Source organism: Lepeophtheirus salmonis, chromosome 11 (genome assembly GCF_016086655.4).
Source record: "Lepeophtheirus salmonis chromosome 11, UVic_Lsal_1.4, whole genome shotgun sequence".
NCBI classification, from domain to species: domain Eukaryota; kingdom Metazoa; phylum Arthropoda; class Copepoda; order Siphonostomatoida; family Caligidae; genus Lepeophtheirus; species Lepeophtheirus salmonis.
Genome location: NC_052141.2, coordinates 2189976 through 2262064, shown reverse-complemented (window position 1 = coordinate 2262064; position 72089 = coordinate 2189976). Strand labels below are relative to the sequence as shown.

At 31.1% G+C, this 72089-nt stretch overlaps 2 protein-coding genes and 4 long non-coding RNA genes across 7 annotated transcripts; 4 read left to right on the top strand and 2 right to left on the bottom strand.

Moving 5' to 3' along the window:
• Positions 1-11157: 11157 nt before the first annotated feature.
• Positions 11158-18863, top strand: LOC121126285 (uncharacterized). Its single transcript, XR_011782225.1, has 2 exons — positions 11158-11383; positions 18004-18863. It is a non-coding gene; the product is annotated as an uncharacterized lncRNA (long non-coding RNA).
• An 18631-nt stretch (positions 18864-37494) lies between these two features.
• Positions 37495-38299, top strand: LOC139906561 (uncharacterized). The gene is made up of 2 exons (XR_011782180.1): positions 37495-37619; positions 38009-38299. It is a non-coding gene; the product is annotated as an uncharacterized lncRNA (long non-coding RNA).
• Positions 38300-38530: 231 nt separating this feature from the next.
• LOC121126193 (uncharacterized) lies at positions 38531-38825 on the bottom strand. Its single transcript, XR_011782179.1, has 2 exons — positions 38706-38825; positions 38531-38638 (listed from the first exon to the last, which is right to left on the bottom strand). It is a non-coding gene; the product is annotated as an uncharacterized lncRNA (long non-coding RNA).
• A 543-nt stretch (positions 38826-39368) lies between these two features.
• LOC121126192 (uncharacterized) lies at positions 39369-40712 on the bottom strand. Its single transcript, XR_005866843.2, has 2 exons — positions 40490-40712; positions 39369-40418 (listed from the first exon to the last, which is right to left on the bottom strand). It is a non-coding gene; the product is annotated as an uncharacterized lncRNA (long non-coding RNA).
• Positions 40713-46052: 5340 nt separating this feature from the next.
• Positions 46053-52713, top strand: LOC121125811 (uncharacterized). The gene is made up of 9 exons (XM_040721050.1): positions 46053-46212; positions 46265-46444; positions 46529-46555; positions 46638-46658; positions 46727-46756; positions 51593-51910; positions 52075-52254; positions 52324-52347; positions 52416-52713. Exons 1-9 carry the CDS (start codon positions 46104-46106, stop codon positions 52580-52582), a joined length of 1056 nt encoding a protein of 351 aa, XP_040576984.1. The 5' UTR covers positions 46053-46103; the 3' UTR covers positions 52583-52713.
• An 11044-nt stretch (positions 52714-63757) lies between these two features.
• On the top strand, positions 63758-67760 carry LOC121125810 (uncharacterized). 2 transcript variants are annotated; one of them, XM_040721049.2, is made up of 11 exons: positions 63758-63929; positions 63982-64161; positions 64232-64258; positions 64341-64361; positions 64430-64459; positions 64608-64689; positions 66747-66841; positions 66898-66969; positions 67137-67313; positions 67386-67409; positions 67477-67760. In XM_040721049.2, the coding sequence occupies exons 1-11, from the start codon at positions 63773-63775 to the stop codon at positions 67641-67643; spliced, it is 1032 nt and encodes a 343-aa protein (XP_040576983.2). In that variant the 5' UTR covers positions 63758-63772; the 3' UTR covers positions 67644-67760. The 2 variants fall into 2 exon arrangements, with proteins under 2 accessions (XP_040576983.2, XP_040576981.2); XM_040721047.2 differs by having other exon boundaries at positions 67134-67313.
• Positions 67761-72089: the final 4329 nt, after the last annotated feature.

Here is a 72089-nt window from a genome sequence, read left to right as displayed (position 1 = left end):
TGGAGGAGGGTGACGTAGAGACATGAGAGAGGCATTTTCCTGCAGAAGTTTTGGTTTTTGTTGGTTGTATGGGTGGCTACTTATTATATTTCTAGATGTTGTATGCGGTGCCGATAAAGATGTTAATAGTCTCTTTAGCCTTGTCGACACTGACACTGGCGTGGAGGACATTGTACACACATGTCGTCTTTTTTGTTGATGATCCGACATGTTTACACTGGGGACATGCGCTTATTTTTGTTTCAGCTGTCCTTTGGTGTTTAATGAAACCTCGTAATTAAAAACAACGGGTATAAATCGTAGTTACATGCAACTGCAAGTTTTGGTACCCCACTCTGTATACTTGAGGTCAACGGGCTGTGCAATATAAAACATGGAACCTCGAGGCAAATAAGAACCACCACCACCGCTTCAAGAACCATAGAGGGCCCCTCTTTCATTTTTTTTTTTTTTTTTTTTTTTTTTTTTTTAAATAGTATCTTCGACGGCCGCAATCAATGTTTTGATTATTGGTCAGGCACAGGGAGAGGATTAAGTTTAGATGTTTTTGCGTTTAGAATGTGTGCTTATTAGATTTAACAAATAAAACTGTATCAGATAAAATACAAAATCCTTTAATTGTCCTCCGAATACGAACGCTGTGCTTCCATTTTTAACTGTGGTTCTGTGTAAACCCGCATGCCCAGAGAGATTATTGAGTTTACAAAGCTCCCCAAATCAACTGCTTACAAAGATGCCTAGGACTTTAATGAGCCAATTGGGTTGGACCCACCTACAAACATTAAACAGTTTATTTGGGTAGCTTTTTAAACTGAATAATTACAGAAAGGCATCTAATAATGGATTCACAGCGTTCGTGTTCGGAGGAAACTTAAATTATTTTTTATTCAGTTTTATTTACTAAATTAATTAGCACACTTTCATAAACATAGATTTCAATGTTGCAAAGATATCAAGGTCTAAACTCCTTCGAGATTGTAAATCCTCACCCGGTAAGTAAGTTATTTCTAAGACTTAAGGACATTTTATTGCGAGTACCAGTCTGTGTGGCCAGATCCCTGTTACGTACAATTATTAGGGATGTGAATTTTGGTTAAATTTAGTTGAGTATCAAATTTCAGTTTTTCTGTTTCTTTTCCCCTGTTCAGTAAAAGGAATGTTGATTGTGCGAATTCAAATTCGCTTTTGTTAATCTGTCTACAATTCCAAAGAATAATTGGATTATAATTATTCAACTCAGAATAATTGGCAAGCTGCCAACTGATTTTTGGGACCTTTTTTCTCTTTGCAATATTTAATTTACAATTTTCTGCTGATGGCAATTTTCCTATAACTACTTTTCAACAATGTCCTGAGCCATCTAGGTACTTGAAACCTTTTTCAAATGAAAAAATCCTGGAAGTTTGTAGCAACAGGACTTTGCTTCTCAAAAACAGGATCATATCCGCTTTCCCTTCGTATGAGGAAGAAGCAACCCTCTACACATAGATATTTGTCATATCCATACGGGATCATTGAACCTTTATCATGCAACAAACCGGACTCCTCATCCACACACGAACAAAAACAACACTGATCCTTCTCAGAAAAGTTCAAATTTCATAATCGTCATCATTCCTATCTTTATTGCCTTCAATAGTCCTTTTCATGGTCGTGTCGAATGAGTGTGAACAAGTGACATAATTACCCTTCATTTTTACATATCTTGTTACTCGGACAAAATATTCATAATAATTATAATTAAATCCATTAATTAAGAAGAAAAGCCTCAATTAATGATTTAAATTGAATTCGTGGTGTTCACAAGAAGGATATGAGAGAATACATTTAATTAAATATGTAGGCAAGACGAGGAAAGTTGTAAGATATTTCTTTTTCTCAAACATATAAAAAACTATAGTCACAAAATTTAAATTGCAATTGCATACTATAATACAGATTATTTTGTGAAAATAATCAATCCTTCATTGTTTTTTCTCTCATTTAAATCCTTACAAAAATTATTATTTCATTTGTTATCGGTTAATATAACTTTTCCTCATTCAAAACTCACTCCCTATGTTGAAATTTGTGATAGGGGCAGGCCTACAACAAAGGGCACATTCGAGAAGGGTTGTAATTCTCCTGATATTGGTTATGTATAATTGTAAATATTTGAAATCCCCTGAAAGTATGTTTGTTAGCCAGGCCCTATACCTTGTAGTTGGGGACATCTTGGAGAAAAATGTCTGCCGCATTTCTCATTCATATTTGGATTTACTCCATAGTGCCATCATGACAGCGTGGTACACTATGGATGAAGTGTTCCTTGTCAAAAGTTGTCAATATGTTCGCCGCTGTGATAAGGTTGTTATTGCTTGGGAATAAAGATATGATTAATACCAAATATAGTATTGAAACAAATCACAATCTGGTTATGAGTTGTCTTTTCATGATTCCTTAAAAATGACGTTTTTCGTAATTTAGTCATCCTACTGTGAGTCTTTGGTCCCCGTCCTACAAATCTTATCATACATCCTATTATATATTAAAAGTTAATCATTCAACATCTCAAAAGTTATCATGACGTATTCCTCAAACAATATTATTTAGACTGTTTCTTCATTTATAACGCAAATTCGATTGATTATAAATCCTTATATATCCTTGTAAACAGAGAGACTTACAGCATTTGAATACAAATTTGTGGAAAAATACCTGGTTGGTATGATTTATAATTATATACAGACAAAAGCAATGCTATATTGGTATTTTCTGTCAAAAATTAAGCTTGTCTTAGTCAATCCAAATCCTTTGTTAATTGACTTAAAAGTAAAAGGTACAGTCAAAACCAAAAATCAACATGCAAATCCTGACAGTTTGTTGAATCTTTCGAAAGAGAGCAGCTTAAATGTCATGGCGTTTCATTATAATAGCTGTGAGTAGCTATTTGTGATGAGAATTCCGGATATTTTAAGAGAGTCAGCTCATTCGATTGGGCTCACAAAAAATAGCCGAATCTTTTAGCTCCCTTCAGATATTTTTTTTATCGGATTAATGGATATATTACAAGGGAATCTTCAGATATATATTACAAGGCGTCCGCAAGATTATATTTGAATCCCTATTTTCGCTTTAAATTTTTCACACTAGCGAATTTTTTTTATTAAAAAGCAAAAATTCTTTAATAAAGTCGTGGCTACATCCTCTCCCCTCCGGACGCTCTGAGCCGGCTCCTATCGTTCACTTAAAAGAGCCAGCTCATAGAGCCGTTACGTTCCCGAAAACACATCATTCTTAGCTATGAGGTGATGGAATTTTACCCAAATCCCACTACACTTATAGCAATGAATGCAGAAGTTACTCCTATGTCAATCCTCAATTCTACTCCAAGTTCAACAAAGACTTACAATTCATTATAACTCAAAAAAATATCTCAGTGTTACTCTTCGTCACTAATAAAGTACTTTATATTTATTGTTTCTCTCATTAACAATAAAACAATAATGCTGTTGTAATAAAATGTTTCCACTTCCATTATCATTTCTTTTAAACCTATTGCCATAACTTTCCCGGTCTTCCCTAGATAATTTGTAGTAAGCAGAAGTAATGGAACAGGGCATTGGCCCTCCATGTCAATGAACATCAGATAATAAAACAACACAACGCATTCCCAATGTAAGAAAAACAATGATTAGCTCATATCATGAGGATGTTGTCTTATATATATATATATATAAAACATTGAGAAAAGAAAAACCATTTTTGGCTAGGAATGAACCCAAGAGTCACACATCTGTAGAGTCGATAAGGTGAGAGTCAAATCTCAATATCCTATAATAATAATAATAACAATACATGTTTTGTGGAGGTCTTTGAACTTTCTTTCAAAATACACTTTATACTAAAAACGTTTTCTTGCAAAAGATTGAACTCTGAATGAATAAATAAATAGATTATAATTCCTTTTTAAGGGGTGGTCCATATAAATTGGGAAAATCTTTAAAGGCTCATAACGAAGGAACGATATGGGCTAGAACCATATTTTAATTATTATTTGAAAGCTACATTTAATGTCATTCAATTATTTATAATGAAATCTGTCTCTCCTTAAAATCTCGTCCTACGGCGCCAGAGGCTTTGGCAGGTCCATAACGTGCAGACCCTTCTTTGCTATAGTACGAATAATGGACTTCTTCAAGGCCTCCAAAACCGAATAATACTTGGATTAGGCCTCAATGTCATCAATTTTCAGAGGTAGAAATTGTAAATGTTCAAGTCTGGGCTTCAAACGTTACATTTTTTGACCTCAGCATCCCGCACTTTTTTGGGCTTATGGACCAGAGTAATGTCTTTTTCGAAGGTGTAACTTCTTCCTTGGGCTACTCCATCTATCCAGTAAAGGTAATTTAAAGTACTAAACCAGAACTAGTACAATAGCAATGCTGGATTCTCACGAGGTACCCAGGACCTGAAAAAGCTTCCGTTGCCGCGTGTTTAAAGATGAAGTAAAAACGCACTATGTATAAGCAACACCTATTTTGTTGTCAGCTTTCAATTTTTTGCTTAAAAAATATTGGTAGTTAATGAATTATTTTTTTTATTATTAAAAATTCCCCTTTACAATAAAAAATTTCTTTATTTTTTTTCTCCAAATTTGTAATTCCTATACAATTGAAATTATTTGTCGAATTTGTCCTCTCTCAATTTTTTTAAATTTTACTTTTCAAATTTGCCATATATGTATATAAAAAAACCATTATTTTTCAAAAATTTCAAAGGTTTGTCTCCCTCCAACAGAGCCAAATTCTTAGTAACGGCCCTGTCTGGTTTTTTTTCTTGAAAGAAACTATAAATGAAAACTTATTTAAAATTATATTCTAATTAAAATTTATTTATTGAAAAAGAGGTTTTCACTAAAAAATTATAAATAATATTTTCAAACTTTAGGCTTTTACATGATAAAAGATAATTCAAAATGTTCTTCTCACGTTATTTAACCCAAAAGTGACTTTTATGAAAGAGAAGACAAGACCATTAAAATTACAATCAGCCAATAAAACATGTATGTAAGTAATTTTCACTTATTCACACAAAACATAAATAAAAGCAACTAGTCATCAGGCTTTTGTAGAGCGCAGAGAGTATAATACTGAAATTTTTCTCTACCAACATTCCACCCATGGCAGTGACTAGAGTAAAAAAAAAAAAAAACATAGTGCAGTTAGGAAGTTTTAAACCTATTAGAATTCAAGGTAATAATTATTAATCCATAGTTAGAGTCAACTTGTCAGGTAGGGAACTGCTATTTTTGAGATGAATAACATAGTTGGATATATTTGGATTTATCTTATATCCTACATATATAAGAAACCACATTTTTGGGATATTTATGTAGATAAATAATATTCAAACTCCTCATTTTGAGGCAATTAGTATCTGATTAGATCCTGTTTTTGATCGAGAATTTTTAGCATATATTTGAGGGGAAGTGTTTTTCCCTCAGGTCCATAATATTTAATAACACACATTCAGTAAAAAGTTGTGGGCCCCAATTTACGATTAGCAGCTTTAAAAAGAACAAATCCTCATAGGAATTCTTCATTCTAATGACTTCCTATGAAGTTAATACAAAAAAGAGAACAAACTGTTGAGTTTATACAGATTTTTACTTCATGTCCTTCCATGTAATTTTATCTATTAAAAAATTGTTATTTGGAGAACTCTAACTATATGCGTATTTTTATTATATCCGGATTTGACTGTATATTTCTTTACCTCTTTTCTAAGAGTATCTTTAATCAACCTCAAAGACAGATACTGAAAAGATTGGACTTTAGTTAGTTTTTGCTTTGCTACATAATTTGCTCGAATGACGAAAAAAAAAAGATAGTTGTCAGCAAAAGTTCCTTAATTGGGAGGGGGGTCAGCCCCTCCAGCCCACCCCTGCAGACGTCTCTGGGTTGTGCTGAACAGGTGAAAGAAAGTAGATAATAATATTTTGAATTGGACTATTCCCATTTTGAATTGGAGTGCTACCATTTTGAATTAACTATTCTAATTTGGAATTGGAAATAGTATAGATATCATTAATTTTTGTTTTGTTCTGTTTTTACAATCTTCAATCCTATAATGGAGTGAAGAAAATGAAAAGATTGCAAGGACTGAAGGACCGACTAATTGTTCCTTTTGATCAGACCCATAAAAAAAGGACTCACGGAGGATTGATTAGGAAATCAGAACTAGAACCGATCTTACACTAATCATGACGAGGGCTGTGTTGGTCCTTATATGGGATCGAAGACTGCGGTCCAGTTTAGTCCCACTTGTCTGTCCTTAAAGAAGATCAAATTGATTCCTTGTGACGTCATTGAGGGTGTTTTTCTTTTTATTATATAATAAATTATACAACTAAGTATAGATTCAGTTCAGACAAATTGTCACGTGAAAAAATGAACTATGCAAAATTTCATATTCACAAGAATGTCATCTTTAGTTAAAACATCCATTTCAAAATTTGAAAGGAGACAAAAGTTATTACATAATTTGGTCAATAAACATTCAAATATAGAATTAATCATTATTTTGAACATATTTATTATGATAAACATTATTCTAACCTATTGTAAATATAAGTAAAGTTTTTTCTAAAGCTCACTTATGGAGTAAAACAAATAATCAGATAAAACAGTTTGGATTTTTCAATTCTGAAAATGAAAAAAAAGGATGCACGCTTTATGTGAATCATACATTTTGTAAACTTTTTTAGAAGTTAAAAATTTTATCTTTAAATGATTTGATGCAAAATAACAAAAAATGTTGCCTTTTTTCATAATTTGATCGGGATATGTTATATAAAGATGACTTCATAAAACAATGCAATTTTGTATAGGTAATATGACAACTTTTCTATAATCAAAATTGAAAATCGAACAGTTCTAATGGGCAAAGATTAGTAAATATCTTATATGTCTTATTCGGATAAATAACCAATAAATATTTTATAGAAAATTCCGGAGAACTTGACCTAATATAAAAGGACACACAGCACTACTAATCATAATCCATAGTAAAGGCATCTGCTAGAGGGTTTGTAGCCCCCCCTCCCTATTAAGAGATTTTTGTGTCTTACTATATTTTTTTTTGATCATTAAAGCTAATTAAGTAAGCAAAATATATTTGAAATTTTTTTCAAAAAAATTGGTTAATAACTCTAAATTATTGCAATTTTTTAACCCAAAAATGATTCTTTATTTTGTAAATAACTGTAAATTTTTGCATTTTTTATCCAAAAAATTTAATATTTAAAATTTTTTTTCTAAAAATTTAAATTTTCTAGTAGTTTCTATGAATTTAAAAAAAAATTTGTATTTGATATTTATTTTTCAAAAAAATTAACTTTTTTGAGAATAACTGTAGATTTTTGAAATTAAAAAAAAAATGAAATATTTGAAAAAAAAATTCAAACATTTTTCATTTTTGAATAATTGGATTTTCGAAAAAAATTCCAAAAACCATGCCCCTCCCCCAAAAAAAAAAATATATATATATATAAATAAGCCTGCGTTCGCTCCTAATAGGTTACAATTGTTTTATGTTTCAAAAAATAAACACGATGTACTTCCCTGCTACAAAAACCATCATTGCAATATCTTTATTTCCATGCGGGTAACCAGATAGGATATCCAACGTGCTCTCTCACTTGTTTTCTCTTTCTTCATTATTGTCTATTTATTTTTTTTATTTATTTTTTCGTACTTGAATACTATTAAAAATGTATTGAACTCTGGGTGAACGACCGGGTGCAATTTCCTAGCATCGAATATCCTCGAGCTACAGAAACAGATAGATTGAAAATATATATATGTAAACATAGAAACGCACAAACAAATGTTTAAATATGAGAAAAATGGAGTTTCGGTCTTTGTTCAGTACGTGTCGTGTCATACTAAAATACTCTATGAATCAAAGACACAAAATCCTTTTCAAATTTACAAAATAATATATCAATTAGTCATTATTTTATTTACAACAATTATTAGAAATAAGTTTGGAGGAATTAATTATCCTTACTATGAGGGCCGTCTGAAAAAATCCCGGCCTATCAAAGATACAAGAATTTTTCTAGGCATTTACATTTTTCTAATAATTTTTTTAAATTTTTTTGTAACTCTGCACACTTCTTTTTGTGATGGTCCCATCTCTGTTACCCTTGGAAATAGTACTTTGCGTTTCAGACATGACATGATGTATCCAAGTTACATCTGTAGTAATTTATCACCGTCAAAACTCGGATTTATTGCGCCTAAACTGCACCAACATTTGGCTACTCCATGTTGTCCATTTTCACAAAAAGAGTAACATCAACTTTTTCAAAAGATTGTTCAAGGGGCCTACTTATTTTTTTGTACATAGCTATTTGTATTTGTAATTTTTTTTTTCAAAAAATTAAATATTTCATATTCACTTGAAAAAAAAAAAAATTTAATTTATTTTTTTGAGTATAACTGTGGATTTTTGAAATTTAAAAAAAAATATATTAAATTTGAAATATAATTTTTGATTTTTTTCAAAAATTATATTTTCAGTAGCTTTGGATTTATGAAATTTTTCCCAAAAATTTATAAGAAATTTTTTTCCAAAAATTTAATTTACATAATTTTTTCCCTTATCATATTTTTTTTTATAAATAGATATGGATTTTGGAATTTACTTACAAAAATTTAATAATTGACAAAAAAAAATCCAAGAAATTAAAAATATAATATTTTATTTTTGAAATTTTTTTGTGAGTAAAAAGTTTTCCAATAGCCAACTGTGCGTCCAAAACGGGTGAAGCTTTGGTGAGTAACTGTCAACAAATGCTAGATAGATTTGAATTGCTTTTATTTAAGAATGCCGCTATCTTCACGTTCATGTCGGAAACTTTTCAATCCACCTTCGTTGTCTTCTTTAGAGATGTGTGTACTTAAAACAGGAATCACAAATGTTAACATTTGTTTGTTGTTGGTTAAGTATCTCTGCTATAAAGCTGCAGAACCCTGTTTAATTGTCCAGATAAGATCGGTTCCAGTTTTTCCCTAGAAGAATTTATTATTTCAAATACCTAATAGATATAAAATTAACCTTTTACTTTCGAAAATATATATAACGTTAATTCATAGCAATAAAAGGTTCAAACTGTATTTTATACAAACAGTTGTAAAAGAGAGAAAGACTTTTTGTAGTTGCAAACTTGAATAGGGTTTTTTTATTATCCAAAGTTGGTAGAATTATTATTTAATTATTGAGGGGTTAGGGCGGTCAAGTTGGAACCTTAGGGTCCAAGGATACCTACTTTTGCGGAATTTACAATAAAATTTCTTCCTGTAAAAAAAACTTAAATATCCTGCAGACGTCTTGAAGATTTATTTTTTTTAAGAAGGGGTTGTGCCTTAATTTTTTTTTACAAAAAACAAAAACAGTTAAAACTTAATGAGCGCCCTGAATTTCGCAAAATGACCGCTTTTTTAACCCGCTTCGGTATTTTTAAAACAAACCGATAATTTTTGATCGATCACAACTAAAACTTCTTGACTTTGGAGAGTAACACCACGCATTTCTTGGAGAGTTATAAGTGTAAGTCCTTGTTGGACTAGGGGTAAAATTGAACATCGAAATTGAAGGATTTACAGCTACGTGCAGATTGGGATTTGTGTTTTTTTCTTTCATCTCACGGGTGCTTGCAGCTTTAATAAAACGTCATCTTAACTTAGCTGTTCTGCCCCAAACATGGTTTTTTTATTTAATCGTATAATATGTCATATTTCTTACAACTAAATGATATACCGGGTGCTCCATTGAAATCATTTAATAATACAATAATGAGTGAAGTTTGAGTGATTGAAATTTTTTCATTTTTCGATATATTAATGCATAAGCAATTAGTTACAAAAAAAAAAAAAAAAAAACCTGAGCTCTCTAGCTTGTATACAAGTCGAGAAAATTACTCTCGAACCTGATCGACTAATTTCTATTCACGCACTCCTTGACGCTCGAAATACCCGATGGAAGTCTCCAAGTAGTTGGGCGTCTCCAGGACTACCATCTACGCCGTAAGCAAGTTCGAAACGTTGGTGAGGAAGGAGGGCTCTGTCAAAAAGGCTAAACTAGACCTGGAGGAGTTAAACAAAAAACAGCCCAAGGTCAATCCCCTGTAGTCTATGAGGGCCTATGTAAGAGATCTCATGATTTCAAGTCACACTGTCCAGAGGGCTTTCAAAAAAGTGTGTGGAAAGGACCTTGTGAGGGTGGAAAGGCAGGGTGGTTCACCTGGACACACCTAAAAAAAGGCACATGAATTGTTGGCCAACAATCTTCCCTTCTGGCTAAAACACTTTTGGGCCTCCTATAGTTCTGATGCAAGCCACCACCTCGACTACACCTTCTATGTCGAAGGAAAGACCTGCAGTGTCAGTCTTCCAAATACCAAGGACCTCAAAGCCACTCTCAGTCAGCAATGAGACGGCATGACATGGGACTACATCTGCAGCGGGATGAAGGCCTTCCCCGCCACCTGGAAGCCATCCTTGTGGCTAAAGGCATCTACATTAAAGATTAAGCGAGCTCAGACAAATATCTATTTATAGTATTAATTTTGTTGGCATTCTATCGTTAATTCATATATCTTGTTGAACTTTTAAATTCAAAGTGTTCAGAATTTAATTTGAGAAAAGTGTGAGTCAAGAAGGATGCAGGTCTTGAAACTCCTTAGAATTCACGAATAAAAGGAATGAAGGCGTTAAAATATGAATCATATCAAAATAATTCAAAAATGTTTTCCAGGATTTCGTACAAGGTCAATATTTCACAAGGATATCAAAATCCCTGTGCGTGAGTAAATGTAAGACATTTCCCTCATAGTAAAAGAAACCCTCAAACCAAGAGCAATCCTTGAAAGGTATGGGATAACATCCCCTCCTTGACTCTTGATTGACCTCTTAATGTTGCAGCTACCTACCATCACACATGGTTTTGATATTATTGTTTTATTTTTGAGAGAAGCCAATTAGAAACTTTCTTTTATAAATAGAACGAAATAATAACAAAATCCCAAAAATAAAACGTACAATAATATATGTATAGTCGTAGTAATTATTATTATTTTATATATTCTATTAAAGGGCCCTGAAGAACGCCGGGATTTACCTATGATGTGCGCGTCAACGAAAGTTAAAACGTGAAGCATTGACAGTATTATGTTTATTAAGTTTTTGATTTGCGGCGAAAGCAGAGCTCCGTTCATTTTTGTGGAGAAGAAAATACTCTCTACCTAGTTTTAAATCTAATTACATATATTAGTCAACCACCTTTTAAGGATTCACACCTCTCAACCATGAAAGTAAACGTCGTAATTTGTATACTGGTAAGAATTGTTTTTTTTTAACTAAAAACCATTTACAATCATAAAATGAGTGGCATAAATATTTTCATTCGTGTAATAAGTTGCAAACAACTTGTCTACTATCCTTCATTTACGATTCGTACAAAGATAACCATGTGACCAAGATGACCATCTTTTTAACTCCACGACAACTTCAAAAGCAGAAATGACATTTTACAATCCGAGTTAAAGTGTTGTAAAATATGACTCTGAGGCCATTGACCTTCATTGCGTATTTCTTTTCTTCTATCAGTTTCTTTTAATCTACCTTTGGAGTGCGTCTCTTTGGAATCTAGGTTAATATGAATAGTCTGAATGCATTTCATTATATGAATATTAATCTATTCTTCCTTATTGATTATATATTTATTTTCCATTGGTACACTTTATATTATTTTCAATTTTTTAAGAGTAACATTAAAATAAGAGTTTTTATAAGGACATTTATTTAACAAAATCATATGAAAATAGTGCACGGGATAACTTTTATTCAATGTGTGGGCCCTCAGCTCTAATAACTGCCTCAATATGAGGCCTAAATCCCATGCAGACGTAGACTATGTAATCAAAATCGTGCTTAGTCCACTCCTTCTTGATGGAGTCCCTTAAAGACTGGACACTCCTGTGAGGAGTAGCAAACACGCTCTCCTCTAGACATTCCTAAATAGAGTAGTCCTAGGCCTTCGAGTCTAGAGAGGAGGGAGGCCACATGTAAAGGTTCCAAAAGCCTGGAAAGTTGTAAGCATCTGCATTTTGTCGATTTTTCCTACCAAAAAATGGGAGTGCAGACTTCGCCCGTGCTGGCTACTGGATTTTTTGTTCCAAAGACATGTCTCACTGAAGCTGAACATTGTCTGGATGTTCAGTTGTAAAAAAAAATTCCATAATAAATGAGTATAATTCTTGTTGGCTTTAAGAACCCTTAGAATCTTCTTTGTTCTTTCGAACCGTCTCATCTTGCTCTGTTCAGAGATAAGATACAATGTGAACCACCAAATAATATCAACCCTGTAATGAATTAAAATCCCCTACCATTGAAGTGATTAAATTCATTCAAATATCCCACTTTATGTATTCCTGAGGACATGGTTTACGTGTCCTACGGAATACATTATGTACTCCATAAATGTGGTGCAATTTGTAATGAAGGAATTCCTTGAAAGTTTTTTTTGTTATTTGTTTTCTTTCATAACATGACATATTGACGCTCTTCTTGAAGGATATTAAAGAACAAATTATGTATATAGAGATGTGAAAAGGATCTAAATCCTTGTTAGTAATAATGAAAGAGAATATTATATACTTGCAATATTTGATAGACCATATATGTGTATATGTTGGGCATACTATACAAATTTGTGGATGAGCTAAGATACCCAAAAGCTTCAAATTTAATTAAGGACCTTTTTTTATTTAAGAGACATATATTAACCCAATATCCCCTCTTTCAAAAAAATATGTCAATTATATTGTGACTATCAATTTTGGATACTTTGAATGGGTTTAAGGGTCAATATGAATAATTTGTCATAAAAATTGACGATAATTCGTCAAAGAAATATAATTCTAGCATGTTTTTGGTGTAATTGGACCACATATTTGCTAACAGAGATCACTATAAAGACCTTTAGTGCTCTTTCCTCGTTAATATGTTTGAATTTTCAAAATAATGGATAAATAATTAGTGAAGAACTAACATCATGGAGGTTACAAACATTAATATATTTTTTTAAAGTGTTTGCTCACCAAGATTTTGCCAGCTTTCATATCCCAATAGCATGTAGTCCAAATAACAAATAAAGTTATCTGAACATGAATTATGGCAAATAAGAAAACATTGTGCAGCATCAGAACACGCATAGGGATGTTTCATCAAAGATGTTCACAAGTCATTTCCTAACACTCCGACGCAAGTCTCGAATATTTATTCTCGAGTCAGAGTCTTCGAAAAGAAGTTTTAAATATATATCCTCGTGTTCGAGTGAAGTCAAAGTCACAAATGAAATTATTGAGTCAAGTCTCATACCAATAGCAAGTGAACATATTTGATAGTTTGGGTCAGGGGGCAAATTATATAATGGTGCGTTCAGAGTCACTCAACCTTATAAATTTACTTTATAAATATTACATTTAATCCAAAAAGTGGAGGCAATCGAGACCCACTGGCTTATAGCCTTCATCAAGGCAGACTTGACCATAAACGGGGCCTAGGACAATAGTGCATGTGTAGGGCTTTTTTCTTTTCATTTTTTAAAGAATTTCCATGTAAGTTATTTTAGGAATAATTATATTTGAAGGAAATTTTTTTAAAAGGACGTTTTTTAATTAATATCAGCTACTCTGTCCTTCTTCCTGTTTTGTATAATCAAATGCAGTGCACGGGTGCTCAAATTCATGAGTAGATTAAGTGTGATAAATTTTAGCACATAATTGTGCAAAAATTTCAGAATCCATAGGAATTGTTTTAGGCTATTTTTGTTTCATGATCAAGTACTTTCTTGTGTTTTTCAGACTTTTTTTTTTTTTTAATCAAAATTTAGATCCTAAGAAATATAAATATTTTACTTTTGACTTCATTTTTGGAATTATCCCACTTCAAAATATTTAAATACTAAATTTTAAGAGGTAAGCTCTTTTGTATGAAAAAATATACGAGAAAAAGTAGCGTCAGTAATAATATGCATTAAAGCAACGTTGAAAATTTTGGTCCAAAAAGGCACCTAATTAGTATCTATATCTCATGAACAACTTATATGCTAAAATTTGGCACGTTTAATTTACTCATAAATTTTATCCTTTGTGCCAAAAATCATCCAAATCTGAGAGTGTCGGTTGGCATTCCCTGATCGATTTGACACGGATAGAACTTCCAGGTATTTTACTAAGGGGTAAGTTTGAGAAAATGGTTTTGTGTCAGGTCCTATTTATTCGGCCCTTAGGACTATCAGTATTTCATCTTATTATATAAATAAAATTGGTCACGTCATCAAGGACCAAACTGTTTTTATGACTGATATGCAAAACTGAACTAGACAGGACTGCATTTTTCAGTCTCTGATAAGGACCGATACAAAACTACCTTCACTCCCATGTACTCAAATTGGGTTGTCAAATTTTTCAAATAAGAAAGTTTTCTTCAGTTATTATTTTTCTGTGTTACAATTTTGAAATTAACAAAATTCATTCACTTAAATTTATCTTTTTTTACAAAAAAAACATAAGTTATTTGTCAATTGTCAAGTTATTTTGCTTTCTTAATGGTCAAATTAAGATTAATATTATGTCAAAAACATCAAAAATTTGTCAAAAAGCCCTACTCCCAAAGAAAAGTCCTAGGCACAAGTTATCGAAAGGAAGTAGTTCAAATTAAGTCACACTCGATTCCAAGTCGTGAGTTTGAATCACACTAGTTCTAAATTTCATTAAAAGATAAATGAATGTACAAAGATTTTCCTTGATATAATATACTCAATCACTATAATTATACAATTTAATTATATTATTACTATTACAAATTTCTTAAATTCTTTTTGATCGTGAGGAAATGCTATTGTTAATATCAAAGCTATAAAGTTAATGGATTCGCATAGTTGAGTAAAATAATTTAGCAAATATGTTGTTGATATATAGAATATGTCTATGGCTTTCAGTAGTGATACAAAATTTATTTTGATTGGTTGTTAAATACCTTGAATACGCAGAATCAAATAATTTTGTAATCGTCACATGTTACTTCTGTGGGTATATCTCCACGTATCCCAGGATCAGTCCCTGGCAAAGGATCCCCTATTTTACTGGACAAATATACACATTAAATACTGATGATTAGACCTGATATATTTGTTCTTAGACTGACAATCTAAAGCTGATTATTATATGATCTCTTAGTAACATTCCTACTAGTGTAATTGATTACCATAATTATAAATTAGTAATAAATCACAACTTACATGACGTACACCATATGTATTGGTTGACATTTTAAAACTTGCTATAATTTTATATATCGCAACTTTTTATTGAATAGTGACAAAACCTCGCCTTCATGGAATATTTGATTTGAACAATCATGCAAATATAATTTGACATCTCAATGTACAATAGTTGAAAAAATTTATAATTTATATTCATGTTTATTGACCAAAGCTGTCATTATTAAAAATTTTCCATTGAATAAGTATAAAATAATGACTAGAGGGTGAAGGAAAAAAAGTAACTCGGAGTAGAATTAAGGATCGACATCGCTGTTGTTGCTTCCTATATCATTACGATATACAGACTGGGATTTGTGTGTATTTCTTAGTATTGTGTAAGTTATCTAAAAGTAAAGGATCCAGTCCCGCCCAATTCAATCGATGGCCAATTTAGTCTAGGTCCAATTCAGTACTATATATCAGTCCTAAAAACTTATAAAGTTCGATCTTTCATGACGTCAATCAACTTTGATTTTTCCTTTTTGAATTAGCTCTAGTACTGACGGTCCAAAGGACCAACAATCTCAAGGACTGGTCCTAAGAATGGACTATACTGGACCGAATAAATAAGGAATGACAGAAAAAAAGTAATTCCTTCAACTTGTATAGCTGTTTTTCAGCTCATTTAATGAAACGTCATGACTGCTAAACTGCTTGTCTCCCAAACATTTTTCAAATTGTCAGGGTGATCACTTTAATTTTTGGTTTCTTTTTTCACCCTAACGGCATATCATATTGTTTAAATCTCTATTAATGTATGTGTTCCACTTTTATTGTATCTCCGAACCTTTCCTAAAAATATAAACAAAAAAAGGCCCTACATCAGTTGGTAATTAGCCAATTTTTAATAATTACGTTAAATTTTGAAATAACTTAAATTACTACATATCATTTTCCCTCCCAACAAACAACCCGCATTTTAAATCACAAAACCTTTACATTTTGAAAGAGTGATTTATTGAGGTTAAAAGACTATAATATGCATAGTTCTTATAAATAAATTGTCCTTACACGTATAACGTGTACACTGAACAATCAATTTTATTTCATAATCAATTCTAGTAGAACTCTACGCACGTATCACGAGGTTGTAGACAGTTTGTTTTTTAAAAATCAAATTTGAGTTAGAGAATTTTTGATTTGAGTTTTTGAGGTGCTTTTACCCAATATATCGATGTTCGATCACTTTTGAGTAAGGAAAAAGTTAACTTCAGGAGAGGTTTTTTTCAAATTTTATGATAATTTTAAATATGTCCATATATTTCAAGTGGGACATAAATTAGCCAAAATTGATTCTCACAATAAATAAAAAATGATAAATAGGCAGATTTGATTTTATTCCTGCTATTTAAAAGAAAGTTATTTTGGATATAGATACCACTAATTTAGGCAGCATATTTTTTCTGAATAAAATTTGACATGTCTTGAGTTTATAAAAGAGCTCCCGGACCCTCAGCATTGAGTGTAAAAAGAGGATATGTTTGGAAAAATAGGACGATCGGTCACTTTAATGTAAAAATACTATTTTGTTCGTTTTTTTTAAAACTATGTTTAAATAACCTTTTGTGTACCCAATATATAAAATTTAGAGATAAGCAATACGTTTAACAACATAACAGCTTTAAGATAAGAAAACGGAAACAAATGGTATAGTCTTACTTTCTTTCTTTTCTTGTGCATTCTTTAATAGATTGTTATCGTGTTAGCATCTCTCTTTGAATGATGAATTATCACTTTTTGTGTAATTTAAAAAAATTCTGAAATATATTACAAACATATATTTTTAAATATAATTTTACAATATTTACACTACTTCTTTAAATGATAAAGGTTCTCCCTTACATTGAAGTAGTACATTTTAATCCTCAAAAATCATTTAACCAGCATTCAATGTTAATAAGTAGTATTGTATAAAATATGTCCTTATTGGTATGTAAGAATAAAAGAAACCAAAAATTAACATCTCAATTCTGACAATTTGAATTATATTTGGAGGAAAGCAGTTTAGCTGTCATGATGTTTTATTAGGGTAGCTGCAAGCTGCCGTGAGATAAAAAAAAAAAAAAAAACAACTTTATATAGCAAGAATATACAGACCGGGATTACTCCGATATCAATCGTCAATTCTACTCTGAATCCATTAAGGACTTACATTTATAACCAGTTGTAAAATCAAGCGAGGGTATATGGTCGATGATGGATTCATTTGAGGAGGGTTCCAGGGTTTCTCCCCGAGAAATTTTTGAAAAAAAAGTTGCTCAATGTACAATATGTCTGTTTTAGAGGGGTTTCTACCCCTTTTCCCCCTGATCTCGAGCATTGAGTTAACTTTCACGAGCGCACACATTAGTTATTACATTATACTTAAATGTAATGTCTGCAAAAATTAAATAACAATGATAAGAGCTTAGTAAAATAAAAAAGCCAGCTCAGATTGCCCAATAGAAAAAGTCTCTTCCGCGTTATATTTATATATTTTAGAAACTTGTATTAACAAAGTTCTCAATTTAGTAGTACCATAATTCTCACTCCCACCCTCTCCTTTTGTTAAACAAAATGCCCATCCTTCATGATCATAAACATTTATTTATTATCTGAAAAATAACATTAATTCTTTTTATTTTATAGATACTTGCCTATGTATCCACTCCACTGGCTCAACCAAAAACAGTTAGTAAACCTGTAAGATCGAATTGGATGGCGTATCTAGATCCCTCATATTGGATCTCAAACAGAAAATCCTCTCCAAATGAACAAAAAAGACTTCGATTCAACCTACTTAGACGCCGCCTCGAAGAAAGACGAAGACGCCCTCCTTACAACAAAGAAACACGAGTCCAGAGCGATGTTCAATCTACTTCTCCTGTCAATCGACGTTTGGAACTCCCGCCTTTTGTAGAAGGAAGGAAAGAAGATCACTACTACGACTACTACGATAATTATGTTGATTCAAAAATTAGAACTCCAGCAAGGCCAACTCCTAATTGTGTTTGTCGATGCGACTGCTGTGACTGTTGTCCATGTTTAGATGATGATAAATTTACATATATTGACACGTAGAGGGAGAGACAATGGAATAATTAATTAATTAATTAAACAAGGCATTCAAACAGAGTAGAAAATCTTTCCTTACCTATCCCTGTAAATAAGCCCCATCCTCTCTTACAATAATTGCTTATTGCAATGATAATTTTGTTATTTATTATATAAATATTAAGGAATAATTGTTCATATTCCAAGTATAGTATTCATATCATCACATTTTGAGTCTGTGCAATGCATGGCCTCAATTTGTGTATCCTCTCCAAGATTCTCCATCATCGTTACAACAGATTCGTAAATTAATATATTATGTTACCATATTTTAAAGTTGTATTTTTATATACAAATTTTTTTCTATAAATACATGTTTTGACAAATGTAAGTATGATTTTAATAGAAGAAATTGTTGGCAATCCTTCTTATATAATAAACACTTTTAATCATGATGACATCCTTATTTCACTTATAAAACATTTTCCTGATCAAGAAAAAGACGAAATGCCCAGTTTTTACGTGTATATGTCGTCAATCTTCTTCAATGTTCACAGCTTAACAAGATTAGTTTGACAAGAACATGTCTACAGTCAATTGAAATAAATATTTACTTGAAACATGGAATTATAGACACATGGGATAATCACGCATATGAACACCTAGTTTTTCTTTATTTCTCCTCTTGAAAGAATGGAGTAGATTAAATAGCATTTACCTTATTTTTATATACATATAATACATATTTGAATGAAAATGCACATGATCATCAAATTTCTTGCAAAGAAATTGTATCATAATCAAATTGCTTACATTTGATTGATGTACAATCAAATTACCCACAACCATTTTATCTGACAATGTAAAAGAACATAAATTGACACTCTATTGTACATTTTATAGATTTCCCGAGCATTTTGCACATTGCTCACTTTAACAGGCACTTTGAAAATGCCTGATTTCCTACATTGCCCTTAAAATATATATTTAAATATTGCTTCACAAAGCAACAACCAAATAAAATATTAAATTTGGAAGCTAATATTTTTTTCATATACTTTAAATTATGGCTGGAGCTAATGAATGAACCTTTGCCTTTAAAAAATATTCCATTTTTGATTGACTTTTTCAATTGAAATTTTTATTTTTTAAACGAGCATTTTATAAAAATTAGTAATTTGAGGTTGCGTTATTTTTGAGTAAATGTTCCGGGGGAAATATAATTGGTTCGAAGTTTTATGACTAAAGTTGATAATATTGTAGAGAAAAACGAGTGCAAGGAGAAGTGGGAGAAAAAGACGCATGGTATCATTGTTTAAAATACTGATGTGATTATCATTTGTCTGCTTTATTATGATTTTTGAGGGTATAACGAAAGTATTTATTAGCAAAATGTTTAATGAAGATATACTACGTATAATTGACTTTGACGTTTTTTATCCGTTACAGTAGATTTGAAAACGTCACACTCCATGAAATTGAAATTCATTAACCTTATTCTTAGAATAATAGCTAATGAAACGGCAAAGAGAAGTATTTCGAAATATATTTGAAGTTCAAAGTTTAAAAAATATACCATCATACATTTATGTTAAATATACAAAATTAAACAATTGGAATCACTTAACTAATAACAGTAAATTATATATACAGAATATTGAAATAATATTTTTTTGCTCTGACATCGGAATCCAGTTAAATATGTCATAACTTTAGGTTGCAAGACACAAACGAGACGTGGAGTTTAATCAAAAAGATAATCACCCCTCTTCTTCATGTGGAAGTTGCTATATACAATTGTGCACAGGATAGATATATCTCTACCGATGAGATCTAACTAATTATTAATAATAAAGTAAATGTCAAAATCATAAAATTAGATAATAAATATACTAATAAAAAAATGTTAGAAATAAATCCATCTTAAAAATTTAGAGCAAAAGCTAATTATGTAGTAATGTCCGGCGATATTACTCTTTATTAAGAACATCAAAAAAGATATTTTCCCCGTTATTTATGCTTATATAACAACATACTATTATCATGAAGGATATACACAATTGCTAATTATAATGCTACACCCAATGTAACTACCCCCGTTGGTGTGACCATTTAAACAGTTGTGTTTGCCTTTTATGAGTTTTTTGAACACCATTTCTTGGAGCCTATCAATCATAGCTAAGCCTTAAGTGATAAAAAAGTAATATTTATTGACTATGTAATATTGGAAAACCTAATTATCATACCCAAGTCTTTAAGCGAAGACACTAGTCTCAGACAAACTAGTTGTGAACCATCCAAAGCTTCTACCCCCGTTGTTGTGACCATTTAAGCAGTTGTTTTTGCCATTTAATGAGTTGTGTATCATAATTCTTGATATGTTTAGCTAAAATAGAATCATATTTTATGGTTAGATTTCTAAAAAAAAGAATACTTACTGTGAGATAGTAAAAATTCAGAGTTCCATTTCGAAATTAGTAAATATTTTATACTTTTTACTGATAACTTGATCGTCATTTGGTGTGGATGAGTCAAAACATTTTTATATGTATTCCTATAAATGACATCAGTACCAACATCCTCCATTAATTTAATGATGGTTCCTGGGGAAGGGATAGGTTTACATGTGTATTTCTCCATAAATTTTTTGAACGTAGATGATTAACAATGGATAAGGTTATATTACATGCAATAAGCATCTTCGTGAGACCAGAGTTAAAGTCTGACTTGATGTATTCAACATTAACTTGATTTTTTAGATGAATATCCATGCTCTTGATATGAGATGAGGATAATGAGTGGCTTGTAATTTTAGACAGGGGACTAAAGGCACATTTATATCGACAAATCCGACAAACCATCTGTTTCTCATCCGGTAAGTATTTTCCAAATTCCTGGGCCTCCATTTTCATAAATCCAGACAGAAGGCGACGTTATTTTAGGCATATTATTCAGTTCTCTATCGACTATCAGCATCTAATATTATATTAATATTGAATAATTAAGGCGGGAATGATAACGTTCTTGATTGATAGAACCAGATGTACATATGTTATTTAATCAATGATGCCATAAGTATTTCTTCTCTTCTCCTCGCACGCTTTTCTATTCTTACCCAAATTATCCCCCTTATTTATGACTAAATATTTGTAATTAATATTTTAAACGGAAGGAGATTAACCTCAATATAAATATGTTTTATCTCCAATGTATTTTATTTGTAACTATTAGAGGTTAATTAAATTAATTCACTTATTTATATTCAATTTCGGAACCTTTCATGAAGCCTTACATTGCTTATTTACTCTTTATTAATAAAGCCAAGTTTCTGTTTGTTTGTATGAATATATGAAAGTGAGTAAGCGGGAACATTTTATATAGAGATCCATGACGTAGGCATGTGCATGTATACAAAGAGCATTGGTTCTTGTTTGGTTTTGTTATTGGTCTTTATGTATATCATAATTCCAGTGCATTTTTAGTATATGTTAAGATTTGAATTAAATATCAACGCTGGTATGTTAAAATAATGTTTTTTATTACCAAATTAGTTCTCCCAACATATTTAATATTTTTCTCAAACTCTTATAACTATTTTTTCATTCTTGTGGACAGAACACGTCATATGAATTTATATTAGTATTGAGTACTTATGAGTGAGTGCTCTTATGAAAAACGGAGACTAAGACATAAATTTCCTAAGGATTTAACATCTATATTTCTAAAGCAATATGTATGTGTTAGCAGATGCCTAATGACTCTGGGCAATGCTGGATTCTAACGTTAGTATTCTATTAACTAATTAAAAGTTCCAAAGATATTCAAAATATAAATTACTCAAACTCTGATGTTTACATAGAAGTCTGATACCCTTCATCTATATTGAACTATTTTCTTCGAAATATATTTCTTATTACTTATCTTATTTCACACAAAAGTAATTTATTTTACTTTAGCCACTAACAATAAAACTAAGTGCTGAGCTCTGCTATTTATTTGATTCAATTACGAGGTTAGTACAATGGTTCTGATCGTTTGAGTATCCAAATTATTTCGTTTGGCAAAAAATCATTTTTCTTCAAATGAAAAATAAGGATTATATCTTTATCTATCGCAAGAGAAAATAAACTTTATTAAAACCTTTGAAATTCAACAACATAAATATGTTTCCAAATTATATACATATACTTACATCTATATGGAGCTTTTACAGATGATAGTTTAATTAATTGACTAGGTATTATCGAGGTAGGAGGAATCTTTTCATATTTTTTTAGTATTATTATTTGAGTATTTGATAGCATCGGTGCAAAATCACGGATGAGGACAACAAGACATCCTATCACATAACAAAGCAAGCACAGACGGTTGGAAAGAGAACAAAAAAATTCTTAATTTTCTTCAGGCTAACAAAAATTGGGGCAAAGTTTTACTCTATTCTGATGGAAACTTTTTCACCTCTGATGCAACTGTGAAAACAAAACAGCCACTACATCACAACCTAACATCCAGACAATGTCTCAGGTTCAGAAAAAATCCAGCTGGAACCATGGTCTTGGACGTAGTGGAGTCTGCCCACCCATTTACGTGGAGAGGAAGGAGCGGCTGAATCCAGATACTTACATCAAATTTCTGGATAAGATAGGGCTACCTTGGGCCAAAGAAAAGTTGAGGTACAACCTTGTTTTCACTCAAGACGGAGATCCGTGTCATCCACCTCTAAGACACAGTCCTTTCCGAGAGACAAGTATCCGAATTTTTAAGACCTCAGAATGTGCCCACCCTCCTCTCCAGACGCAAACGTCTAGGTTTACTCTATCTATTAGCGTCTACAGGATAGGGTTTGTGCTACTCCTTACAGGAGTGTCCAGTCTTCAGAAGTTTCCATTAAGAAGGAGTAGACCAAGCTCGAGTCTAACTGCATAGTCAAGGACTACAAATAGATTTAGGCCTCGTATCGAGGTAATTATTAGAGCTAAAGGCTAACATCTTGAATAAAGTTGTGCCAACCACTATTTTCAGATGATTTTGTTTAAAATTTACTCTCGAAAAAAAATATATAGCCTATATATCAATTATATTTTATATAATATTATTAGTAATTTTAGATAGTTCAAAATTTTTAGATCGAAATAGTAGTTTTTTTTTCGTTATTCCAGTTATTTTTTCTAAATTTGTTTGTTGCTTTTTCAATTTTCTTTCATTTTTCTTTTTTTTGTCGTCGTTTTTAAAACATTTGTTTGAGCGGATTGAATCATTTGGTATCTTTTTTTCTAAGAAATTAATTTGAAACTAAAATGTGTATTTAGATCTTTAAGATGCAACTTTTATAAATAAATAAAGAAGAAGAAGAAAAATGAAGAGCTGTTTTTGAAAGATAAATATTCATTTCACTCTCAGACTGTTAAAATTGTAACAAAAGCATCATTAAAATATTAAAAAACTGTGAGTATAGAAAGATTAAACATGTATCTATATAATAATAGAATGTACCCTTATATAGAATATATATATGTTATTATCAATAGTATAAATGTTCGTAAGTTGGTAACTCTACATGGCGCAGTTGGGCATTTTAAGTGCTGTATCGACGAATTAAGGTGAATCTAACTTGTCAAGTTACACCACTTAAAGACTTTATGGGAGGATTTGAGTCCTTTACATTGTAGGAAAGAACCGAGGATATAATTGGTGAAAATTTAATTCATAAAGGCCAAAGTAGAAGATGCCTTACAAGAAAGGGTGACGAGATTCAGCTCAGAGTTGGAATGGGAAGAACAGGAGGGCAAGACTGAGGAGATTATTCTTCAAGAAGTCTCTGAAACAGTCGAGAAATTAAGGCTATCAATCCTAAAACTATCCCAAAATTCCATAAAACCCAAAAGAAGAAACCCCATCTCGTCCAAGAAGTCAAAACTGCAAAAATAAATAACGATTTAAAGCCAGAAAGATTCTCCCATCTCTACTGTTCCACAAAGAAAATGTAAAAACTAATTTAAAAGTTATACAAAAAAAGTTATAATAACGATTTAAAGCAATAACAGAACTTTTCTTGAAGAAATTCCCCCTTCAAAGCGACTGCATGGTTTATTTCAATGTCATCAAAAACAGCGAGAAAAATTCACAGATTGGCATCTCCGTCTTAGACTACAGGGACAAGACTATTTGTACACCCTACTTGTTCAAATAATAGACGTCTATGCAAAGAGTTTCTCCATCCAAGTGAGCCAAAATACGAAAAGCTGAAAGCTATGGCCTAAATGATCTATGGAAAAAAAAAATAAAAAACAGGAAGATGTTGCAGCTTTTTCTACTTACAAAGATCGACAAAGACAACAACAAAATGAGACTAAAACAAGTCATCATCTACAGAACTTAAAAAATGTTATAGATGAGTCAAATACAACACATCGAAAATTCCTACAATAATGTGTAAACAAAAAAGAAGGGCCATTTGAAAAATATTATTCAGTGCAGAGCAAGACTAACTAAAACTTTTTATTTATCGATCACGTTACTCCATATCTCGAGGCTGAAGTTTATCCAAGGTCATTCCAACCTTTTACCATGAAAGTTTTGCTGGAGCTATGAGTTTCTTATTTTCACGACTTTGTGATGAAGTACAACATCAAAATAGACTCAGCGAGAAAAATATTACAGAATACATTACTCCTCATATACAAGATGAATTAATTGTTTCATGGCTTGGTCTACAAAAACAGAAGATTATACCTGAATATTTTCCTCAAGTCATTCAAGTATCTCCAAAGTAATCAATCATCACTGAGATTGGCATCTCGCAAATCTCCAGTGCAAGAAATCCAATCAAAATATCAACGATCCGAATTTTATTTATCGATCACGTTACTCCATATCTCGAGGCTGAAGTTTATCTCATTCCAACCTTTTACCATGAAAGTTTTGCCTCATACAGGAGCTACTGAGTTTCTTGTTTTTCACGACTTTGTGATGAAGTACAACATCAAAATAGACTCAACTAAAAGACTCTCCATCACAGCAGCGAACAATTCAAGCATGAGATGCATAGCCGCCGTTTGTCTTCGTATAACAATTGGAGAAGTCTCTGAAACAAATATTACAGAATACATTACTCCTCATATACAAGATGAATTAATTGTTTCATGGCTTGGTCTACAAAAACAGAAGATTATACGTGTCAAATGAAATTAAACAGTTGATATCAAGCTGCAATTCATGCCAAGAGCTAGGCACTTCATTACCTCATGAATCATTACAAAAATCTTCAGGTATAGGCCCTTCGAATCTGTGTCTTACGACCTAATGGAGGTCAACAGGAAACCATATATGGTCGTCGTGGACCGCTATTCAAGGTGGTCCCTCATAAGTTAGTTATGAAAGACTTCAATTAAGTTAGTCTCTGCTGTTAAAGTGGTTTGAGTTTTCAATCCATATTCCTGACAGTGGAAAAAAACATAAATTCTAGGACAAAATTTGGGTAATAAACATGAGCTCGCATCCTCGTATTTCCAACAGGCATTCATCACTGACCTAAAAAAACAAAAAAACAGAATAGAGAAGTACACCAAGATCTGACGGACTCAGTCCAGCCCAATGGGTATTTGACAAAGAACTAGGGTCCACGTATTGCCCATTTTCTACACTTGCATGCCCCCTTCCGACTTTGAGAGGGCAGAGGAGATGAAGAGAAAGAAAGACCTGTTATCCAAAAATTACTATAATCCCACGGCCACAAATCGAAACCCTTTAGTTCCTGGAGATCACGTTAGGATCAAAATACAAAGACAAAGATGTGGGACACACATGGAATAATTATCGACACTCAGGAAGATGGAAAATCATACTTTTTTTTTTGTAGAAGGGAAAGAAATGATTCCAAATACACGCTTTCTATAAACATTTTAACCTGAATGTCTTTAAAAACATAATTATTCGTCAGTGTTGTATATTAATGTTTTGTGAAGTGCATTAATATTATGTATGAATGATGTTAAATATTATGGTATATGTCGTCTTGGGTAGATATCTGAGGTTATCTTATAGAAAGATTAAACCTGTATGTATTTAATATTAGAATGTATATTGTATGGAACATATTTATGGCATTATCAGAAGAATTCTTATAATATTATAAACGTTCGTAAGTTGGTAACTCAACAAAAACCTGACAAACAATGTTTATTTGCAAAACTTGCATCAAGGGAGTGTATATCTTCATTTGAGTTTAAAAAAAAGAACATGCTTCTCAATAAATGATGTCTATTGTATTTAGAAAAACAGTTTGTAAATGTATGTGATTTTCAGCAACAAAGAATGGGCTATTTAAATATAATGATATTTATTTTATAACCATCAGTATTATTTGACATTCCCCAGTGTAATTAAGTGTAGAGGAATAGACATACTTTGCTTTAACGACACGGGAGGACAATTGTAGGGGTAGGGGGTGGGGGGGATGGATTTTGTACTAATGCATTGAAGACAATAATCGAATTTATCTATGAGCGCCAAATCCAAAACGGATCTTAGTTTTTCTCTCAGTCATCTGAATTCCGAAATATCCGGGATAATAGTAATTCATGAAGATTATCGTTCAGAGTCGTTTTTACCCTTAAAACAAACACAAAATTAAAATTAGAAAAATAAAAGTTATATAAAAGTGTTTTTAATGATAAAATAGTGTTTTTTTTAATTCTGTACCTTGTTCTGAAATTGCTATATTTCCATTTTTCAGGTGAAAAATGATGAAAAACGACACTCTTCTTTTGACCCTTATAAATTATTCATAATATACAGTGATGAAGAATATCATAGCTTATTTATAAACAAATATTCAATGAATAATTTAAAAAAAAAAGATATATTTTATTCAGATTTGGAAATATTAAATATTCAGAACAAGATACAGAATCAATAGAAACACTTTTACATAAGTTTTATTAATCCCTTTTAATTTTGTGATTTGTTTTAAGAGTAAAAAATGAATCTGAGCGATTATAGTCCCGAAATTATGTAATCCTTAATATTTCAAAATTCAGATAACAGAGAGAAAAATTGAGATCAATTTTGGTTTCTGCTCTCATAGATAATTTATTTTTTTTAGCTTGCATTCATTTGCACAAAATGAGTGTTCCCCTCTGTAAAATAGAAGATAACTCCCTGACAAATTCTCAGTGTTACTCGCTATTTTGTATGTGCATACTCAAACCTAATTACTTAATACAAAGGTTAAAAAAAATACAAGGTTATACCAGAACGCGTGTACGATTGATGTTCGACTTCCACTAGGCTTTTAATATTGACGGCATCGTAGATGAGTGCTTGCGTGTTTTGTCAAAATCTGTTTTTCTTACCTAACAGTGGGTACGATTGATTAAATTGAAAATTCTTGCAAAAGTGACGTCATATACTATAACTGGTTGTGTATTTCGTCAAATATGCATATCTTTCCCAATAGTCGGTGCAATACATCAGATTGCAAATTCTGGCAAGTCTGATTACGTGATGGTCTAACCTTGTATTTTTATTAACCTTGCTTAATACTTATAATTTTTCTTTTATTTTTGTGAAGAGAAGACCTTACAGGTTGAGAAGACATAAAAAGTAATTCAGGTTGCCAACCACAAATAACCCGGAATCTAAAAAGTGCATTGCATTTGAAACCTAAAAAATATGTAATTATCTTCTTTTTTTTTTTTTTTTAATGAGCTGATAAACCAAGGAATACCGTAGTCTCTAAAGAGCTCCTTGGCGGAGCTTTAGCTAGACATACACGCTCATAAACCTCATCTAAAGTCAAATTTATTTTTATATGTACTCTCATTTTTCCTTTCAAACATGATTTTACAAGGCACACAATTCCAGATAAACTTTGCTTTATTAATATAGATAATCAAAAATATGTAATACTTTATTGGGAGGAAAGAAATTTCAAAATAAAGAGTTACTTACACTCATGACCAATTGTTATTCTTCATATTAGTAAACAAGTACGGCTAATAATTTAGCTTTGATTAATTACGCCAACCCCCGAGCCTATCTTTTAAAACTATTGAACCCAAAACTTCGAGCCGAATGTTGACGAAAAATCCCTAAAATACCTTTTAAATAACACTCCAAGACTTTTTGAACACCATGTTGTAAAAAAACTTTTGGCTATATCAAATTTATTTTGGAAACGCTCCAATATCCAAAAACACATCATTGCTATGCAATTAATCTTATCTTAAATTTAAAAATTGTTTCTCTTCGTCGATAGTTTCATCCTGTATTTCTTTATCGGTATCCCTCCATTAGTGAACGTCTTTTCATAATGTATGTAATTAGTGAACTGGGTGAAAATGAGACCCCAAAAACGAACAATATCAATTAAATAGCAACCACATTTTTTTTTACTTTTTCATTCATTTTGCACTCGTAAAATTAATTTAATGTCATTTTACGAGCCATAATATTATAAATTGGAGCTACCGTTAAAGGTCTCACATGTCGTTCTTTATTTTGTATGACGCAATTTTTCTTCAAAAAAGTAAAAAAAAGGCCCAAAATCAGTGTGTATTCATTAGTCAATCACTTCAACTGCTTCATATCTCTTTGATTAAGTACTCCCAGACTATCATTGTCATATTATTTCTCCACAATTTTTAAGATGAATTATAGTTTGCAAAATATTATATTATTTAAATCGGAGCTATCTATTTGTGTTTACATATAATAGCAAAAAAATAATCTTGATGTCATAAGATGGCCAATATATTTATATATATATATGACGAGGGATCAAAAAGAAATCGTATTACTGCTATTTTGGAAACGGACCATAAATAATTAGCAACTTCTTTTATTTATGAAAAATAATAAATTATGAAATAGCCGTGACGTATCGAGTGAGACAAAGGAATCGGCAGCTAACAGTAAAATGCAATACAATATTAGCGAGTCCTCACATTGCAAAGAAATAAATGTTTAAAAAATGTGATGGAATCTCTAGTGAAGGACTTTTAAGAGAATAGTTTATTTAAACCTCGATATCAACGGCTAAATAAATGAATAAATCACAAACAATGCATTTCTAAGAAAAGGAAAAAAGTTGCAAATAACGTATGTTTGCATATAACCAGTGTGTGCTGGTATTTAATTTTCCCAGTATTCAAACTAGTTTAAAAATGAAATTTCTTCTTCTTTTTTTTGCTAAGAACGCACATAAAGATCTTGAATACGTCACTACCTTTATTGTAGCAAGCAACCTCTCCTAAAAAAGAAACTGAAAACAGGCCCGAAATCTTCTGATATAATAAGTGAATCACACCATCTGCTTTTTATCTCTTAATTACATGCAGGCTATTAATATTAAAATCCTTTTTACTATTTTATTCGATACTGTATATAATATTGCTTTGTAATATTTGAATAAAAGTATAGCTATACATTTGTATTTCTATATGATATGGCCAATATACAGGGTATGGCAGAAAAATGTGGACTCGAGAGATAAATATAGAAATACATCCAACATTTTATATTTTCAATCATAGGCAAAAAAATAATGTTACCAAAACATGTTTTTGTCAAACTTTTTCACTTAGTATGGCAACTTTAATTATCAACCACGGCCTTTACACGTCGCTTGAAGGCTATGCAGGAGTTGATGACAAACTCCTCTGACAAGTCGTTCCATGCAGCCACTATGGATGACATCAGTGAGCCCACATTTGGGTCTGAGGTCCGGTTGGTTTCCCTCTCTGTAGTGCACATATAAAAAACTTCAGGGGGTTCAAATCTAGTGAAGAATGATGCCATATCCCATTTAATCAGAGTCGAGCCATGTTATCTGTGCAGAACTTTTGAAACTTGATGGACGTGTGAGAGGTGCACCGTCGTGGGTCCACACGTAGTTACTCTCCGGATAGTTGTTCTTCAGCCATAGCATGATGGTGTACCTAATCTATTTATAGTAGGCATCCTGGTCGATTTTCTGTCCAGTCTTGAAAAAGAACAGAGGTATCTTCTTTCCATCAGAGGCCATAACGCCGAGGATGATTGTTTGGGCCGGATATTTAGTATGGTAAACCCCTTGGACATTTTCTTTTGTTTCATATAGGCAGTAGTCGTTCCGGCGGTTATGGAATTCATCAACTGTGAAAATCTTCTTGTTCGAGAAAATTTTCACAATTGACCCATTTGCCTTAATCCATGTGAGGATTTTCTTGCACCTCTCGAGCCTCTTGGCTTTCATGCCCTTTGTCAGAAGGTGGTGTTGGATCCTTGTCAAAGAAACTTATCCCAAGCTGTGCTTTATAGCCCTCCTGATGGTCCCAGGAGCCAAAGAGACGTCGTTGGTGAAGGGATTCATCGACTTAGCGGGATTCTCCTATATATTCTTCTCCAAACTTAACAAGAACTTTGTATCCCTCTTAAAGTTATACCCTCCACTTTCTGATATCCTGGAGAAGTCTTCTCCATTTTTTTTTCATCTAGGTCTATTTAAAAACCAGGCCCCTTTTACACTTAAAAATGTACGTAATCTTAATCACATCAACTCCAGCATCTACAAGATCTGAGAGGCGCTTCCTTTTTTCTTGTTGCTCGCTCATGATGATATTATTAGTTTGCATAGTTTGTATATGTAAAAAGGACGGTATAAACAGAATATAAAAAAATATTTCTATACCTTTCCATAGTAATGAGAAAATAAACATTAATTAACAGTCAACATTTGGATGCCCTACCTTGTATATATATTAGACTGTACCGAAATGACAAAAGTTGGGAATTGGGTATCGCCGGATAATTTTTATTTTGCATTTTATTCCTCTGAATAAGTAAATAACCATCAAATGTCCAAAAAGTGGTCCTTCATACACGCATTTTGATTTGAAAATCTGTAAAAATGTCGAAAAAAAGAAAAACTTTATGTTATTTCATTAAAATTATTGATTTGAATTTGAGTTACATAATTTTAATTTTTTTAAGTATTATAGACAAGAATCTATATTTTGCAACAATATCGTGACACTATTTCTCTGACTTGCATCATTGTATGAGCATTTCTGTTCCATACATACTGCCAATAAATATATATTATCTTGAGGTACCGTGTATTACGCGCATGTACTTTGATGTTTCTCTTCATTTTTATTACTCAAATCTCATTTTTTGATACAAAATGAGAAATATAGTATGACTAAATATACTTTTGTCGTTCATTTATGCCAAATAATACCGCCCCTTATTACCAATTTATAATTTTGGACTAAATAAACTGTCGATTAAATTCTTAAAAATACGACCTTTCATATATTATTCTTTAATTTCTAGTGCCGATTTTTTTTATTTAAGCATATTTTTATTTTTATATTCTATAAGTTAGACATTTATCATTGAATATGAATATTTAGTTCCTTTTTCTTCCATTAATCTTTTAAGAAAAAAAACTATGAATCAACAATTACGTCGAATTATTTTTTTGTTTTATAAATAGTGAAAATTAAACACAATTTTAATTTTGCTCTGAAGCGTTGGTTAGTTGGTTACTTCTTTTACTCCACGGTCACAACTTTGTGAGTGGGATGGTATTTTTGGACTTTGAGGAATGTCTAGTATGATAAAAGGTAAAGTGGCGCTGTTCCAACTTTGATATGAATAATTCAAGTATCATCCCAATTGAGGTTAGGTGAGCAGTATGGCCTTACACTCTTATCTCCCAAATCACTTCCATGTCTTATGTCTCTTATTTTTGATATCCTGTATTTTATATCTTTGTGCTTAGAGTTTAATAATAAAGATAGTAAAACTAACTCAGAGAACATGCACACACTTTTATCCCCAAATTTCATAGCAGTACTTTTTTGAAAATGCATCTTTTTTTCTTACTCTGAATCATTTGTATTTGATATAACGTATCTAATGGACGAGTTAAAATATTTAAATCTACATTAATTTCGAACCATATATGGATGTAAAAATTTAAAATGAACGAAATTTAACGCTTAACTTTTGTGTTTCATCTGCTGTCAACCTTTGCTTTGAGATGTAGAGTCGTACGAATCGACTTGAGATTACGGGCCATATTGAATTTGAAACAATGACTATCTTCATTTTAAGAAGTGATTCATCTACAATTCCTAAGATAATCATTTTTGTAATGCAATAAGTGAACAATGGATGATTAGACAAATCATCAACGATACTTTCAGACACTTCAAGTAGTGGGAAACTTGTGCTTCTTTTTCTGAATTAATTATTAAATTCGAAGTCGTGAATGTCACCAAAAATAATTTTCCCAAGTTTCCTTATTTATAATAAATAAACCCATAATGAAGCTGATATATGTTATTCATATAATCTAGAGCACCTGAAAACGAGTTAGCTCAATTGTTGGGACCGTTGAGCTCAGTTATTATGTAACATAGCGGTAATTTATTCGTATGAAGTTCACAGACTAATAGAACAAGTCTATGGACAAAAAGTTTCTCGATTAGTTACACCTCAGAGAATCTTTACTATCAAGCTCTAAGTAAGAAGATAAACAATTTTGGGACATTAAAAATAAAACAAATATGAGATTGAAGTGATTTAGGAGATATTAGGGATGATACTTTTATATATATATAGCTACGATTTAAATAGGTACACCTTTAAATTGATATAAGAAAGTTATAATTAATTAACAATTATCAAAGTAAGAATAATAATAGAATAATTCTAATGACATTAAAAGTGGATACACTATTCTGTAATAATTTTATACATTATTAACTTTAAATCTTCTAGTATGGGGACATGTAATCACTACAAAGAAAAGTGCAAGGAAAATATTAAACACCATTCAAAAGAAAGCACTCTTGGGAATGACTGATACATTTCGATCGACACCAACCGGAGGAATGGAGCCAGTTTTGGGTATTGCTCTTCTGGACATATACATTAAGGAGCAGGCAACGAAATCATGATGGAACACGAAGCATTTCTTACGAGATACCTGGGATGGAATAAGTAATCTTCCAAACCGTCGTGGGCATCAGTTCCATAAATCAAATACTTATACAAGTCGGAATGGATCCACCAAGTGAGTAGATAAAAAGTAATCGTATTTGGATAAATAATAGTCAGATTAACGGGTCTAAGGACGAAGACGGAAACACTGGGGCTGGATGGGCCATCACGAAAGGTAATGCATCCATTTGTCATTCAATGGCTTCATTGAATCAAGTGGCTTCTCTGTTTCAAGCAGAGATTTTCGCTTTAACACAAGATGTAGAAGCTCTTCTCAAGTACGAAAAAAACACTGAACAATGTAACAATCAGATCAGACTCCCAATTGGGAATTGCTGCAATTTTTAATCCACTAACTACAAATAAAGAAGTTTTAAAATGTAAAGAAACCATCGTCAAAGGAATGAGTGAGAGAAAAATATACATCTAGAATGGTACAAAGGACATTCTGATATTACAGGAAATGAATTTGCAGACCATCTTGCTAAGAGGGGTACTGAAGCCAAAACCAGTTTACTATTGGGACACCTCCAAGCTACATAAAGAAGGTAAATCATGACTACTTCTTGCAATATTGGTGTGACCGATATAAAAAATATCAAGGTATGAAACATACACATACTATGCTTATTAAGCCGAAATCGAAGCCTATCAAGTACGGAAGAGAAAAATTGAGACTCATTGTATAAGCCCACACTGGACAAGGCCCTTTTCTAGCCCACCTAAGCAAGTGGAAGGACACAAGCTCAAAGTGTAATGTATGTATGGAAGAATCGCAAAGTGCAGACCATCTCATCAATAGATGCCCTGCTCTATCTTATGAGAGACATCAAGCAATGAATGAAGAAAACGAAGACATTTGTATTTTAAAATCTATGAAATGTAAAAAAATAGAAATGTTATGGAGCAAAATTTTAATGTAAACTAGGTTTGAGAATCTGCTGTGGTAGCACAAATACTCCGTTGTGTGGTCGTGTGCATTGCCTTATATTTGTACAATTTTATTGTATGTAGGTATGGCATGCAGTAATAAATATGTAACTAACTAACCTTAAAATCTTCAAAGACTCCTATGAGAAACTTGCTAAGGATTACCCGGCGTTTCTCTGGCTAAGGAAGGAGAAGAAAATCACATTGAAAATGGTCAAATTAATTGAGAAAATTAAAAAAAAAATTCAGAAAATACTTCTATACATATATTACGTATAGTAATAATTATTATAAGAATGTTTCATTGTTGTTCAAAAAGATCCTGATAATTCTAATTCTCTTGGAAGCCTCACACACGATGCCAATCCGGTTAAGTAAGGTAATCTACAAAGTCTCATCATCGCAAAAAAAAGTACTCATATTATTGCCTCTTGTAACCTTAGAAGTAATATTATGAATATAAAAACGTGTGTTAAAACTTGAAATAACATACCAACCTATATGCATCTAAAAAATTGATTAGATGAGAAATATATTTTTATTTTTTATTCAAAAAATTCCAAAATCGAAATTCGTGAAGAAAATTGCAAAAAACTATTTTGCACTTATTTTGCAATGAAATAGTTAATAGCATTTATTGGAATTGTAAAGGAAACACAAACCTACCAATATTTTTTTCGTACTTGCAAAAAAAAAAAAAGTTATGAAGAATAATGAAAATAATGCAATGAAATGTTCCGGAAATTAAAAAATTAAAATTCTTCTGAAAATGATAGATATTTCAGTTAAAAATCAATTTCTATTTGACAAATTTATATGCAAACGAATTTCGAGACAAATTTCAAAAAACATTATTCCATTCACTAATCCCATATTTTAATTAGAAATTGATTTTTTTGCACCTGAAAAAAAAAAATTGCAATTTTCAGCGATTTCTTTTTAAACCCATAACTTTTTGGATTTTGAATAAATTTAGACAACGTAGTAATTCGTATAGTTGTTTTCATAAGGCCAATCACTTAGTGATAAATAACTTAACACCTTATCTAGTCTCCTTGAGCTGTAAAAACAGTTTTTTATTTTTGGGCATAGCAATAGCCCCCCTTGTATGACATCCTCAAAAATCGACACCCCCGGTCTTAGCTTGTCCTAGCTCAAAAGAGGGACCCACGCAAAATTTCATCCTCCTAGGTTCAATGGTGTGGGAACGTCTAAAGGGTATTTACAAACACACAAATAATCTTTCTTTAATATATATACAGATATTAATAATAATTAATAAAAAAACACTGTTAAGAAACATCAGGTAGCGCACGAGAAGGATGGCGCGTGTGTTTAAAATAAATATTATAAAATTAATCAGATGATATAATATGTTATTATATCATCTGATAGTGTGTGAAGAATCCAAAAGAATTAGAATTATCAGGATCTTTTTGGGCAACAACGAAACGTTCATATAATAATTATTATTAATAACCATAAGCAATGCGCATCAAAGAAGGGTAATCCTTCTAGATGTAAATCCGGTGTGTTTTTAGCTGGCCCGTTAATTTGCAATTGGTAGTATAAAGAACGAATTTTGTTTACCTCAGCAGTTGTCATTATTATTCCATTCCGGAGTATTGAACATCCTTATGTAAATAGATTCAATTATATTTAAAACCTGATTGAACGTTCGTCTGTGCTCATAAAAGACTGAGCAAAACCCTGAAGATTTGTTGGGGAGTTATAATAGTAAGTCCTTGTTGGACTCAGAGTAGAATTGGAGATTGGCATCCAAGTAATTCGAGCGAATGTCCTTTTTTATATCCTTTTTTCCTTCCTCCCTTGTTGCAGCTGAGTTAAGCTGATCTAAAGAAACGTCATGAGCATCATTCCTTCTCACCTCCGAAACATTATTCAAATTGTTAGGGTTAGCATGTTGATTTTCAGGTTCTTTTTTTATTTTAACATACCCCATTGTACACTGGTTTTTCACCTTTGACATGCTATTAATATAATTTTCTAATGTGTTTACTAAGAGTGGCGTGGGACAGCTGCTTCTCTGTTTATGTTCATAAATTAATAGTAGGAAGTCTGTTATGATGCACTCCAGCTTCATATTTTCTTCCAATGCCGGGTTCATCATTATGAGTCAGTGCCTCTCCAAAATAATCACTCCAAAAGCACAGAAAAGTGCAACTATAGAATAGATGGTGAGAGTACTCCATTTCGATTTTACAGCAAATAAAATATATGTAAAATATTTATTTAGTGGCTTCGAGGGCTTATTATTTGTAAATAATGATTAATGACCCAGTAGCTAATTTATAGCAAAACCTCTTGTGTTTCGATTTTGTGAAGGGATTTTGAAGAATAATATTTCAATTATTAATATCAAACATTTGAACAACGTCACTAGACCTTTTATTAGAGTAATCAGTCCTCAAAGTCAACTGATTAGATAAATACAAAGTCGTATTTATAATAGTTGAATTGACAGTTTTTGTAGTCTAAAATTATATATAGGGTGTCTTATTTGGCATAAATGAACAACAAAAGTATATGTAATAAATAAAAATTAGATAGTTTTTTTAAAAAGACGAAGCTTTAAGTAGTAAAAATGAACAGAAACGTCAAAATAAATGCACGCCATACTCGTTGCAAAAAGAAAATATTTACTTGGAACTAAAAATACTCATCTTTTGAGGCAAGTTAGAAAAAGATTGTATCAATATTGTTGCAACATAAATGTTTTGTCTGTAATACTTAATTACATAAAATCCTGTAAAGGGATTTAAATTGATAATTTTAATTAAAAAACATCAAAATGTCATTTTTCGACATTTTACAGATTTTCAAATCAAAACGCGTCCATGAAGGACCATTTTTTTGGACGTTCGATAGTTATTTTCTGGTTTAAATGAATAAAATGTGAAATAAAAAATATTCGGCGATCCATATTCCCCACTTTTGTCATTACGGTCCACCTTATTATATGTATAGATATACAACGACCACAAGAAATTGTATTCCTGCCTTTTGGAAACGGAGTATAAGTATTGCATAACTTATTACTTTGTTTATTTATCAAAAAAGGTCTAATTATAGAATGGCCTTGATGTATAAAGGGAGTTGAGTGAATCGACAGCTGACAACAAAATACGCAGGGTATTTTGTAGTGAGTAAGGTAACGTCGTGTGATAGTATCCTTTTCATTCTTCTTTAGGTATAAAGTACTCTAAAAGTTGATATTTAAGCTTTGTTCATGGGATTTAATGAAAAAATAAAGTGTACCTCAATGCGTAAGGATACTTTTATATATTTTGTATTTTTTTTGTTGTTTTTTTTTGACATATTTCTTTTAAATCTATTGACATTTAATATGACAGTAGTCAAGGAATAAGTGTACAAAATTTGAGACTTATAGAGCATTTATTTATTAAAAAAAAATTAATTCATATAAAATGATTTTTTATAAAATTTTATAAGACATTGACGACATTTTTTTTTTTTTTACATAAATACTTTATTTTTACGTTCTTTATGACAATAGAAATAAACAAAGGCTCTGTGTACTAGTTTTAAGGCATATAGCTAAATTTTGTATATTAGAATATTGTTTCAACTGAAGAAACTGTTGAAATGTCCAAATTATTTCTCAGTCTAAACTCATTTTGGCTTTATGTTCCAGGTTCACACTCAAAGGTATTGGTGATAAAATATAAATTCAAAGGAATTAGAAGGATTTGAATCAATTTTGGCGCGTATAATATCTCAGTTACCTCACGTAGCACAGTGATTTATTTCCTCAAAAAAGTGTCCAAAACAATAATTTTTGATTTTTATCATTCAAGTTTTATATAACTAATTTATACAAACAACATATTAGCTTTGACTAATTTCTTATGATTTTTATTGTATTTATTTTGATATTTATGAAAATAATAGACATTTAATATAAAAATATAAAGTAAAATCCTGATCAGATGCTTCATTAAATGTATCAATATACAATAATGATTTAGCATCTGTCGATAACACTGTGTAACAGCAGCAAAAATGGTAGAAAAACAGTATATGCTCAATTTAATAGAGTTCGATCCTCTGATTCCAAATATGGCCTTATTTTTTCTCTCAGAGCCATCTTCTGATAAGTAGTGCCCCCTTACTATCTCACCTTAGCAAAAATAATTATAAAGGAAAGAAACATTAATTCTTCTTCTATAGAACCTTTTTATTTACGTCATTAATTGCATCATTATCAAAGGAGACGCCATTTTGGGGCTTCAAAGTTGATATTCTTACTACATAAAATGAATAACTTTCAAATAAATCTAGATACAACTCCATCAAATGGCTTTATAAATCAAAAAAGACTTAACACTTACTTTGAATATGACTTGATGCCAAGGATCAACTCTGATATTTGAATATAATAAAGGAAAAATGTACTGAAAATCCGTCTCAAAAGTCTAAATTTGCAGAAGTATAATTATTCTTTTTTGAGGTATGGGGAACTAAAAAGATCGAATATTAGTTACAAATATATTATGCCTTCCATTCTAACAGTTTATCTCAATCTTCAACACAGAAAGAGGAATATATAACGATTTAATAACAAATTTTTAATATATTTAATAAAACTAAGCAATAGAGGTAGGGATTTTTAATAGACAGTAGGGTTCATGTCAAGGTTTTTTAAAAATCTATGGGAAAATGAGGTACTCATTGGCTTTAATTTAATTGGAATGCACATAATGTAAACGTGATAAGTCATTGACCATTGATATATTCACGTATCATAAGTTATTTGTGTTATTTGCTCGCTTTAAAGTTTGCATCCAAACTGATTGTGACAACCCTCATTATCGGGTGTATGTGCTCATGAGTAAATTTAGTACTATATTTATTCTTCACCAAATTCATCTCAGAGAAAACTGACTTGCAGAACCGTGTTGTTACGAACATTCCACATAAACAATGATCAAATGGCTGATTATAAAAAAGACTAAACTCATACAATGCATAAGTTTCAAAAATGCCACTGTTGATGAAATTAATCAAAAAATATATTAAAACAATCTATAGGAAAACATTTATATTTAATAGATATGCTTAAAAATCAATTAAAAATTGACTTATTTCATTATGCAGCCAACTGAAAAATACATTTTTCTATAGAAGAGTTGCTTTCATCTGTATTTACTTTTACAGGTTGAAACATCAGGCTTAATTTTATAACAAATTGTATAATATATCTTTATTTTCATTGAAATGTAACTTAAGAACTTTATGGGAGGAGGGGATTCCTTAACATTGGAGGAAAAAAACAAAGGCAATGATGAAGAAAGTCCAAAATCGAGTCTGCCTTACAAGAAGTGGACACGAGATTCAATAGGGGTTGGAATGGGAAGAAGAAGAGGCCACGACGGAGGATATTATTAATCTTTTCCTCAAGTCTCTTCAAATGAATTTATCATCCTTAAGACAGTATCAACGACGGGGGATACAACTTTCCAAAATATTAACCGTTTCTTTAAATGCCCTATTCATCCATTCCCATCTCCATCAGAACTATCATCTTTAATTCCATCATCATCAAAATACTCAGTTGTATTGGATCCCAAGGGGATATTGACAAGTTGTTCTCGATGAAAGATCTCGCAACCCGACCACATTCCTTACACCTTTTGGATGTTTTAGATATTCCACAGCTCCAATGAGAGTGGACGCTTCCGGTGATGAATTTTTTTGGAGGCGACAGAGTAATAAGGTTGGAAAGGAGTAAAGAAGATCATCGATCTAAATCCTCATATTCTCTTTTTACCCTGAAGAACTTCTAAATAGAATCAAATTAGTCCTTGTTTAATGTAAGGAGAATAATATGACACTACAAAACCCAAAATTCAAATAGGTGAATCCGTGAAGTATAGAGGATATATTGTTTCATCCAATGACATATTACCCGACCAAAAAAAAAGTCTCATCCATTAACCTATTTTCTTCACCGAGCAATTTGACTGATCTCAGACCATTCTTTGTCCTTGGTAATCAATAAGGTAAATTCCTTCAAGATTTAGCACACTCTCCACAACGGCCTACTAAAGAAAAATATTATTTTTATTGGCTACATGAACACGAAAATGCATTTGAGAAAATACAACGGATTCACATTTATGCAAAAGGCTTTGTTTTCGCTCACTTCGATCCAAACCTTTTCATTACACGTCTAACACATTCTTCACGTCTTCAGGGAATTGGTTTTGCTCCCCTACAAATCCACAGAGATGACTCCTCTAGATTAATTCAGTGTGGCTCACGGTTTTTGAACGAAACTGAAACGAGATATTTAGTTTGTGAATTAGAAGCCTTGACCATTCAATTGGCCATCCTCCAATATAGAATTACTTATTGGGAAATCAGTTATAAATAATTACAGACCATAAACTTCTCATAGGAATGTTTCGTGGCTATAAAATATAATTAATAGAATATTCAATGATGCAATGTATGCAGGATACTGTTTGGATATTGAATATGTCCCAGGGAAAGAACAGTCAAAAAATACATGATGCCTTTTCACATTCCCCAGTATTTAATCCTATAAATAATAAATGCGGGGTCATTTCTGTTATGTGCATCAAGTTCTTCACTACCAGGAGTTTAATATTGAAAATTTAATTGATGCCTGAATAGAGAAAATATCATATCAAGAAGTGAAATCAGCTCATAGGAAAAATATGAATCCCAAAGCCCTCATTTATTCCCATCCAGCAAGATTATTCTTCAACCAGTGGGATCTTCTCACATACATGAAAGCACAAACTTATTAGTATATAATGGTCATTGTATTGTGGTTCCCATCTCAAACCGTAAAGACATCTACAAAGAGCTTCATAAATTCCCGCAAGGTATTCAAAGAAATTGTGAAGGAGCTAAGGCTTTATATTTTTGGCCTGGAATGTCAAATTAAATTAAGCAGTAGATATCAAGCTTTAATTCATGCAAAGAGATAGTCCCTTCATTACCTATAGAATCACTCCAACAATCTCCAGTGTCAAGGCCCTTTGAATCTGCGTCTTTCTAGCTATTAAAGGTCAACGGGAAAACATATCTCATTGTTGTGATTCAGGGTGGTTTGAAGATTGGGGGCTTCCAATCTATATTAGAACGGACGGTGGACCACAATTCCATACAGAATTCGCAAAGATTTAGGCATCAAGCATGGGTTTGCATACCCATGCTCTTTCCAATCCAACGGGCATGCAGAGGTCAACGTCAAATCCATGAAAATGTTCCTCAAAAACTATAATGACTGGGCTTCATTTCGTTCATCACTCCTGGAATGGAGAAATACACCCAGATCTGACAAACTCAGTCCATCCCAATGGGTATTCTGCTACTCAAAAATAACTCGGATCCCAGCATTGCCGATTTTGTACACTCATATGTCGCTTCCGACTTGAAGAGGGTGAAGAGAAGAAGATAGAGAAAGACCTGTCATCCAAAAATTACTACGATAACACCTTTACAAATCGAAACCCTATGATTCCTAGAGGTCACATTAGGATCCAAAAGACAAAGATGTGGGACACACGTAGAATAATTATCAACACTCGGGAAGATGGAAAATTATACTTTTTTGAAGAAGAAGGAAAAAAAATGATTTGAAATACACGCTTTCTATAAACATATTAACCTGAATGTCTTTGAAAACGACTTACATAGTTATTCGTCAGTGTTGTATATTAATGTTTTGTGAAGTTTATTAAATATTTTGTGTGAGTAATGTAAATATATTATGGTATTTGTCGTCACGGGGGGATATGAGGTGGTTATCACATAGAAAGATTAAACCTGTACGCTTATAATATTAGAATGTACCATTGTAAGGAATATATTTGTATTAGTATAAATAGCATTGTCTATCAAATAGAAACGTCGTGAGTTGATAACTTATAAATAAAAATATTTGCAAAAAATGACTGTCAAATAGTTACTTTTATCTAATGCATTTGCATTGACATATTACTATTTAAAACTTTGTACGAATTTCTGTATAGCCTTTAAACTTTAAATGGATGAAATTAAATAATAGGTATATTCTTATATGTATAATATTCTCGCGAATTAAGTCATAAAAACAGTTTTACTGATCATTAAATTATTTTTTAATGCCTTTACAACAAAATTTAAATTGTTTTTTTTTAAATCATAGATTAACAACATAAATATTTGTGTTTTGGGTGTTTTTTTCTTACTGAGCGTAGGGTTAAATGATTGATCTATGATTAGTATAATTACTAGTATTCTTAGAGAACTCATTGAGTTTACATAGTTTTCTGCAGGTACATTCAGGTGACTTTGCATGATCTGTACAATTTTCTTAATCAAAGTTAAATCAGGTTTTACTATTTCTATAAACTACATATCATAATCCTAATTTGATGCATAATCTATGCATTTGTTTATTTAAAAAGAAAAAATGAAAGAGAAATGGATTGTAGAATTTTTATACAAGTCAATTTTTTTATCTTTTGAAATAACAAATATTCCGCTACAAAACGTCCGCAAGAGTTGACCACATATCTCAGAAATAAACTTTTTTTTAAGGATCTAAATAATACATAAAGTATACATTTTTTTAAAGTTTCAAATAAATTGGTTAATTAAATCCAAAGACATGTTCGTCTAAAGCAAATGTTCCCAACATTTCTAATACCGTAATCCTTTACTATATTACCCAAAAATTACAGGTACTCCAAGGAAACAAAATTAGTTGATCTACCATCACTGCATTTTTGGAGCTATCTAGTGACATGATATTGCCAGATTTGTCGGCAGGAGGAGGGATGAAGCCCCCTCCCCCCCAATTATCCCAATTTCAAATAAATTTAATTCTTCAAATAATTTTGATGAATAGCTATCGATTTTAAAAAAAATTCCAAAATTTTTTTATAGCTATGAATTTTGTAATTTTTTGAAATTTATTTTAAAGGAAATTAATTTTTTGGAAAAAAACTAAGGATTTTTGAAATTTTTCCCCCAAAAACATAATATTTCAAATTTTTTTCTACAAATTTAAATTTAATTTTTGTCAATAGTTCTATATTTTGAAATATTTTTCAAAAAATTTAAATTTTTGGATTTTTTTTTCCAAAAAATTTGGTATGTAAAATTATATTTTATAATGTGGTTTTCCCAAAAATTTAATTTTTGAAATTTTTTGCATAGCTATAGATTTTTGAAAAAAAAAAAATTATTGGATTTTTTATTTATTTTTAATTCCACTATCCCCTGTCCAATTATAATTTTGCTTACAGCTCTGATTGTAAGGAACTTTTTAACATATTCAGGCTTTGACAATTTTTGCTAGCCACCAAATAATACAGCACCAGCTTCTTTTTTTTTTTCCCCCTCAAAGTTCGATGCGTCCCGACATAATTTCTTTCCATATAACCCAGGTTGGCCTTTCAATTCCTGCTTCAACTATAAAAGTAAATTCATACTTTAAACATTCCTCATTATATTTTATTTCCAAATACTTATCTCTAGATTCATCAAGAGCAATTTGAAAGTTAACAAAGTAAATTATAGTATAGTTAACTATTATAATTCGAGAACATTTATGCAAACACAAGAATATAACAAAAGGACATTTGGTATCACAAAATAACTTGTGACCCCACACAAATTAAAACGTCACTCCAGTTGGAGTTGCAACTCACAGACGACTAGTTTAAAGTTACCAAAAACAAATGTAATTTCCTCAAATAACGACACAAAAATTGAGCCAGGTTATTCAACATCAATAACTCGCTTAGTGTTTCCTCAATTTAGTAGTAAACATCACGAATTTTTACTTTTGAATTTGTTGTAGGAGTTTGAATTTCTCGTTTCTCCCCTAACTTTCCTCACAATGCTGATTGGGAGTCCCTTTATAACGAAAACAGAAATTCAGATGAGTCAATAGTAACATATTTTAGCTTAAACTGTGATTTATAATGTCGACAAAAAGGAAGGAGCTTTACACCTCAACTCAAGAGTCCGTCCGGACAGTTACTTACAAAATTAGTTATTTAATTTTTATACAACCTGATGAGCTGCCACCAATTTGGAAGCAAAATCAGGGGTGTCCGCAAGATTATATTTTTGAGAAAAAAATTAATAATTATTAATGGTTTTAATTTCAAAAATCCATACAAATTCACAAAAAAATTACATTTTTTTGATATAAAAATATATATAGTAAAACGCAAAAATTCCTTTATTTATATATTTTTTTTTTTTTTTTGGGGGGCTACCTCCCCTCTAGCTCACCTCTTGCAGAGGCCCTTGCAATTAATAATGGATTAAAGTATAAGGATCTGATTAATTAAGACATTACTTCCATGGAATGGATGCGATTCAGGTTAAACATGTTTTACTATATTATATGAAATGGAAATTTCAATTTTATAAAATTTGACAATTGTTTATTATTATTCACAACTAATATCTTTTGTGGTAAAAAGGTTGCAGAAAAAATCGTTTGAGGAACATCATTATGTTGTAAAATTCTGGTCTGAAGTATCATTGTTGGAACAATTTATTTTGAGTAATATTATCATGAAACAACCAACCGGCAGCGTGTTTCTAAGCATCCAGGAACCCTTACAATATGCTATAATACACCTCAATCTTAGATGGTGTAGGGGAATTGCTGGGCCCAAAGAAGGTTAAAATTATTCAACGCAGCTTCTTTGACAATCAAAAACTCTTTTACTGTACTATAATACACCCTTGCCTCTGGTCCTAGACCCCAAGGCATTTTAAACGCTACCGCTACCCGTTTCTTAGCATCTAAGTATCAAGACCCTTTCAATATGCAACGAAATATCCTCGCGGCCCAAGCTTTTTGCAGGTGCACTACTGGACCCTTAGACCGGTTAAATTTATTTTCTCTCTCAGATTGTGATTAATTTTAATGCAAAAGGATATTATAGTTTGCCTTGAAGTAATATTTTATCAAACTATTGTATGATTATAAAAATTCTACCCAGCTGCTTTTCTGAGCATCCTATACCCCTTTTAATATCCAAAAAACAAAACCCTGGTCTTCAGGTTATACAGGTGAAGTGTTGAACCCCAAGACAGTTTAAACTCCATTTACAACACGTTTCAAAGCGTTCAAAAGTTATTGGAAATTACTATGAGCTATTCTTCAAGGGTTTTTATCTTTACATTAATTCTTTTTAAAATTTTAATAAAATAAACAGCACACTTTGTTTACAATAGACTATAATCACTTTACACATAAATTAAAACATCACTGAAGAAAAATTAAGCAAATTATTGATGCTGAAGTAAGTGTTATTAACTTTTTGTAGCTTAATGAATTTATGAACCTATTCATGTCAAATTTTCAGTATTTTCATATTTAAGTAATAACTACATTTGGTATTAAACCATTTTCGATATATGGAGTCATTTTTTTTGAAATTTTTGAACGTTTTGTCGATGAATTATCCATAAGTATTTATTATTAATATAACTAATATGTGGAAATTTTTGAGGAGTTTTACTTTTATTTTTAAATACTCTTACAAAAATTAAATGAGTCCAAAAACTTGATCCAACCAAAAAATTACTATTTTTATTATTTGAGAAAGTAAAAAATCCGGTTTTCTGCAGAAATAAAAGTAATACTAATAAATAATAACAAAGCCGATCGTCCACGCTAATCTTTTTTGCCAAAAATTTTCCTGTTTTTAGGGTATATAAACGGTGTTTATGCTCTTTCATGGATGCATTCTATTCACAAAGTATCTTCAACATTCATCGTCATGGAGTATTCATATATTTTCACCATCTCTTTTCTATTAGTATGTGTTTTGTGGAATGAAGAAGTGAAGGGTAAGAGGAATGTTTCTATCAATCACCATATGTCTTAACTTTAAACACTTAGGAAACCCTATTGTATCCTGTCCCACCGTGGATGGCGAGACTTGTGTTTTCCCCTTCGTGTACGATGGAGAGACCTATGACCATTGTCATTTCAACGATTCTCATTATTTGTGTGCCACCTCTCAATCCAATAGCACTCACCCAGCAACATCTCTTAGTACATGCTCTGTTACCTGCTTCGGTAAGGTTCCCTTTGTCCATTCTCAACTACAATGTAATCATTACTATGTATATTCATGATTTTCAATTTTTTATACGATTATAGGTGATGCTACTATGTTGGAAAAGTTCCGTAAGTTCATGTAACATCAAAAATTTGTATACATCTAATTTATTTTCTTCATTTATGTTCGTCTCCTATAACCCATAAATAGATCCAAAGTTTGTAACTGAAAGTAAGTATACATTCAAATTGTAATATGTACTTTGCGTTTCATCTATTATTTTTATTCTTTCCAAACAGATGTAATGAGGGCTTTAGACGACGAACCTGGTAAGTCTATTTTATTAATTACTCTGTTCTTCCCAATTATCAAATCTTGAGACAACTTTAAGTAAATGTTCTTTGATATATTTCTTTTTTTCCATGTTTTTATACTAAAAGGTAATCTAATGAATATTTTATTAGATTATTTGTAGAAGAAGGCTTGGGTATAAGTTCAACAATATGTATTTTGCTATTGAAACAAAACGGAGTGATACACAATAATTGCTCCTACTAGTAATGTATCGCGAGCTAAATTTGATTATTTGCGAGTAACTAAAAAAATCGATTAATGACTCGTTACTCGCTCTATCACTTTTGCTGTTTAACAAACTCGATAGTCTAAAATTCTATTTTTTTAAAAATACAATTGAAAACTGTTCATTTAAAGATTGTTTTGTTTAGTTAATTTTCGCAAAATTAACTTATATATTAGCTTAACTGATGTTAATTTGATCAACTCCACAATCAATCCTGAGCGGTAATTTAATTCCTAGTAAATTCATTCCTTGTAAAAATTCATCTCCGGACATTTTATTCCAACTTTAATTATGTATATTTTGTGACGTCATAAGGTTTATGTTACTAAATTATCTAGTAGTATTTGTGTAGGGCTGTAAAGGGAGGTCTCAGCAGTGGGCAGTCGGCACTGGAGATGAGTGATGGCTAGTGATAAATGGCACACGGATATGAATGACTTATGGTGTTTATGGATTTTAATGACATCATGATAATGGGGTAGATAAATGAATAGGAATGGAATCCCGATCCGTGGTTAATATATATACAATAAATTGCATAGAAGTAAATCCTGGTATTACTCTTCTCTAAACACCATATATCATTCAAATCCGTCTCCCTCCCATCAATAGTCATCGATGACTCACCTCTAATGTCCGACTGCCAACTGCTCAGCACCCCCCCCCTACAGTCCTACACAAAAACTACCAAGTAGTTTATAAACATAAACCGTATGACGTCACAAAATACCCTTCATCAATATAATTTACTAGGAATAAAAGGACAGGGCATGAATTTACTAGCAATGACATCATATTTTACTATTTTTTAGTTAAAAGCAATATATTTTTGAATATATGCTTATTAACCATAAAAGCACCAAATTTTAGTTACTATGCGTCAATTATTATATAACAGGGAGAAAATAAAAAAAAATAAAAAATCATTCACTTCTTATTAAAATGGAAAATATGTGTATCAATTTGTGAATGGATTATTAAAACATTCCTCTCCAAATGGCTCATGAACATACCAATTAATAGCTTAGGCTAAAAAAGGTCTATGGTATTACATAGCATTATATTTTTTTCTTGTCCATAGCTTACATGGAAAGACAGTATTTGACAAATTTGTGGAGTAAGATGCACGTGAGCTCTACCCTCATTTTTTCCAATATAATAAATGATCAGTGATGCCAATCTGCGGGCCAGTTTTTTTTGGAATATGTATTCTAAAAAAATAATTTTCTTTTTTTAATAGTTGTCATTATTATTTAATTCCTAAGGAGTAAACATTCTTTTCTAAATCGATTCAATTGTATTTAAAATGTGATTGGATATTTGTGTTTGCTCATAAAAGACGGAGCCTAACCCTAATGATTTGTTTCGGAGATATAATTAAAAGTCCTTCTTGGACTCAGAGTAGAATTAGCGATGGATGTCGCAGTAATTCTGGCAAATGTCCTTGTTGATATCCTTTCTCTCCTCCAAAACATCCTTCAAATTATCAAAGTTAACATGTGGATTATCGTTTTCTTTTTTTAACATGCCCATTCGACAATGGATTTTCATTATTAGTGATAAGACATGAAATCGTACGCTACTACTACAGTTGTGAAACTTTTGTTTAACAACTTATTTCTGGTTATATCCACATTTGTTTGAAGTTGAACATTTATGTTCCAATGGTCCTTTTAGAGTTAATATGAATGTATATTAGTTAGTAAATACATTTTTGTTTTCGGACCTGTTACTCTATGGTTACATTAGCAAAATGTATATAGCACAACTTTAAAAAAGTCTAGGATGTCAAGATGAAAACATATATATTTTTGATTAAAATGATCTTTTTACATATTTTGTTTAATCATTATTATCGGCATAATAGAGAAGAGTCTCCACAGCATTTATTTAAGCCACTGCTTAGCTTGAACAGTATTTGATCCCATCAAGAAACAGTGTAAAATTAAAAATCTACATTGTTTTAAATCCATTGCTTTGGAAATAACAAAAGTAACATCATATTTAGCACAATAACTTACAAACTAAAGCACCAATTAGCTTAAAATTTTGACATATGTCTTTTGAAGGTTGCTACATACTGAAAATTAGATATAAATTAAAAAAATTTATAGCTCATCTATGTGTGAAGTTTTGGACTTTTAAGCCCATGTGTTAGAATTTTATTCTATGTTAATTCATCAGACGAATACAACTCTACCTTAAATCTTTGGTTAATTAATTTACAGCTTGTTTAAAATTATAACAATAGACACTTGTGCAAAATTTAAAGCCAATAAAAACAAATTCATTTAAAATTGGAACATTCGAGTGCAGGATCACAATTAAAATCCCTCCTGAAATGTCCTTTATTTCACATCCCCATAAAATCCTTATTTTTTTAAAGCTCAGTAAGCAATTCTTTATTCTTAATGAACAAAAAATTAACTTAATAAAATACACTCACTAAACATATTTGATAAGGGTTAAGAAACACCCCACCCTTTATAATTTAAAGTATCATCATACTTAATTGAATTCATACAAAAAAACATGCAATTATTATTTTGCTATATTTATCTGTCCAGTAACATTTATATTAACTACAACTCAAATATTTAAAACTCTAATTTAACGGCCATTGTGGGAGACATTTGCCGAAAAGCGAGTTTTTCTACTGATTACACATTACAAAAATACCTTTGTTTGAATAAATATGTTTGTATTTTGCTGATGATAGCCCTCTACCTACGTTTTTTGACGAAGTTAATTAATTTAGGTTAAACATTAACCCCTTTATCAAGCAAATTTCTTGATTCATAGTTGACATTACGCTAATTAATCATAGCAACATTAGATTTGTGGATAATCATGATGTAATTTGTATTTATTAAATATACAATATTATAATTTCATTTCGATAAATTTTTTTTACAAATTTTAATTACTTTTAACGAACTTGGGCTACTAACAATGTACTCATTAACTCTGATGAAATTGAGTGTGATAGATGGAATGAAGTTTATATTTAATTTGCGGCAATGCGTTATTTGCCGAAATGGAAATAGACAAAGCAAAAGAACGACTTAAAAATAAACAAATATTTTTAAATTCACCAAACCTTGATTAGAAATTGCAAATAATTACAAGAAAATACATTTTTTGCAACAACAAAAATTTGCATTGATTCTGAAAGAGCATATATATACTGTTTCCAGCATTATTTTCTATTTTAAACAGATTCAAAGTAATTTTACAGAAATAAGGGTGCAGAAAATCCCAGTTCACAAGGGTTAAAAGTCCTAAGAAGGTTTGGATCCTTGGTCACCTCACAATCTCTTTCGGAGGTCCTGACTTGTAACTAGATTGTCTTTTATTATTTTTTCAGATATTAATATTCAATGGTAAATCTTAACATATTCATAAAGAATGTGGATATACAGACGTTTTTAATTTCTCACTACAGAATTTGTAATTTAGTCACTCATTGTGATGATCTAAAATCTTTATTTTTCAAGGTAGAATCTTCAAATTTAGAATATTTGAATGTTATTAATTGAGAAGTATGTAAATTATAAAAAAATATTGTCATATTGTTAAATACGAGTGGTAGTACAAGGCATTGGCCGAAATCATTAGTTGTCGGTTAAATGACAAATTTTGCTTTTGATAGATTCATTTTTTTCGTACATTAACCAAATTTTAAGAAAAAAGTACTACTAACTACTAGTATAAATGCTATTATTTGTGATAATTAAAGAATCAATGTATCAAGATTTTTATTTATTTTGAATTGATTACCATTCTTGATTCAAGCTAGTCTCTTGAGCAATGCCCAACCCAGTAAATAAATGATCATTTTTTTGGTGTTATATAACAGTAAGTGAAGTATTCTAAAAAAAAGATCAATATTACAACTGTACATTGAATTTTTTTACTAAATTGTATTTGATTTAATACACTGCATAGTTTTCTAAATTGTTCATCATTCCCAGAGATTTGTCACTTTGGTATTCGATGGGTAATTTTGAGAAAAGTATAAACATAATTTCATATATTCATACGGAATTAACTAGTTTTTTGTCGACTCGAACACTTATCGAGTCGATGATTTTCAGACTTGACACATATGGTGAGTTGATTTTCAAATTAAAAAAAAAATTTGAGTTTTTTAACAGACAAAGTAGACATAGCAATTTTTTATGGAAAGATCTTATTATTACATATATAAAAATATTAGAGCAACAGTGGTCATACAGAAATAAAAATCCCCTAAATAATGAATTTGTAGTACCTTTTTTCCTTTTCTAATTTATTGACTTAATTGTAGACTACTTAACATCTGGAGAGGCACTAGACACGCAACATTGTTAATAGAACCTTACAAATCAATAATTATTGCATGATATAGCGATTGTGAAATAGAAAAATGAATTTTTGTGATGAAGTGATAAATCATGAACGCAAAGATTTATTTCATTTATAAAACTTGAAAGAGTACTTCAAAAGCACTTTTTCAATTATTATATAATTTGGTCAAAAAAAAAGAGCTAATTTTCTCTATTCCTTTTATAACTAATTTATGATCTCATATTTCTTTAATAAGAGAGTATGGAAGACAAAATGGAGGAGGGTGAAACAAAAGATTCAGATGAGGATAAAGAAGATGTAAAAACAGAGGAAGGTGAAACAAAGGATTCAGAAGAGGATACAGAAGAGAATAAAACGGAGGAAGGTGAAAATAATGATTCAGAAGAGGATACAGAAGACAAGGAAACAGAGGAAGATGAAAATGATGATGATTCAGAAGACGATAAGGAAGACCAAAGTACGGAGGAAGATGAAATGAAGGATTCAGAAGACGATAAGGAAGACCAAAGTACGGAGGAAGATGAAATGAAGGATTCAGAAGAGGATAAAGAAGGTAAGAATAAAGGGCTCTTTTACTAGCTGATGAGATTCACTGATATTTCATAATTGTTCAATACATTTTCCATATCTAAAATAATTATAATTAATGAAAGATTCCATTGAAATTTTGCGTCATACTAAATCTACAGAATAAAATATTATTCGTTTATTTAATAGAAGAAAGCAAATGTAAAACCCTCTCAGAGATTAACTGCGTGTTCCCCTTCAAATTCAATGGAATTGAACACACAAGCTGTACATATGCAGGAGTTGGCCATTACTCATGGTGTGCTACAGCTGTGGACCCCTCGAATATGGAGTATACAAGCTATGGATTTTGTTCCAAGGATTGTGAAAGTAAAAACATTTATAAATTTAGTATTTATACATTTTAAAGCGTTGTTTTATTTTTTTTAAACATGGCAGAGGAGGAAATTGTTCCTGAAGACCGTAAGTAGATATTCTATTAATTATATTAGGATAGAAATCTATAATTTTTTTACCATAAACACTTTTAGAATGTGCAACTTTTGATGGTACAAAATGCGAGTTTCCATTCACATACAACGAACAAACGTACAATGAATGTACAGGAACGGATAATTCAGGACTTCCTTGGTGTGCAACGAAAGTTAACGATAACATGGAACATCTAGAATATGGTGTTTGCCGTTCCATATGTTAGGAAAACAATTTTTTTAGACGCTCTATGTACGTCATATATATTATGTATATGATTTTTATACCTTATTAGAAATTATTAAGTTGAATGGACATTCACGACTATTCATTACAATAAACTATTTTAGTATCGAAGATCCTCTCGATTTTTTTTGCGTTTTTACTGAGACATTTATAAGGGAACATTGAACATGATTCTTCTAATGTAGTCAGCGAGTTAAAGTAAAACTTTATCCCTAAAATAAAACAAAAAATTAAAAAACTAAAGAAATGTTAAAATCGAACATTTTTGTCCACCATTAACTAAGGGTGGTTTGAAAAGTTTCCAACATAAATCATTTTGAAGTCAGCCAAAAAAAAAAAAAAAAAATTAATAGCCATGGCCTTGTGAGCTTTTAATGAGCTTTTCACAGAAATTGACAATTTTAATTCTATTTTAACACATAAAACCTGCAATAAAAATCTAAGTAACTCTAATCGAAGAAGGTACCAAGTTTTCATATTTATCAGTCAAATAGTTGGACAATTTTGCTTTCCGTTCACAAGCCTGGTTTAAGTAATTAGTTAGTTTATACAATTTGACTGAATTGATTATAAATCTCTTCTTTTACAAAAAAATCTTGCTAATTGTTGTGGAAAAAGTCTTTAAAAAGTAATATTGATTTAACTTAAGACCAATCAAACGAGGAAAATATAATTTATGTATGTATGAATGAACTAAAACACGTTATCAGGTCCCTTATAGATTAGGTTGATGTAGTTGCCCCAACATTATCAGAACAGTGGACCCTAATTTTGGTACTAAAATTAGGTAAGTAGAACACAAATACAAAATTGTAGCAAATTCAGTGACGTAGAATCGACGTAGCTACTTGAGATAATACTCCTAGGATAGATGGAGTATGTTTACTAATACTTAATCAGTGCAGCTCAATCTAACCAATTAAAGGAACATGATAAAAAATGCTGTTACTTTTTGTACAATTACAATTTCTAAAATCGTATTATGCAAAACTTTTTTGGTATGCGTTGTTTTAATTATATGTATAAATTCAAATATTTATATGATCAAATACAGATTATCTTTTTTTTTTATCACTGTATTTTTTTTAATTCTAGTAAGCAATAAGTTATTTTATTTAAAGAAGACATTATTAAACTTAAGTTGATAAAAGAAGAATGAAAAAAACTATAGTTTTTAATTTTAGTTATTTTCTTTTTTACTAATTATCATTTTCATATAATAATATATATATTTATGATTAAACTACTTTAACTCATAAATATATCAATCGTCAATTTTTTAAATACCAACTATTTTTTTTTTTTTTGCATTCTGTTTCTTTGATTTGGAAGGAAATATCAATTGTTCTCATTTAACTAAAGGATGTTCTGTAAGTTTTCATATCTTCTTGCTCGGCCCAAAGAGTCTTGCACTATCTTAGCCCTCTTTCTCCTCCGTTGTCAACCACCGACAACTTATCAATGTTCCCTTTACTTATGTAAAAACCGGGATCCAAGTAATTTACATTATGTTTTGGTATCGGAAACCTCTAATTTTCCATGTCTTGTGGCATCCCACATCCTACAGAGTCTTTGTTCTAAAGTCAGTAACTTTGATGTCGTATCCAACTTGATTACAAAATAATGTTAATGGTACAAGTTTTTCAGTTAGATACCTTAAAGTATGCACAAGTTTTATCGATTTCTTTATAACTGGTCAAGGTATTATTGACCAGTATGATATCATTCAAAGGTTTTACTGAAAGAAGCCGAGCACTAAACCACTAATACACGTAACCAAAAAAAAAACATACATAGTGATTTATCTACTTTTGCTGCCAAACACAAATAAAGCCCCCTTAGGTAATATCTAGCTGTCCCATCAGTCTTCATAATCTTTAAAAATCTGGTATTTTCGAAAAATGATAGTTTATCCAACTCATTATTTGCTCTTTTCTCATATTTATTTTGTGTTTTCTGCACAAAATGGCATTGTTGTTAAAAGTTTTTTTTTTTTTTAGACATCCTTTCATTTATGGGTAATTAATTTTTTCAGCCATCTTCATCTTGGTAATTGTAATAATGTGAGTCTTTTGGTAATGTGGTATCACTTATTCGGCAACAAAAGTTTGCATTGATACGTGATATTTTGGCAGATTTTTTTACATCCTCTCTCCTTAACTTATCCAAGTCTCCCATATAAGGTAGCAGAACTTGATTCCATGTCGGGATTGTAAATACAGTTATGTTCGGGTCCTGTTTGGGAAATGACACAATTTTCCCAGATTATTCTTGAGAATGATGTCAAATTATAAAAATTATTCAAAAAAAGACAGATATTTCAGTTAAAAATCATTTTTTATTTGTCAAATTTATAAGCAAATGAACATCCCGACGATTTTATATAAACTTTTTATTTATCTATTAATCCAATATCCCATTGGAAATCCATTTTTTTTTTGCAAGGAAAGAAAGAAAAAGGAAAAAAAAGTGCAATTTTCACCGATTTCGTTTTTTGATTTTAAAAAAATAATCAAAATAACGGTACAAACCTGTGCAAAAATAGGGGGAATCAAAAACGATTAAAATTTGAATGATACAAAACCTTACATACATGAAATCAGACAAAACTCTTATATTGATGAGTGAAGTATGTGGAGGTGATGTGAAAGTCGTTGAATCTGTCGTGGTTGAAGCGATTGGGATTGAGTGAATACTTTTGGGCCACCCAAATAAGAAGCGGGTTTAATTCATGAACGAATCACTCATTCTATGATGTAATATTTATGGGTCCAGGTGAAGTCACAACGATTTAAAAAAACCAACTAAGGAATCATTTTTCTTCTATGAGTAGATCCTGGAACACAATTTTGCATCACATTTACTGCTCCTCGAGCCTGATGAATCTTATAATTTCAATTGTTGATATAAAAGTTTAGATAAAGTTTTTTAAATCAAGCGGGCTTACCTCAGTAGAAGAAATAGAATGGCAAGACGTAGAACAAGATCGGCCTATTTTTCTGACACATAAAAGAATTCAAATAAAAACAAACTCATCTTAAAGATAAGATTCCGACCCTTTACTCCCTCAATGATCGGACTGGAGGCAATCCCAAATAAAGAAATAAAAAATTCGATGAGGCGAATAGAATTGGTAAATTAATAGTTGAGAGAAGACTCTTATGATACGCCAGGTTCAGGGAGGACTTCAACGACCATAATCCACGGACCATTATGCAGAACCCTTTTACAAACGTAAAACAAAAATGGTTATCCAGAGTTGTTCTCTTTTTAAGCAAAAAACAACAACAAAAACGAGTTGGCACCTCTTCTACGACTGCTCGAGGATCCTGGGAGTCCCCGCCATCCTAGAGGAAAAAATTAAAGAAGAATTCGGGTTGGATGTGAGAATACCGGACTGGATGATCACTACCTCAAGTCAACATACAGCTAATTTTGAAATAGTCTTTTCAATTACACGTGTCTTAAACATTGTGTACGCTCTTCAATGTAAAGGGGGAGGCTTTCTTCCTATAGGTTTTGAAACTTTTATTCAAGGAATATTACTTTAATGGGGAGGTTTGACGACATAGGGTCAATGAAAATGTTTAGTAAAATTTGTGATTAGATTTGTTTTTCTTAGAATAACACCAACGGCAAATAAAGATCCCAATGAAATGATTTTAGGGGAAAATGACGAGGGAAAAAATGGCGAGATAAAAAAAGAGGAAAAGTGTTTAAATGGAAAAAATGGCAAGATTCTTTTAAACTGATATTATATCTATCACCAATATAATATATAATAAGATAAAAAAAACAAAAAACACGACAGTGGTTCCAATGGAAGGAGTGCTAATCACTTAATTCTCCGTTATTAATTACAATATCATTAAACATGATGGACTATTCATATTGGACAAGACTCTTGGATTGACGAACAAGCATTTCGAAAATACTAGGCAAGAGTATCGATTTCCACTTTGTTTTGATCCAGGATGTGTCATAATAAGAGGTGGTTGGCTGTGGAGCGGCAAACCAGAGAGAGGATTTGGGTAGGTAGTCAAAGGTCGAGTCGTTGGATAGAGCAGAACAAATAGCTACAAAATCAAGATAAGGTGGAGATGAGTTCGTCGGATATCTTGGTGCAAGGGGATGATGACTACAAAGTTCGAAATGGGTGATTCCCAAGAACAACCACCCTCATAATTACAGCTCTCGTAGAAATTGAAATTCAAGCATCTCCTGTTGAGGATAAAGTATCTCGGATCCCTTCTTTTGTACTAATTCTTAGAGAACATGGAAGTATTTCTGTCTTTAATTAATGAGGATCGATCTAAGCATATGAAAAACACTTCTAAATTAAAAATGTGTCTCTTCATTTATCCAATTGTTTGTGTGGATTATGTTTGATATGTTTCAACATTAAAATAATAACTAATATATCATATCCAAGGTGTGATAATTCGAAGTAAACATATTTATTTTATCACAAATAAATAGATGTAACTTCTATAATTTTTTCCCATGGAATAAGATCTAAATTACTTGAAAGTTACGCATTTTTTAAACATCCATAAGCCGAAAATAACGATTGAAATTACTAATTTGATAATATATATTTTATTCATAAACCTAACTTTTTAAGGGACTTTGAAAAAATATTAGTGTATTTATGATCGCCAGAAGTGGATTAATACCCACCATGATCAAAAGAAATAAAAAAGATTGTATTTCTCTGTATTTGAAAGGTAAACTTGAGTTAAATAGCCACAACAGTTTCACAAATGCCCAACTTAAAATACAATATAGTTGAGAGAAATTTAAGGTACCTGAAATCTTTGAGGGGACGAAACCTTCCCATAGAGTTGGTTCTAACTATACGCACCTGAATTATCAAAATTACATAATTACATGAGTATCGAATAATTTTTTTAGAGCCGTTTCTGCCGAATAAAATATGTTTTTACATTTATTCTATAAATAAATTAATTGATGGAATTAAACATTGACAAAGGAATTTATATTAATATTTGTTTTACAAGTTAATAAAGTTGGAGCTGTATTCTCATTCTAAATTGAAATGAAGAATATATAGAGTTATAATGTTCATATTCTTTGATAAATATCACTGAATACCAGTATTATTTATTACAAAGGTAGTTACATATTCAAATGTCATTGTATCATACTAGAAAAATACACAAAAAATTCGTTGAAAGAGCCTATAAGTCACTTTTTATGGTTCTCATACTTGGCTTGATACATTGGAAGTATGAATTCATAGTCCTACATAAACAACTTCGAGAATTTGAGTCCTATAGATAACTACGTAATGCAGCCTGTTTCGTTCTCTCAAGAAAGAAGGTTTATGAAGAGACAAAGACCATCGTTCTATTGCAATTTCAGATTTCCCCAATTCTACTGAGCTTTACAATTTTCCTCCCACTCTCCAACGACTCGACCTTTGACTACCTGCCCGAATCCTCCAGTGGTTTGTCGCTCCACTGCCAACCACTTCTTATTCTGACACATCCAAAATGGAAATCGGTAGTCTTGCCAAGTATTTTGCAAATGCTTGTCCGCCAATCCAAGAGTCTTGTCCAATATGAATAGTCCATCATGTGTAATGATATTGTAATTAATAATGGTTAATTAAGGGTTTAGCACTCCTTCCATTGGAACAACTGTTGTGTTTTTTTTTTTTTTTTCTCTTAATATATATTATATCAGTTTAAAAAGAATCTTCCCATTTTCCCATTTAAACACTTTTCCTTTTTTTTTTATCTTGCCATTTTTTCCTGCCAGTTTTTCCTTGACATTTTTTCCATTTACATTTTTCCCTGACACCCAATGAAATATAAACCTTAATAGCTCGGAACAATTGTATAAATCAACGGAACCTCAAACCTTTTAAATGTATATAGGTTAACTATTTATTATTTCTAATTTAGTTTCTATTTATTTCAACTAACTTAAATGTTTTTATTGTTTGTAATAATTATTATACTACTGATATTTGCTTCCCATAAATTACTATAAAAAAATTAAGAAAATGTTTTAATTTGTACTGTTGTTTGATATCCCAGTCATTAATTAATTCATTTTTGATTTGACTCAACGGATTTATCAAGTCCTGTTGAGTTCCCAAAAACAATTTTGGTGTTTTAGGTATAGAAAAAGGCTCCCCCTCTTATATTGCCCCCGAAAAACTGCCAAATCCAGAGATCTGATAAATAATCATATTATACTTTTAGCTAGTTCAGTCAAATAATCATTAATATACATTCTAAAACATTGTGTATTAGTATATTCCGTCGATGGTGAAGGAATTGATGATTACTATTGCCTTAGAGACATAATCTTGGAGTCACTTGGTTCTTGTACTTCACTGCGTATATTATACATTTTATTTTGGAGATGAGCAACTCAATCTTCCGCCTATCCTTGTATTGGTAGGATTTTACAATGAGCCAATCCGAGGGACTTAATCTCACATGAAAATTTATCCAGACTTCTTCCCCAACCATCCTAAGGATCGGGGTAATTTTTGAATATTGGTAGAATAAATGAAAAGAGGTCTCCAATTCTTTTTGCCAAAAATAACACTTTCTTTCCTGAGGATCTTCCCGGGACTTGTTTGTAAAAATACAGGGCGTCCCTAGTCTGTACCTCATCCATTTTTGACGTGTGTCATTAAATTAATTCTTCAAAATGACGTTTGGATATGCATGTTCCACGCCATTGCTAATATCAAGCGTATATGTCCGAGGAACACCTCTGATACTAAAAAATAGTTCAGAGAGGTTGTAGATGACAGTTACTGATCTAATGACATAGCCATCTTATGGATTGCACAAAATATAGAATGCAGCCCTCACTCCACGGAAGGACTTCAAACTTTTAATCATTAAAGACATTGCATAATGATAATATTGCATATGTCATGAAGGAGGGTTAAAAAAAAAGTAAATATTATGTGAGTACTAAAGTAATACTACAGAAATGAAAATGATGAAATGGATTAATGGATCACCATCTAAATGATGTATCCTATAAGATTTTAAATTTTTTTAGCGAATGTGAATTAGTTGATTTGGTCCATGACAGGAGAAAATGTATCATTAAAAAAATGCAACACGTATACTACATTATAATTTAAACTATAACTGGTATTCCCTTATCGGATTAGAAACAGGCTAAAAATATTGGTAAAGGGATTGTACCCTAAAATAATACTTAAGAACAATTTAACAGATCCCTACCAAAAATGATTAAAATACCGATCTATTCCCTTTTTTTTACTAATAAGTCGAAAGAACCTGAAAATGGAATATATTATTTGACAAAAGTCTAAGGGATGATGTTAAAAATAAACTAATGCCTATTCCACCAAGACTGGAAGATTATGTACTCCGTTCAATGGATATCATAGAAGCCATTTTTGTCCAGTTAGAGATTACAGGTGCATGAAGAGGTCAAGGATTTATCATTTCATGGTTGTCTACTTTTTTTATTACTATATTGCATATATTTTTTATATTTGAGTATTCTAAATTTACTATTGGATGTAATTTATCGTATGGAATCGTTTTTATTGTGTTTCTTCAATTTTTGAATATATGGATTTGAAATAGATGACGAAAAAAAAGGGAAGAGAAAAGAGGATTATGAAATTAACGAAATGGAGGATTGATAAGAGGGAGTAGGAGGGAGAGGGGATGGACGATACAGAGGATGAAAAATAATGACGGAACTGACTTGTATTTCCCAAGGTATGAATAATATCCATTGATCGGGATTCCTTTCCTACTCACTATTAAGATTTATGATGACGTCATTTCTAATCCATAAACATCATTAATCATTCATATCCGTCTCCCTAAGTCTCTCTCACTAGTTGTCACTCATCTCCAATGCCGACTGCCCAGTCCTCCCTATACAGCCATACCCATAAACTACTAACTATTTCAAAAACATAAACCGTATGACGTCACTAAATATCCCTCATTAAACTAGGAATGAAATTTTCGGAGATTAATTTTACAGGGAATGAATTTACTGTAGCGTAGGAAAAAAAAATCATTTTTCAGGTGATCAATTCCAAAAAAAGCTAAAAAACCGGTTTTGCATCACTAATCATGGAATTCTAGACAAATGGAATGATCCTGCATGCAGCTTAGCTTGTTTTATTTATTTCCCCTTTGAGGTAATCAAGTAAAACATGACGTTGACACTTTTATTTTCCAACCAATCACACCTTTTATATTCTCCTCATGTATTTTGCAAATGCTTCTTCGTCAATCGAAGAGTCTTGTCCAATGTGAATAGTCCATCAGTTGTAATGATATGGTAATTAATAACGGTTAATTAAGGGTCTAGCACTCCTTCCATTGGAACCACTGTCGGTTTTTTTTTTTTCTTAATATATATTATACCAGTTTAAAAGAATCTTGCCATTTTCCCCATTGAAACACTTTTCCTTATTTTTATCTTCCCATTTTTCCCGCTACCATTTTGCAAGGTATGCACAATCTTATGTACCAATGGAAAATCAGGTTTTCTTTTCTCTTTTAAAAGGAACTGCTAACATTCGCATATTAGATTGCACACCTATGAAGTTTTTGATAGGTTGCATGTAAAAAGAAAAATTGAATTACCTCTCATTATGCAACTCCACTTCTTTATCTTTTAAAAGAAGTCTTTCTATGCCAAAACCTGCACAAAAAATAATAAAAAATCACAGACAGATTTATATTGTTTTTACATCGGTACAATTATATTCAAACTTATTATCTTAATTAAACATGTATCCTTTATTCTTGTGTATATAACATACATTATTTTGCAATATTAAAGTAAAATCCTTCAGCAATTGCAGTTCTAAATTTATATATGTTGTATGAAGATTTACTTTTATAGGTACATAGTATTTTTCCTCTTGATTTGAACCGGTATAAAAATATGAAAAGTCCTTAAACCCACGGCTCCATTTAAACTTGAAAAAAAAAAATCTATTACTTGGTTCATTATACTAACTTTATGAGTACACTTGAGCGAAAAATGTTTGGAACCACTCAGTACTTCAACCAGTACAAAGAATAGTTATACCCTGGTTGAGGCTTTAAATCCAACCCTATCTTTCTTCTTCTTTATCTGATCTAAAAATTGAGTTCTTTTTGATTTACGCACTAAAAGCATTCTCCGTAAATTGTGCTGAATTAGAACATACTTTGACAAGATGTAAATACTAGGGTCAGCAAAATTATATATATTTACCTCAAATAAAGGTGCCGAAATTTGACAAAACTCTTATTTCAGCATCAATGACCCTCCCTCTCAATTTCCCCCAATTGTACAGGTAAATTGCTGGATACCAAGGCAGTTAAAACTCCATCGCCACCGCGTTTCTAAACATTGAAAATCCCTTCTAATATAATAGAATACACCCTCGCTCACGGGCTGTGCAAGTGAGCAGATGGACCCAGAGCAGTTTAAATTTTCCGCCGCTGCTTCCTAGAGCATCAAGGAACCCATTTAAAGGCTCTAAAATAAAGCTAATGAACTGCTGGGCCTGAAGGTAGATTAAATTCGTCAGCAACCGCTTTTTTGGGTGTTGCGTCTTGACGAGGGAGAGACACAAACTTATTTATAAGGTGGAGAGATCCAGAATGACCGGGAGAGATGAGAGGAAGAAGGACGTGGAGGAATGAAACTACACACTGTTTATATGATCATGTGTATTCTAACTATACTCTGATATATTTACAAAAGACGACACTATTTATAATACGTAAAACTCAGTACTTATAATCATAGACGAATATACAAGAAGATAAAAACCAGAAAGGACATATTAAATACATAACATTGGGTGTCAAGGACCCCTGGGTGATTGCCACGCATTCTAAAAAAGATACGTTGCTCCATGTAATTGAAAGACTGTGGGAGAACTTTTAATTATAGCATTCATGCCTTTGTTGATTGTCTTCATGTTCGAATTTTAAAGGAAGCCATATCATTGAATGTCTACGGGGAAGAAAACATCCAATCGAATTTAACAAAAGTGTTGATATTGTTTGGAGTATCAAATAGTAGGGCATCCTGTGATAGTATTAAGGCATTAAATGTTGCTTTGTCTAATGGTAAAGTCCTTATTGCAAACAAGTTATGCACCTATCAACCACTGGAAGCTACAGAATTACAAACAATTTTTATATCTGTAGCAGTGTGATACTCAACCTTCTCTTTAAGGATTCCAATTGTGTCGGGTTATGGATGGCAATATGGAGCAGATTTGGTACTATACTACCCAAAATATCAGCAAGATATTTGAACACTTTGAAAATATTTCTTAGATCTTATGAAACTTTTTCGAAGTAATTGTTTTGAATGAGAATTTTAGACGCTTGACTCGGTTTTTAACTGGTTTTTTTTCCTAATGCTTTATTATTTATACTCGCTTTGCTCGTCATATTCGGTTTTGATTTTATATTTCTACATCTGATAATGTTTTATTAATTGTTTAAATTTTTTTATAGCTGTATATCAGTACGAACTGAAAGGTTCTTCGGGAGAGGAATAATTTTAAACTAAAATGTTTATTTATGTTATGTAAAACTCAATTCCTCTACCTACATATTTTATTTTATATAAAATATAAAGGTTTTTGAGTCTTAATAAATAAAAAAGTTATGTTCTGCAGTTAATTTACAAAAATCTAATTTTTAATTCCTGACCTCCTACGCCACAACTCATCAATTGGTATTAGAAATAACTCTGAGCTATTCATTGAAGGGTTGTATCTTTGCATCAATTCATTTAAAAAGTTTAAAAAAACAACAATTTTGAGTAGCAGAAGACTGTAATCAATCTAAACACAAATTAAAACTTAATTAAAAAGAAATTTAGACTTTAAAACTATTATCGATATTATATTATATTGTTCGAAATTTTTGGACGTTTAGTATTTATTATTATTTCATTTGGTATAACTCAAATGAGTAAATTTGTGGAGTATTTTATTTTTGAATAAATAATCTTACAAACGTCAAATGAGTCTGATATTATTTTCCTACCAAAAAATCACTATTTTTATTATATGAGAAAGTATAAAATCCGGTTTTCTGCACAAATAAAAGTAATAATAATAAATAATAACTAAGCCAATTGTCCAAGCACATCTTTTGTCAAAATGTTCTTACTTTTAAGGTATATAAACGGTGTTTATGCTCTTTCATGGATGCATTCTACTCACAAAGTATCTTCGACATTCATCATAATGGATTTTTCATCTATTTTCCCCATCTTTTTTCTATTAGTATGTGTTTTGTGGAATAAAGAAGTGAAGGGTAAGAGGAATGTTTCTATCAATCACCATATGTCTTAACTTTAAACACTTAGGAAACCCTATTGTATCCTGTCCCACCGTGGATGGCGAGACTTGTGTTTTCCCCTTCGTGTACGATGGAGAGACCTATGACCATTGTCATTTCAACGATTCTCATTATTTGTGTGCCACCTCTCAATCCAATAGCACTCACCCAGCAACATCTCTTAGTACATGCTCTGTTACCTGCTTCGGTAAGGTTCCCTTTGCCCATTTTCAACTACTATGTATATTCATGATTTTCAATTTTTTATACGATTATAGGTGATGCTGCTATGTTGGAAAGGTTCCGTAAGTCCATGTAACATCAAAAATTTGTATACATCTAATTTATTTTCTTCATTTATGTTCGTCTCCTATAACCCATGAATAGATTCAAAGTTTGTAACTACAAGTTAGTATAAATTCAAGTTGTAATATGTACTTTGTGTTTCATCTATCATTTTTATCCTTTCCAAACAGATGTAGTGAGGGCTTTAGACGACGGACCTGGTAAGATTCTACTCTTAGTTACTGTTGTTCACCCCCAATTATCAAATTTTAAGACAGCTTTATGTAACTGTTCTTGGATATATTAATTTTTTTCCATGATTTTATACTAAAGATTAATCTAATGAATATTTTATTTGATTATTTTTAGAAGAATGCTTAACTAAAGGTTCAGAAAAATGTATCTTTCCATATACAATAAACGGAGTGATGCACAATAATTGCACCTACCAGTGATGTATTACGTGCTAAATTTTGCCGTTTGATTGTTTACAAGTTTTAAAAAAATCTTAATATAATTACGGAATATATTGGTATGTGACAAATTCTGAAAAAAGTCAAAATAGGAATATGAAAAGGGGCTCGAACGTTTTGTATGGAGTATTTATCTTCTCATAAATACCTCACTTATTAAAATACATTGGCTATTCACGTAGAAATCGAGAGATTCGTGGTGGAAAATTTATTTTGTCTTCTCCTTGAATTGATCGTACTAAGAACTGGTTTCTTAAGACTGACGTATTAAATATGATACAAGGAGTTTGTTGTTATTATTTAACTCAAATTATGTCCGTCTACATTAGGACTGTCGTATTTTGATCCAAAAACCTGTACATGGCTAGATGTGAATTGTACGAGATTCAGTGACAGGAAAAGAATGAGAATAATCTCCTTTAAATTTCAAATTCTTATAAAAACTGATGCTCTCAATCAATCGATATATTTTTTTCATCAATGAATAGAAAAATGTTTAGACTTTCCCTACGCTTATAAAAATTTCTATTAATTAAAAGTGTAATTTTTTGGCCCAAAACGTCGAAGCTAATTTAAAGATAAAGAAATAATCCTATTATTTATTAGAGAGAACAAACTTCTTAATCTCATAAAAATCGATTCCGTCCATCAATTTTTTTTCTTCACTAATTAATAGATAAATATTCAAACTTTGTTAGGATTTTATAAAAAAATTCTTTCTTAATTGTAAGGGGTGATTTTTTGCCCAAACTGCCACGCAAATCTGCAGTTCATTACATCATTAGCGAATTCAAACTATTTTATCTCATAAAAACTGATGGCTTCAATCAATTCTTATATATTTTTTTACTAATGAATAGAGAAATGTTCAAGCTTATTTAAGTTTAAAAAATATTTATTAATAAAAAAGTTAATTATGGCGCCGAAACGTCAAAACGAATGTGGAAGTCATTTTAAGTTATTAAATGAAGCTGTATATTGCGATTTTTTCATGAATTTTTGCAATGGCAATATAGTTTAAACCCTTTAGAACAATATTAGGGTAGTGTTTTTGGAAATTCTTGAAGAAAAAGTCATCAAATTGATGATTTAAAAGATGTACATATTTATAGCTTTTTATGAGTCACGAAACTTCTTATCGATAAGCTGTTTGAGCAACTTAATACATAGGGAGAAAAAAGATTAGAGCACTCCCTCGTTTGTAACATACCTAGATTATACTTGTTACTCGCCATATCACTTTTGAGTGACATGGCGTGTCGATTTTCAAATTTAAGATACTCCCGAGCTCCCATTAAATCTTATTAAATTGGCTTGATTTTTAGAACTAAAACTCAAAATATGATTTGAATCACTCAAACTCATTATATTATTTCAGTTTTTCCGGCGATGTTCATCCTATGAGTCTTTCTAACTAATCATAATACTAGAAATGCAACGTCTTTAATGGAATTTTAATAATAAATAATTATTCCATTAAAAAATCAAATAGAAGAATTAATTATTGTGATGAAGTGATAAATTATTATTTTGAGGATGAAACTTGAAAGAATGCTCCATAAGTACTTATCAAGCAACTTATCAATACGATTAAAGAAAGAGATACTTTTTTATTTATTTAATTTCCTTTATTAATGAGAATGAATGAAGGATCTATTAGTTAATCTCATCAAAGTTCATCAAGTTTCACCAAAACGATAAAGTAAAATAATTCATTAAACCAAAACCGTAATGCTTATTATAGAGAGTATGTGTAATTTTAATAGTAAATAATTTATCCACATGTAAAGGGAATCCATGACACAAGTCAACAAACCACTAAAATAAATACTATCACATCCATAGAATAAATGTCATCATAAAATGTATAGATGAGTCAATTACTCTCCATGCATCTATCCAACCTTTAAAAATGACGGGTTCCGAGTAAAATTAAACATTTTTTCCTCATCATTCAAGTTTTTTAAATCATTTTTTGGTTACTTTATAAGAATTAAAGCCTCATTGGGAACTTTAACACGTGATACATCAATAGCTCTTATAATGGAAAGGATTCCTACCTGTGTCCCATAAGTGTTCAAGAAAATTTAGAAGCAGAAGGTTTAACTAATTGCAGTAAAGATTGTATAGGTATGTGAGCTTTTGATTGTGAAATTCGAGAACTTTTAATTCTAAACAATTTATAGAAGCACAACAGAGAAAAGAGAAAGAAAAAAAGAAGGAAGATAAAACGAAGGATTCAGAAGAGGATAAAGAAGGTAAGAATAAAGGGCTCTTTTACTAGCTGATGAGATTCACTGATATTTCATAATTGTTCAATACATTTTCCATATCTAAAATAACTATAATTAATGAAAAATTTTATTGTAATTTTGCGGCATTCTAAATCTACAGAATAAAATATTATTCGTTTATTTAATAGAAGAAAGCAAATGTAAAACCCTCTCAGAGATTAACTGCGTGTTCCCCTTCAAATTCAATGGAATTGAACACACAAGCTGTACATATGAAGGAATTGGACATTACTCATGGTGTGCTACAGCTGTGGACCCCTCGACTATGGAGTATACAAGCTATGGATTTTGTTCCAAGGATTGTGAAAGTAAAAACATTTATAAATTTAGTATTTATACATTTTAAAGCGTTGTCTTTTTTTTTTTTTTAAACATGGCAGAGGAGGAAAAAGTACCTGAAGACCGTAAGTAGATATTTATTTGATTAAATTACGCTGTTATTTACTATTTGTCAAATATCAATACTTTTAGAATGTGCATCTATTTATGGAAAGAAATGTGTGTTTCCATTCCTACACAAAGAACAAACGTACAATGAATGTACAGGAACGGATAATGAAGGACTTCCTTGGTGTGCAACGAAAGTTAACGAGTATATGGAATATCTAGAATATGAAATTTGTCGTTCCATTTGTTAGGAAAAAAAACTGTGTTGACGTTCTGTGTACGTTTTATTTACAATTTATATGATTTTTTTAACCTTTTAAACACTGATTATGTTTAAATATACGATTATTCATTGAATTTAATACTAATATCTTGTTATCTGATTATTTTATGTTTTAACTTAGAGCTTCGCAAAATAACATCCGTATTCGAACCTATTAGTAAGCCGAGATAAAACGTTACCCCTATAATAAACTAATTGTAGATTTATAAAAAATGATCCTTTGTTTACTTTAAAAAAAAAACTAAAGAAATATTAACAATGAGGATTTTTGCCCACTTCAAACCTTTGCTATAGATCAATGCCTATACAAGGGTGGACTGAAAAGGTTCCAATCTAACAAAGATGCATGCCATTTTTTAATATATTTAATTTTTATTTTTCAACATAGTTTCCTAGTAAATCTACATACCTCTCCGAGCGATGTTTCCATCTCTGTATTGTAAATTAAGCCTTTTAATGGTCATAGTAAATAAAGCAAATACACTTTTAATAGACTAAGTAAAAAACTTCGTGGATTTCATGTAATTTTAAGAGTTTCATAGGTTTAATTGTAGGAAGGGGAGATGATAATTTTCATATATATATATATCTATATATATTTATTTATTTTAGGGGGGAGGGGATGTCCCACAAAAATTATCAGCACGATTGTACAATTATTTATATGAGTGCCCGGGTTGCAAGAATGAATGGAGGGGAGTGTAAGCAAGGAATGAAGGCAGAAGAAAATATATAAAGAGAGGGTTGTAGAAAGAAGGAGAGAGATGTAGAAAGAAAGAAGGGATCTGTTTGACTGTTTTGGATTTAAGATAGACTAATAAATATTTATAAGATATTATTTTGAAAAATCAGAAACTTTTAGGCTGGCTCAAAACTTCCTAAAAAGGGCACTACTGCTTATAAGTAACTTCGTATGTACAAAGCTAATTAAAAAATAGGCTTTTTGAAGACAATATTCCGCCTGGGACAATTTTCCTTCTGATAATTTCCCTAGTACATTTATCAAAAATTACCTGTTCATTGAGAAGCTGAGAGATGAAACAAGGATGATAATATGAGGATTAATATTGTGTTCATTGTTCTCTGTATAATTGATAAATGCCCATGGAAAGAATAAATACTCAATGTATATTTATACTTATGTAACGTGTTGACCTATATTTTTGAACCAACACATGTTTTTATCTTTACCGTATATGAAGAGCAATGTTACAAAAATACATTCCTTTGATGTTTGTATTTGACACCTTTCGCATTATTAGGCATATTATTTATCACACTTTCCCACCTGGTCACATTTTGTTCTCCATAGATGTAAATACATTGCCCAGTAACAACTCTGTTAAAAATTTTAAACATATAAAAAGTTGTTCAACAATTTGTAAGTCTTACCAAAATTTCAAGGAATTGTGAATACATTAATTCGAATTTAAAAGCAGTATTTCGAAGAGGTAGGGGTAAGCATATATACAGGAAGTCCACGTCAAGTTCTCTAATTCAATTCAAGTTCTTTTTAAGTTCATAAACCTGACTCAAATTAAGTCTTTTTTATATTAAAAAATCAAAGAGTATTTTTTGTTCCAGGTTAAAATTGAAATGTGATACGTTTTTCCTTTGGAAGATATATTTTAAACGTATATAGATAATGTATAGGAAGAGTATTTTCTGTTTTAGTATTCAAATCCAAGTCAAGTTATAGGTCCTTAATTGTGAAATCAAGTTGAGTTGTAAGTTTTAAAAATATGGACTCATGTACAGCTCCCAAATTTATCATATCATTTGACATAAATGTTTTTCAAATATCAACTTTCAAACTATTCCATTTCCAAATCAAATACCTATGTTAGAAGTATGTCAAATACGATACACTCTTTCATATACAGGGGTGCAGTTCAATAATGCAAATTCAAACAACGCAGATTTGGCATAATACAGTGTTTAAAATTATTTTGACTCCTGTATACCGTGGTATAGGTATTCACCCCATATCGATTTTTTATATTATAATAATAAATTTTTAAAAACTATATATTAAGTTTAACAAGATTTTTTTTTCCAACATTCTTTATTTGGTTTATCTATTATATAGAACATACATATGTATATGAATAAACCGGAGCAATTGCGTAAAAAGTACATAAATAAACATTATACCTAGTGTATACTTAATGCTCCGGGGTAGAATTTCAACCCATATTCCAAAAATCAATCTTTACAAAAACAACAGTAAACATGCAAATTAACAATCATGATAAATATGTGTAAAAATTTCTAAACACTCTTTTTAAAATACTTCTATGATTCCGTGAAGTTGATGGAAGGTACAAGATTTCTTATCCTGCAAAATTCCATGACTCACATCTTGATTTAGGAATTTTCATTGTGAGAGAGACATAGACTCTATCTGGACCATAGGCTTTGCCATCCTTATAATACTTACCTTTGAAGTTAATGTTTTTGGAGAAGATATAATTCCCTTGAACAGTGGAAATTACCTCATTTTTCGGAAAGTGGCCTCTTTTTGTGCAAACAATACTTTGGAAATGAAAATGAAAGTAGTCTAACATATCTACCAGTTTCATTATAACTTTTCTTTCATGATTTAACACCGGGGCAGAAAATCTGTATTTCTAAAAGATTTATTAAGCTTCCTGCACGCAGATACTTCTATCTCAACTTTTTCTTTCATTTCGGCCTCAGCAATTTTTGCAGTTCTACAAAAATCAGAGAATCGGCAAAATACGTCCGTGCAAAAATTGATCCATTATTGAGAACATTATCCACTTGACGGGCGTATGACATTGTTTCCTTCCTTTTTCCAAAAGAAACCGTGAAGTCGTTGAATAAATTATTTTTATGTGCCTTTATGTCGCTTGATTTGATGAAAAAGAGTCATTAAAACCTTCCAGCAATTCTTTTTTTTATTTCGTTTTGTATTCTTCGTCTCCTATCCAGCATTTTCGTATCCTTAATTGAAAATTTTTAATAGGTTTGTGTAATTCCAAGCAAATCAATTTATGATCAGAGGAAGGTTCAGCTTTGTAAAATGCTTTTTCTACCATATTAGTCAAGGTAGGAGAAATCAAAACCAAGTCCATTCTGGAAGACTGGTTCCCTCTCCTCCATACTCAATACTTTCTTCCGGACTTAATTTTTTTGTCAAGTCAACGAGATTGAACTTCAGAATTATATTTTGTTGAGCAGTAAGTTTTAGATACTGTTAATTAAATTTATGGAGATCAATATTTAAATCTCCAATTATCAGGAACGGAGTTGAATCCTTTATTTGGTTATTAAAAATTGCTTGGAAAAAGGAAGTAGACCTTTCATTCGGCCCATAGGCATTTATAAGACTGAAACTCATCCCATTTAAAGAAATTCGAATTTTATGCCAATTGCTTTTGTAAGAAAACTCTTTAAAACAGGAAACATTTATGATTTTCTTTGAAATAAGAGTCAAGACTTCTCTATTAGGTCCATTTCTACTAAAGAAACAATGAAATCTTTTAGGTAAGGAAATGGGGCAGTTATTATATCAAGAAGAAGAGATCTTTGATTAAATATCCTGAAGACAAACGATGTCAGCATCCAATGACATCAAGTGATCAATTATTACATGTCTAGTTCTTCTATCTTTACCCCCTCTTGTATTTAAAGAAATTATTCTATTGATGCCCATATTCAATTTTTGGTCCTTGGAATTTTTTTAGGAAAGGAGCCCACAATTTGTGTAGTTGGAAAGTTTCATTTTATGTAGAAAAAAATAAAAGGATAACAGGAGGGGTTCACCAACCATCAAGAAGTACCAGACTCAGAGCTTTTTGACTTCTCTTCTTTCTTACAGGAGAAATATCTGTATCCGGGTTACTTCTTTTTCCCATAGTGGAAGCACGAATAACACTTTCAAGTATTGTATGGACGTCCAAATGAGGCTTGGATTGGTTTTTTTTTTGGCCTTCTACTTTCTCCATCATTCGTCTTATCACTTTCTGAAAGAGAACATTCGTTTCCCTTATCTGAATAATCGGTATTTACTTGTTGTTTACATCATCATTTGCTGGATCACTCCGGACGACTTCTCTTCATCTTTTTCTTCTGCAGTTTGGGTCTCACTAATCTCCTCAATTTGTTTTTCGGATAGAAGATCTTTATCAATTCTGGAAGTCTTATCTTCATTTTTTTTGTCTTCTACCAATTGCCCCCTCCTTATTCTCTACAATTTGTACTTCTGATGGAAGACGTTCTTGCATGGCTTTTTTGAGAGTCCTTTCATATTCAAAAGTTGTAAGTTGTTTTCCAAGCAATACTGCTTCATAAGTACAAAATTAAAGCATCTTTGACATTGAAGTTTCTCCAGAAAACTTCAGCTTAATTAAATTTCCTTGTACTGGTAAAATTTGAAGTATAGACGAAA

Excerpts from the sequence above, each read along its gene's own strand:
- LOC121125810 (XM_040721047.2), top strand. The coding sequence starts at position 63,773 with ATGTTCTTACTTTTAAGGTATATAAACGGTGTTTATGCTCTTTCATGG. Across the intron at positions 63,930-63,981 it reads GTGGAATAAAGAAGTGAAGG|GAAACCCTATTGTATCCTGT; the intron begins GTAAGAGGAATG and ends TTAAACACTTAG. Across the intron at positions 66,970-67,133 it reads TTCAGAAGAGGATAAAGAAG|AAGAAAGCAAATGTAAAACC; the intron begins GTAAGAATAAAG and ends TTTATTTAATAG.
- LOC121125811 (XM_040721050.1), top strand. The coding sequence starts at position 46,104 with ATGCATTCTATTCACAAAGTATCTTCAACATTCATCGTCATGGAGTAT. Across the intron at positions 46,445-46,528 it reads ATGCTCTGTTACCTGCTTCG|GTGATGCTACTATGTTGGAA; the intron begins GTAAGGTTCCCT and ends ATACGATTATAG. Across the intron at positions 52,255-52,323 it reads TTGTTCCAAGGATTGTGAAA|AGGAGGAAATTGTTCCTGAA; the intron begins GTAAAAACATTT and ends TAAACATGGCAG.